General features: G+C 40.1%; 1 protein-coding gene and 2 long non-coding RNA genes across 3 annotated transcripts; 1 reads left to right on the top strand and 2 right to left on the bottom strand.

The window, feature by feature from the left end:
- Window positions 1-31,241: 31,241 nt before the first annotated feature.
- LOC127101685 (uncharacterized) lies at window positions 31,242-43,298 on the bottom strand. Its single transcript, XR_007794692.1, has 2 exons — window positions 35,316-43,298; window positions 31,242-33,054 (listed from the first exon to the last, which is right to left on the bottom strand). It is a non-coding gene; the product is annotated as an uncharacterized LOC127101685 (long non-coding RNA).
- A 9,154-nt stretch (window positions 43,299-52,452) lies between these two features.
- Window positions 52,453-54,503, top strand: LOC127101684 (uncharacterized). The gene is made up of 3 exons (XR_007794691.1): window positions 52,453-52,826; window positions 52,941-53,211; window positions 54,190-54,503. It is a non-coding gene; the product is annotated as an uncharacterized LOC127101684 (long non-coding RNA).
- Window positions 54,504-58,643: 4,140 nt separating this feature from the next.
- On the bottom strand, window positions 58,644-59,249 carry LOC127103846 (uncharacterized). The gene has a single exon (XM_051041087.1). It carries the CDS (start codon window positions 59,247-59,249, stop codon window positions 58,644-58,646), a length of 606 nt encoding a protein of 201 aa, XP_050897044.1.
- Window positions 59,250-72,089: the final 12,840 nt, after the last annotated feature.

Raw genomic sequence — 72,089 nt, 5'->3', positions numbered from 1 at the left:
ACTTAAAATTTCTGTAATCATTACTATATTAAAAAGTGATAATGGCAGATATTTTAAAATAATTTTTATTTGTTAAACGACGGTAATTTTGAAACGGATGAAGTACTAAAACGTGAGATTTTTTTCCTTTTTCACATTTTTTTTGATAAAAAGGTCCATTAATCATTTGTACTGAGAATATCTTTATATCATATATATTGTCATAATTAAGAATATGGTAACCTGGACTTTGGTACATTCTATGCTCGAGACTAATATTTCACATGTTATGTTTTTTATTTAATTTTAGTAATAATCCATTTACAACTCATGCTGATGAGACAACTTGTATCATTTAGTGTTATGATCCTAGAATTTTTGAAAGATTTTCTCACTGTGAAATAATAAATAGAAGAGTTATGTGTTGAAATCATATGAGCTTATGTTGGTATTTGTCTATGTCATGTGTGAAGCTAGCGGAAATATACTCGAACGTATCGCACGCTCGAATATATAACAAAGTCGCCATCGAACTTTATTTACTCCCAAAGGAAAGGGAAAACATCAATAAAATCCGGGGGAAAGAGATATGCTAGGTAAGGATGTCGGTTATGCAAGGGGAATGTATTAGCACCCCAAACATCCATGGTACTCCATGGGAACCGTTTTGATTGTTCTCGCTTGAATAGGTACGATATCTAAAGATTACTCGTGAAAGGATGGGAAAAGGAAAAGAATAGATAAAGTGCTCGGTGAGGATTAGGGCCCTCATGACTACGTATCCTCACAATGCAATGAGGAATTCAGAGCTCCGTAGTTCAAAGAACTAATGGTGAAAGATGAAAAGAATTGTGATCAAGGGTATGGTCTAAACCAAAGGATAATATGATGTGAACTTCAAAAAGGGTGAAAACATGAACCCAAGAGTAAAACTGGTATGAACCAACAAGTTAGGGCCTACAACACAGTATCATTATATTGGAACAACCAAAAAAAGACTGGAATTAAGTGTTTGGTTTCATAGCACAAACAACTCTAGGTTCACAAATAGGCACAAGATGGAGCATAAAGAAATATTGTATTTAGCTCAAAGAATAGGTGTATCACGTGAAGTGAATGAAGGTAGAATAATGAATGTATCATGGAGATGAGTGGAGGAATGCCCTAAGGTTGGAATAATAATTAAGTATGCTCACAGAGGATTCGAACCCTCGTGCCTATGTATTTTCACCATGCAATGAAAAAATCAGAGCAATCGTAGTTCAGCCTACTACGGCTGAAGCAAAAGAGAACGAGATTGATTTGCCAGGGTACACTACCCTTCAAGGCTGAAAAAGGAGTGACAAGGTTCATGACCTTCTAGGAGAGGTATCTCTACCAGAGTTTATTACTGATGATGTCAAGGAATTGAATTTCCAAGGTTTATCACCTACAAGGCGAAGAGAATCAAGTGCCAAAGTCCATGACTCTCGGGGCGAAGAACTGCATTGAAAAACCAAGGTTTAACACCTCGCTGTAAGACCCCAATTTTGACCCTAAGATCCCTCATGGCATCATAACATTGCATTTGCATTGCCTCAAGGATCTTTAGCATTTTGGTTCGCTTTGCCTTTGGGTGGGACTCCTTGTGATTGGTTTGAGATCACCAAGCATGCTTGAATTATACATCATTGTTTCTCTTACTTTTGTTTACTAACCAAAAGCACAAAAATGTGTCACTAACTTCTTTTGTTTGAAGCTTGAGTATCATCCAAGACACTTTATGGGTTCTATTTAGATGATCAGTCAATACAAGGGAATGGCTTGAGATACTTCCAACAGGTTCAAATGGGGTCTATTCGTCAGACAAAATGTTAATCTTGAAGGAGCAAAAGTTTGTTCATGAGCTGTCATGCTCGCTAGGCGAGCAGAATGGGTCGCCTAGCGAGTCCCAAGAAAAGCAACCAGAATCACCTACGCTCAGAGGAATTTCTTGAACTGTCATACTCGCTAGGCGAAGCCCACGTGTTTAAAAAAACGAAAAAGAAAAAGAAAAAAAATAAAAATAAATAAATAAATAAATAAAATATAAAAAATTTGGACTTGGGCCTCTCTCATTTGAGCCCACAGGTCCACAAAAATCAGGTTATAAATTCAGAGTTTCAGTGAAACAAAATTAAAATTCTATTCCTATTACCCTGGCAAGGAAAAAGATAGTGAGAGAAGAGCTAACAGAGTTCAGAGCAACCTCTAGAGACTGAAGGGAACTCATCGGCAAATAACCAATTCCCTCTCATATAAACCCTCAGATTGCTTTGCAAACCCAACTGGGAAATTCAATTTCATTTGATCTCTCCAGTCAGGTTTGCCTTATTCCCATTACTTTATGCTTTTAATTTGAATGCTCTGAATGTATGAGGTATTATGGTTGAATTTGATACCCTTTTGATGCATGTGTTTGACAAGAGGTTTAGGCCTCCTACCCTTGGTTGCTTTTTCTGAGCTTTTTGTGAATTTTAATGGCATGATTCATGTGGTTACATTTTGATTTGGGGGCAACTCTTGATTACCCTATCTTGTTTCTCTAACCTGTTTGTTGAGTTTTGTTTTGTGAGGGCTCATATGACTCTTGCAGAGATGGCTTTCCTGGTGTTCCACTTTATTTGTGGGGTACCACCTGGAGGTCTATTCCGATTACCTGTACTGACTCGCTTTCTTTGATGGTGTTTAGCTTGGAAGAGTCTCTGGGTTTCTTATCTCTTTAATTGTTGTTACTTCAGATCTTTATCCGTACGGTAGATCTCTCGATCCCTTTACTTTTCCCGCATGTTACCGATTTCTTAGGTTTCGTATAGCCTCTCGTGGCATGTCATTTAAGGTAGCGCGGTTCCTTCATCTAGGACTGCCTTTTTGCATGAGCGTTCCTAAAACGCAAACAACTCATTGATTTTTCTTCTCCTAAGAACACGTTATCTCCTTCTACTACAGGCGAGTAAGTCTCCAAAGGTCGAGCATCCGGTAGATTGCGTAGTAACGTCGTTCACCCCAAAACACAACCCTTACCCCATAGGTGGTCGAACTACGTTTTGCTCTAATTTTCATCCCAGATGAGATACGTAGGCATAAGACGCGATGTCTTAGCGAGAACACTCCTCTTTAACCCATAGGTAGCCGAGCTACGAAGACTCTGATTCTCAGATTTAGATGAGATACGTATGCAGTGGATGCGACATCCGTGCGAGTCATCCTTTTTTGACCCTTCTTTTAGTAAGTGATACATTAGATAAACATACACGTTTTTCTCATCCCTTCAATCATGTTTGCACAAATAAATTTTCAAAAAAAAAAACAACAACCTTTGCAACAAGTATGAAAAGGGCTCCCTAGGAGTACCTAGGATGCTTTGGGTGCCTAACACCTTCCCATTGCATAACCAACCCCCTTACCCAGATCTCTGACATTTTTACTAGTTTTTGATTCGATAAAACTTTTAGGTTTTTGTTCGCTTTCTAACCATTCCTTTGGATAAATAGAAGTGCGGTGGCGACTCGACTTGTATGATTTACCTTGGATTTAGTCAATATCTCTAATGGTAACGAATACCCCGCTATGGAAAAGTGGCAACTCTGTTGGGGATGATTCGCCTAGTGGATTTTGCCTACTTTTCATATTTGTTGTGTTGTATTGTTATGCGACATATTTTTGTGCAATTTGGGATTACTGTATTGTATGTAATGATTGAATTGCTTGAATATTAATTCCTTGTATGCTTGGTGATCTTTGTGAGATGAGTTCTATACCCGAACTCGAGTGCACTTAGGATAGGAGAATGGCATAGTCTTGTCGACTTGTGTGGAGTTATTCCTTAGCAAGTTGACTTGCAAGCCCATTCACTTGGTGGAGGTCATGTTGGGATCAATAATGTCACACAAGTAAGTTGTGGTTAGACATTACTCTTTCTGATATAGACCTTAGAAGCCAAGGACCTTAGTTTACCAAACCCATCTTGGCCTATTCGTAGGATGTAGTGCGGAAGTCGTTCAAGTGTAAGATTTGATACGATTGTTACGCGATACTACACTCATAAGAGTCTCTCTTGAGAATATTTTTAGAATACGAGTAGTCGTTCCTCCGATAATATCCGAAGGATGGGATGATGACTATGAGAACCTTTTGTAGAACATGTTTGGCAGGTTTAAACCCTAGTACACTCCCTTTTGGGTGGTTCTTAACCTAACTCCATGCTCGTGACTTACAACAAACCCTTGATTCATGGTTGATCCATTCATGAATCCTTAATATCAATGGAACTTGGTGTCGTATTACGCGAAAAACCGGCGGGAAAACGAAAACAATAGAGCCGCCACCGTGCATTATTTATCCCAAAAGAGGGAAAGGAAACGCTCGAAGTAAACCTGGAAAAGACATGGTCTCGCGACCAGAGATTGATGGGATCGGGAGTCGGTTATGCGAAGGGAAGGTATTAGCACCCCTACGCATCCGTCGTACTCGACGGGATCCACGCACAATAGAAAGGATAAGGTTGCTAAAAACTGATCACAAACTGCACACACAAGGCTGGAAAGAGACACAGGAAAGACAAAAGAAACTAACTCGGCAGGATATCGCATCCTGGGCCTACGTAGTCTGTCAGGCACAGACATCAGAGTCGACGTAGTTCGGGACAGGGGGAAACATGCTCGCTAGGATGTCGCATCCTATGCATACGTATCTTCTCTAATCGGAGAAGAATCAGAGCACTCGTAGCTCGGCTAACGCACGCCAAACAAAACACAAACAGGAAACCGACTGCCAATCGCTGGACTTACGTCAGACTCCACACAAACGGGCAAACATGGAAACCGAATGCCAATCGATGGACTTACATCAGACTCCGAACCAACAAACACACACAGGAAACCAACTGCCAATCGCTGGACTTATGTCAGACTCCAGACAAAGACACACACAAACTGGAAACCGAATGCCAATCGCTGGACTTACATCATACTCCAACCAGAAAATGATAACAAACACACACAAAAAAGAAAAGAAAGTGCCCGGAGAGATCAGCTCATCTCCTGCCTACGTACCTCATCTGGTATGAGGATCAGGGCGACGTAGTTCCCCTACACAGGGAAAAAAGACTAGCCTAACCAAATACAAAGGGATACACGAACTACTAGGGAGACTACGACTCGAGCCTAGAAGTTGTCATGCATACGATCCCTAAGTTAAGGTTTCTATCTAACTTGCACAGGGAGCAAGCTATTCTAAACAACACAGGAAAAATCATACAAGCACAAAAGCAAGCACACACATTATATGCAAACAGATGGGCTCATACAAGGCTAGGCTTTAGTCAAGGGGTCATGTCAACCTCAACAAACAAGCCACTGGAATGGGGTATGATTAGCTCTTAACCCTAACATTGAGAGTTAGGGTGAAGCAGATGAAATGGGAAGTGAGGGTAAGACCACACAGCTCTTATCCCTAGCCTAGGAGAGCTTCAGACAAATGAAAGTGCGGGAGTTCAGAAAGTAGGAACTCTTCTCCACAAGACTGACACAACATGGATCTTGGGTTTTGATTCAAAGTGCATCAACACAGTGGTGTGAGCAAGACGAATGAATCGACTGAATAGCAGGAGATGGGTTGCACATCTCTTTTATCTTCCAATTGCCTCTTAAGAGGACTTAACCTGCTTGGTACAACATTAAACAAACAAAGACATGGCCTCTTAAGGAGGGCTTCAGACAGGTGCCTGCCCACATAACAGGACAGGTCTTCTAGACTACATGAATTCAGAGAGTTATACCTCAATGGTTAAGCAACCAGCAAAGCAAAAGCAAGTTCAAAAGAACTCAAAGCAACTTAGGTACCTGAAAAAAATCTAAACCAATCAGTTTACAAGTCAAACAAACAGACAGACAACAGTCAATCACACAATCAGACAGATAAGGCATTAAGCATCAATGTGAAAGGCACAAGCTATTTAGCCACTTGGTCTCAAAGCCTACAAAACAACTCAAGGTTAGCCAACATCAACCAATTAATCAACTCAAATGAGTGGACCAATCCAACCATGGCAATGTGCTTCTTAACCTGAAATCCATAATCCAAACAGTGAGTCCAAACCACTAGGTCAAAGCCTAGGGTCAAAAGTAGGTCAAACATTCAAAACAGAACATGAAATTTAACATGAATCCACTTCAATTAATCAAGAACACAATCCAAAAGGTCCCATATCAATATCATTAACCAAAAGCATTTCATGAACCAAACATGACAAGGTATGCAAATTGTGATCACATTGTGACATCAGAAGAAATAAATGCACATTAAATAAAAAATGATTCAAATAATCTTGGAAAAATTCATGAGTAAATAGGACATACAACATGATCATCACACAAAAACTTAGAGGCATTGGACATCAATAGGCATGGCAATCACATATCATAAGTCAAGATAATCACAACAAGCACATGTGTGACACAAATTGTCACACCAAGTTAGCATAGGCATAAAACAGGGATGGATCATGGTAAAAACCTCAAACCAAAGCCAAAACAACACTTAACATGTCTAGAAATAGTATGCAAAAATTCAGAAGCATTGGATAAGGAACAAGCATTTCATGATCAAATGAAGTTCAAGGAAATTTTAAAACTCAAATATGACCAACCAGAATGCAAAATCTGAATTAAATCAGGAATGAATCAAATAATTCCAACAAAATTCATGCTCATTCACAACATCCATAATATGCATCATACAAAAAATCAAGGCAATTGGAGATCATTTGGCATGGCTAACACATCATTCAAATTGAACATCACAAGGTATGACACAAATTGTCACACCAACTTAGCATGATCATAAAACAGAAATGGTAATTGATAAAAATACCAAATCAACACCAAAATGTCAAGCAAAGTGTCTAGTTATAGCATGCAAAATTTCATAAGCATTGGATCAAAGATGAGCATTTCACAAATGATATGGCAAGGCAAGGTCAAGCAAGCATACATGTTCAAACTCCTTAGACAAAATAATTTCCAGGCCAGGCACAATTTGCATTTTAATGATCATAAAAAACTAGACAAGATAAGGATCATGATGCAAAAAACCTCATGATTTTTGGATGAGTTTTCAATTTATTGTGAATTTATGAAGTTGAGAAAAATTGAGATGGAAATGTGAAGCCAAGACATGAAATGATGAAGAAATGATGAAGAAATGATGAAAAACACAACGCAATGTGGAAAATGCGCTCAGCAGGATTCGAGCCATGTACAATTTCAAACTACATGCGCGCCCGACAAAAACGACTGCGTTTCATCACCTAAACCCTAACGCGCGCCAGCATGCATTCGAAAAATCCGCAGGTAACAACATGAACTCGTGGCAAATTTCGCAGGTAATCTCATGCGTTCCGCAGGAAAATACGCAGGAAAACTGGACATGCATATGAACATGATGAAGATCATGAAGATCTTCATCCCAATTTTCCAGAAAAAATCAAATCGTCCAGAAATCAAAAATGATCATAGCATCATGTAGGTCTTGCTTCATACATCACAAATCTACAAACAAATCATCAAGAAACAAACAAACATGCGCAAATCGAAAGAAATAAAAATCATCACCAAAACTTTAAATGCATGGATCTAACTCAAATCAGCATGAAATCACTCCATTTTTGTTCCAGAATTACCACCAGTAAAAGATCTATACATTTAGCATAATGACTTACAAAATTGAAGAGGTCGAAAATGTAACCTCTCGATGAGCAGATTTGAAATCCCTTGCTTCCAAGCTTTGCCACGCCTCAAATCTCTTCCAATATGCTTCTTAAGGTGAATGATGATGAATGCAAGGTTCAAGGATACACCAAACCAGCTCAAGCTTCAACTTCCATGGATGCTTCACACCTTGAACATGAACAAGAATGCAACAATTTTCTCTGTTTCCACGTACAAATGTGCTCAATTATAGCTCAGGATGATGAATGAATCAAGGAAAAGTGCTAGTGTTTGAAGGATTTTGCAAAAAAAGTGAGAGAGAATTTTTGAGATTTTTGTGATTCTAGATCTAGAATTGGTAATTGTGATGCAATCAGTTATGATTAAGGCTATATAGTCCATGCTAATCATGTTTAGGCAATGGTTTAAGCAAATGCAAATGAGATTAGGGACTTTGTGGTGTGAATGCAAAAAATCAATTCCATGCTCCATGCACCCTCATGCACGTGAACAGTGCATGTGCAAGGCCAAAACCCACTTAAAATGTGTTCATGCAAGCTTTGGAAGTGATATTGTATGCATATATTCAACCAAAATGAGTTTATGAAATTTCTTCCCAAAATCTTCATGAATGAGCCAATGCCATGCAAATGAGATTTCATGCCAAATTATTGTATGCTTGGAAAATACATGTTACAAGGATCAATGTGCAAAAAGAACCACTCAAATTGGAGTTTTGGTTTGAAAGTTATGCTCATTTGAAGTCTAAACCACACTTTGCCATGTTTGAACCATATCTCATCAACCACACATGAGAAATTCATGATCTTAGACTTTTTGGAAATGGGAGAGAAATATATTCAACTTTCATGTTGGACAAAATTTCATTTGAAGCTTTCTTGATGATGTAATCTTGAGTTGAAGTTGGTCCAAAACCTTTCCATTTTTGGAAAATTCAAATTACAGGTCACCTGCTATTTTGGGAAAGTTTTGATCTGACTTCAAATCCTTCAATGTTGATGTTTGAAATGTCAAATGAGACTTGTTTGAACATGAATGAGGCATCTCTAACCATTTCCCCCCTCCAAATCCATAGTTGAATTGACAGTTGACTTCGGTTGACATTTTAGGGTTTCAGATGATTTGCACATGGACTGATGAGCTCTGAGCCTTCAATTCTTGGCCAAACCACTTCAAAATGACCCTTGAATCATGTGAACTCATGGGAATCACCCTAGGGCTTTGATCTCATGGAGAATGCTCCTGTTGCCTTGCACAGTTGAATCTCCTGACCAGTCTTGCCTGATGACTTGATGGACTATGCAATGAACAATGCAATGTTAATGACCTAAAATGAAAATGTATATACAAATGGGAGGTGCAAATTTGAGGTGCTACAGCTGCCCCTATTCAATCAGCTGGGAACCCGAACGGATGAGAGCAACGGCTGTCAGACCTTCAGGGTAAACAGGGATTGAATACCAAAGAACCGTAGAAATTTGCACTCTGCGGGATATGATACAAGATATTTGCGACAGCGGCAACCAGACAAGACGTTTACCGACGACTCCTGGGGATTTTGATTTTTATCAAAGGAAAGATACAGCCAGACGTCAACGGACGAATGGGAAAAACTCAACGTTTATCGACACCAATGGAGAGGTGACCATACATTAACGAATGACTGGGAAAGACTCGACCAGACGTCAACGGACGAACGGGAGAAGCTTGGCGTTTATCAACACCAACGGAGAGGTGACCAGACATCAACGAATGACTGGGAAGGACTCGACCAGACGTCAACGGACGAACGGGAGAAGCTCGGCATTTATCGACACCAACGGAGAGGTGACCAGACATCAACGAATGACTGGGAAGGACTCGACCAGACGTCAACGGACGAACGGGAGAAGCTCGACATTTATCGACACCAACGGAGAGGTGACCACTTCACTGGGGAAGGAACAAGGTATTTGCAACCGGAAACCAGACAGGACGTTTACCGACGACTCTACTGGGGATTTCTGGCTAGGGAACAACCAGACATTTACCGATGACTGGGATGAGACTCGATGTTTACCGACACCGGACAATGGTGTTTACCGACACCAACAAAGGACAACCAGACATTTACCGATGATTGGTGATCGGTCACCATTTTACTTGATTTTCATCATGTTCTCGGCCAAAATTCATCAATGTGGTAACCCTTTATTTTGAGTTTTAGTGTTTGAGTTTTAAGTATTTCATATTTGAGTCGTTTTATGCTTATTTTGCTTTTGGTGTTAATTTAAGTTTTTAGATGCGTTTGATATCGTTTCCATGGTATTATGCATGTTTCAGAATTAGTTGAAGAGTTGGAAGTGCCAAGGCAACAATGGAAGAATTAAAGAAAAAATAAAAAATAGAATAAAAAAATCCTGGAGCTAAACACGGCCCGTGTCTCCTGACACGGCCCGTGCTGCAAGCTCAGCTTCTTCCCATACAAAAACTAGAGAGCCAACACGGTCGGCCGTGTTGCTTGGCACGGCCCGTGTTGGTTAGCGCGCTAAATTTTTCCGATTTCCTATTTTCACTCATGAAGTGATCCCGAAGGGCAATTTTGACTTTTTGGCTTGGCTGTAATGTGTATTGTACTATTTAGACCTAAGAAGAGAAGAGAACCAAGAGACTACGAAGAAAAGGAGAGCAATCAAGGTTTTTGGAGAAGGGAGATCATCAAGCGCGGAAGCAATTGAAGATCGAAGCTATCCAATCTCTTGTAATGTTTAACCTTACATTTGTACTTTCTTTGAATATTATGATGAGCTAAACCCCCCGATGCTAGGGGGTGTCCCTGAATTGCTTTTGTAATGAACCATTTTCCTACTATTTTATGAATGTTTATGTTTTTATGAAATCAATTTATTATAACACGAGTGTAATGCTTGCCGTATTGGAAAATTAGGTATTGAATTGGAGGTAAAGGAGGTCTGACAAATCCCTTTATCACTATGTGTATAATAACATCGCTAATTTCTCTTAGGAATGAGGATCTAATAATGATGATGGGAAATTCTTGATATTCATACATGGGATTAATATTCTTTTGAATGGATAAGGAATTGGGATTTAAAATTGAATGTTAATGGTTTCTGGCTAAGGAATTAGGGGAAACTACTCTTGAGAATCATATTGAATCATTCTAACATAGATGTCATAAAATAAGGATTAAGTTTATTTCAGAGCAATTCATACACCCCGGACCTAGCATGCTTAACTTTTCTGCATTCAAAATTCTCTATTTTTCCTTTATATTTTACAGAGCAAATTCACTCTTCACTTACCAACCAAAGGTTCTTTTGTTCAATTGAATCATTACCAACACTGATAGTTCCTACGCAGTCCTCGAGATCGATACTCAGGATAATTCCTTTTCATTACTACATCGGTAAAAATAGTACACTTGCTATTTTCCCGATCAAGTTTTTGGCGCCGTTGCCGGGGACTGCCAAACTATCTGTTATTATTTATTCAATTGGAATTTTGTTGCTCTGCAACTAAAATTTTACTTTATTTTAATTGTTTATTTCACTTTGCCTATCCTAACAACTGTCTAATATTTTTATGCGAGGTAAGGCCTCAGCTGAATTTCTTTTTGACGCAAAACCAGAACGATCGTTGCGAGCACGAATCAGAAAAGCCAGACACGACAGACTGGAAGCGCCAGAAGAACCGCCGATAGTTTCTGATTCCGAGAAGGAGGGAACCGTTTCAATTCATTCGGAACACTCTGATTCTGGAAGTTCTGATACCGAGCCTGAAACTATGGCAGCTGACCCACCTCCTGTGGAGAGACTATTAGGTGATTACGGGGGAGCAAATGCCCCGCTTGGAAGGATGACAATCGTGAATCAACCAGTCAATGTTGCCCACTTTCAACTTCACCCCTCAACGATACGGCAACTAGAAAGGAGACCTTTCTCAGGAAAAATTAACGAAGATGCCAACAAGCATTTGCAAAGGTTTTTGACTATGACTACGTCGTTAAAGATTGAGGGGCATTCTGAGGAAGCTAAGAAGCTGGTCATGTTTCCGTTTACATTGTCAGAAGATGTTGAAGAGTGGTTCTACTCTTTACCTGCTGGAAGCATCACAACTTGGCAACAGATGGAGACAACTTTTCTCAACGAGTACTTTCCGGCCTCTGTGTACATCCGAAAGAGGTACGACATAGTGAATTTTAAACAGAAGGAAGGAGAGTCACTTGGAGATGCGTATAAAAGGTTTAAACGATTGTTGGTTGCATGTCCTACTCATAATATGGATGCAACGGAGCAAATGCAGAATTTTGTAAATGGTCTTCGGATGAAGACTAAGCAACTCATTGACACAGCAGCTGGTGGCTCAACCAACTTTACAACAGCCACTGGTATTAAAAAGATTATCGAAGCCATTGCAGCCAATGAGCACCTGGAGTTGTATGACCGCAGTGTTAGTCAACCCGAAGGGATAATTGACCTGAAATTGGCAAGTCAAGTGGTGAAGATGGAAGATCAAATAGCAGCTGAAGTAGAAAGAAGACTGAAGAAGATGGCTATCGATACTCAAACTGTGGCACAAGTTTAACCGGTTCAACCAACGCAAGCTAGTAATTGTGAAATTTGTGGAGGACCTCATCTTACTGCACATTGCGTTGCAACCGCACAACAAATTGAGGAGATCAAGTTTTTGAGGCAGAACAACCCTTATTCAAATACATACAATCCGGGTTGGAAAAACCATCCAAATTTCTCATGGAAGGATCAACAAGGACATGTGCAGAACCAACCACAGCAACAACAATTTCGACCTCAGCAACAACAACCATATCAACAACCTCAACAACAGTTTCAGCAACAGGTACCAAGAAAAGCTGATTGGGAGCTTGCCATTGAAAAGATGGTCGTTCAAAGCTCTCAATTTCAAGAAGAGACTCGAAGTAATTTAAAAAACACAGGTGCTTCAATTAAGAATCTTGAAATACAGATGAGTCAGATAGCCTAACAACTAGCGGGTTCTCAACAACAAGGCGTGTTACCAAGTTCTACGGTTACTAATCCAAGAGAAAATAATCATGTGAATGTAGTGACCACAAGGAATGGTAAGTCGAAAGAAGTACCTGAGAAGAGTTCTGAAGAAGAAGACTTATTGCTTGAAGTTGATCTAGAGATAAAAGAAAATGAGGTCGCTAATGAAGAGGTCACTAGTGATGAAAGAGTGGTCAAAGACAAAGTTATTGATCCAAAACCGGCCGTCAAACTGCCATACCCAACAAGAAATAAGAAGAAAGGGCAGCATGAGAAAAACTTTGAGAAGTTCTTGGAGATGTTTAAAAAGCTTGAGCTAAACATTCCGTTCTTGGAGGCGCTTGAGCAAATGCCTACCTACGCAAAGTTCATGAAAGACATCATCGCGAAGAAGCGGACCATAGAGACTAACCCGATCATTCTAACGGAAACTTGTAGTGCCATTTTGCAGGGTATGAAGGTTCCAGTGAAGAAGAAGGATCGAGGTTCTGTAACTATTCCTTGTACCATTGGAGATAGATCCTTCAAGAAAGCTCTAATTGATTTGGGAGCGAGTGTAAGTCTTATGCCGCTGTCCATCTATAAGAGGTTGGGGATAGGAAAAATTCAAGATACAAGAATGACACTCCAGTTTGCTGACCACTCTGTGAAGAGACCTTATGGGATAGTAGAAGATGTGCTTGTGAAGATCGACAAGTTTGTGTTTCCAGTGGATTTTGTCATTTTGGAAATGCCGGAAGATGAAGAGATACCAATCATTTTAGGGAGACCATTTTTAGAGACCGGGAGATGTTTGATCGACATAGAAGAAGGCACGATGACTCTGAAAGTGTATGATGAAGAGTTAAAAATTGATGTGCGAAACACCATGAAGTACAAGGATGAGGTTGCCACTAGTCAATATATTGAGACAATCGATCAAATATGTGAAAAGGAAAATAGCTTGACAACACAAAAATTACCCTTGGAAAGGGTGTTGAGCTTATCAATTTTTAATGAAAAGGAAGCAGTTGACGAGAAAGATATGGAAGTATTAGCCATGATGGAAGCATCACAACCTTTTAAAGGGTATCGACACAACCGGTGGGAAGATTTAAGGCAGACCTTAGTGGAAGAAAAGAAAGATGAACAAAAGAAGGGGACCGAATTGAAACAACTATCGGAAAACCTCAAATATGTCTTCCTAGACACAGAGAGTAAGTGCCCGGCCATCATAAGTTCACATCTAGAAGTTCTTCAGGAAAATAAGCTTGTCAAAGTTTTAAAAAAACATAAGAGTGTTATTGGTTGGTCTATTGAAGATTTGAAGGGAATAAACCCTACAATATGCACGCACAAAATTCTCATGGAAGATGATCACAAGCCGGTTGTCCAACCTCAACGACGACTTAACCCAGCAATGAAGGAAGTGGTCAGAAAAGAGGTGGTTAAACTGTTGGATGCAGGGATGATTTATCCCATATCTGATAGTTCGTGGGTAAGTCCAGTTCATGTGGTGCCAAAGAAAGGTGGAACTACTGTGATAAAAAATGAGAAGAACGAGTTGATACCAACAAGGACAGTCACTGGTTGGCGGGTATGCATCGACTATAGAAGACTGAATCTTGCCACTAGGAAGGACCATTTTCCCTTACCATTCATTGATCAGATGTTGGAAAGGTTAGCCGGTCATGACTATTATTGCTTCCTCGATGGCTACTCGGGATACAATCAGATAGCTGTTGCACCAGAGGATCAGGAGAAGACCGCATTTACATGCCCTTTTGTTATTTTTGCCTACAGAAGAATGCCATTCGGGTTATGTAATGCACCAGCAACTTTTCAGAGATGCATGCAATCAATCTTTGCAGATATGCTTGAGAAGCATATGGAAGTCTTCATGGATGATTTCTCAGTTTTTGGTAAGTCCTTCGATAATTGCTTGACTAACCTTACTCTGGTGTTAGAAAGGTGCCAACAAACTAATCTTATCCTGAACTGGGAGAAGTGTCACTTCATGGTACGTGAAGGGATAGTCTTGGGTCACAAAATTTCCTACAAAGGAATAGAAGTGGACAAAGCAAAGATTGAAGTCATCTCAAAGCTTCCCCCACCGATGAATGAAAAAGGTATTAGAAGTTTCTTACGGCATGCGGGTTTTTACCGTAGGTTCATAAGAGATTTCTCTAAAATAGCAAAACCCTTAACGACTCTTTTAGTTAAGGATAATACCTTTGTTTTTGATAAAGAGTGTGCTATGGCGTTTGAAACACTAAAGCAAAAATTAGTATCAGCACCTATTGTTGTAGCCCCGGACTGGTCTCTTCCTTTTGAGATAATGTGTGATGCAAGTGATATTGCAGTGGGGGCAGTTCTTGGGCAGCGTCGAGAAAAATTGTTACATGTCATTTATTATGCTAGTCATGTGTTGAACCCCGCACAGATGAATTATGCGACGACTGAAAAGGAGTTGTTAGCCGTAGTGTACGCCTTTGATAAATTCAGGCAATATCTGCTGGGTTCTAGAGTCATTGTGTATACTGACCATGCTGCTTTGAAGTATCTTTTTGCTAAACAGGACTCTAAGCCAAGACTTCTTAGGTGGATCTTACTCCTTCAAGAGTTTGATGTGGAGATTCGTGACAAGAAAGGATGTGAAAACACTGTTGCCGATCACCTCTCCCGAATATCACCTATCAAAGAGACAGAAGACAAGCATCCAATAAAGGACGAGTTCGTCGATAAACATATCCTCGCTATCAACGGAGTGCCTTGGTTTGCCGATTATGCAAACTATCTGGTCGGTGGGGTAACCCCCGATGATTTTGATGCTAACAAGAAGAAAAAGTTTGTGCATGATTGCAGGTTCTACTTGTGGGACGATCCTTTCTTGTATAAGAGAGGAGTGGATGGACTTATCAGGAGATGTGTTCCAGAGGAGGAACAAAGGGATGTGTTGAAAGCATGCCACGACTCCGACTATGGAGGACACTTTAGTGGTGACAGAACCGCCGCCAAAGTTCTCCAATCTGGGTTATACTGGCCAACTTTATTCAAAGATGCTCAACAAATAATTAAAGAGTGCGACAAATGCCAGAGAACGGGCAACATCTCAAAGAGAAATCAGATGCCCCACAATGCCATGTTAGAAGTTGAACTCTTTGATGTGTGGGGTATCGATTTCATGGGTCCCTTCCCACCATCTTTTGGGAAACAGTACATCTTAGTGGCGGTGGATTATGTCTCAAAGTGGGTGGAGGCCGTGGCCCTACCAACTAATGATGCTCGAGTGGTGATTAGGTTTCTAAAGGAGACTATCTTTGCTAGGTTCGGAGTACCAAGAGCTTTAATAAGTGATGAAGGAACACATTTTCTGAATCATCTAATGGAGAAGCTCCTCTTGAAATATAATGTGAATCATCGAATTGTGACTCCGTACCACCCTCAAACTAGTGGGCAGGTGGAAGTGTCAAACAGGCAACTCAAACAAATCCTTGAAAAGACTGTAAACTCATCCCGCAAGGATTGGGCAAGCAAGTTGGATGATGCACTTTGGGCTTACCGAACGGCTTTTAAAACGCCAATTGGTATGTCACCGTACCAGTTAGTTTACGGCAAGGCATGCCATCTACCGCTTGAATTAGAACACAAGGCATTTTGGGCTTCAAAATTTTTGAATATGGATTTATCCAAGGCAGGAAGTTCTCGGATCCTTCAGCTCCACGAATTAGAAGAATTTCGGAATCGTGCTTATGAGAACGCTAAGGTCTATCAAGACCAAACAAAGAAATGGCATGATAAAAGGATAGTGAAAAAAGAGTTTTATGAAGGACAACTGGTCCTTTTGTATAATTCTCGATTAAAGTTATTCCCTGGGAAGTTGAAATCCAAATGGTCAGGCCCGTTTGTTGTTCACAAAGTTTTCCCTCATGGAGCGATTGAATTAAAGAATCAAGCAAACGGGGATACATTCAAAGTCAACGGTCAGAGGTTAAAGCCGTATTACCAAGGACAAGAAATTGGTCAAATACATGTTGCTCGTCTCACAGGATGAGAGGAACAACCGTCGAGCCATGCGACGTTAAACGAAGCGCTTCGTGGGAGGCAACCCACGAGTTTTCAATTTTTCTCTCTAATGGTTTTTTTTTGTGTTTCTATTTTTTTGTTTGAGTTTGAATGTTTGTAGGTAAGAGCAGTGTGCTACTGGTGAAGGTGAAAAATTCGAATGGGGTAACAACTAAGGTGTTCAACTATGGACGTGTAAGGAGAAAATGCAAGACAAAACAAGGCAACACGGCCGGCCGTGTGGGCTAGCACGGGCCGTGTTGCATGCTTACCTTTTTCCCCACACATTTTCCAGAGGAGCAACACGGGCAGCCGTGTGTGCCAACACGGGCCGTGTTGCATGCTTACCTTTTTCCCCATACAATTTCTAGAGGAGCAACACGAGCAGCCGTGTGTTCCAACACGGGCCGTGTTGCAGTGCGTACTTTTTTCCATACATTTTCCAGGGGTGCAACACGGTCGGCCGTGTGGTCTAGCACGGGCCGTGTTGCAGTGCGTAACTCAGAAATTTTTTTAAAATTTAGAGACGTTGGAGTGGGGCCCACACGTCTTTAAATACCTTTTACCTCTCCCCCACTCACTTTTCAGCCACTTCATCTCCTCCAACCCTATTTTTCTCTCATATCTCTTAAACTCCATAACCACCTTCACCTTCAACCTCATATTTCATCATCATCCAACCATTGTTTCTCAAAGTTCCTTCACAAAAGTTGGGCCGTTTCTCGCACTCTACACCGTGACGGTATTATTTTTCTCTATCTCCACTATTTTTTCTGCTAACTTTTTCAGGTGACCATTATGCCCCCGAAAAGAGCCGAGCAAGGAAAGGCAGTCGTAGAGACCTCAAGACCGAGACAAAGGTCCCGGAGGATGCCAAATGCACACGGAATCATTTTTGAGGATGATGATCATGTTGAAAGGTACAAGACTCACCTTAAAAGGAAGCTTGTACCTACAAGGTATGTGTGTGATGATACTATGAGTGCTTTAGGAATTCTAGATGATGTATCTCAAATGTTCCACAATTTAGGTATTTTTGAATTTATGCATGCTGATGTGTCGTCCTATGAACGCATCACTCTAGAGTTCCTAAGCACTGTTAAATTTAAATTGGAAAAGAACTGGACTGGTCATGTTTATGAATATTTTTGTACTATGAGTTTCCGGCTTTATAACGAAGATTATTCGATGTCGGTTATTCAGCTTGGGCAATGCCTCCGGTTACCATTGGTAGGATCCGGGGCAGTGCCAAATGACTTTCCTGCAGGTTCCTTTTGGTCCTCTATTACAGGTTTACCGCAGTACGAACCCCGGAGTGCAAAGGCATCATGGATTCAAAACCCGTGCTTCCGATATGCTCAAAAAGGGTTAGCGTTCACCTTGTTCGGACGAGGAGATAGTACAGGTGTAGCAGCAAAGCGGGAATTATATTTGATGCATGCCATGGTTAATGAGGAACCAGTGAATGTGGCGGCATTCGCCGCCGACCATTTAGGTACCATGGGGCGTGCCAGCTCAGGAGCCATTTCTGTGGGTGGTATGATAACACAAATTGCTGACTGGTGTGGGTGTAGGCCGGTGTTGGACGGAGAGACCCCGATGCAGGCATTGGGTAAGCTTGACCTCAATGCCCTGTGCACGCAAGGAATGCTCGAACAAAGCCGTCATGGGTATGTGTTGGTAAGCCGGACACGCCGGCTGTTCCGCTTACCGAACACTGATAAAACTAATGTTGATAACAATGAGAATTGGTTGTACACTTCTGTTAACCCCGAAGAGGCGGGAGAAGATGATTTTCGTGCAGGTGAAACGATGGAGGAAGATGCACCGGCAAGGGAGAGGGGTGTTCCTCACCCTCATACCTCTCACCACCGAGGTATGGGAGCCTCCTCTGCTGGATGGACACCCATGGACATGGATCAGTTCCGTGTCGAGCAGGCTCGCCAGGGAGCGGAGATTGATCGGATCGTGATAGAGCAGCTCCGTCAAGGGGCTGCCATTGATGATATTCAAAGGATGATGCAACAGATGATGTTGCAATTTCCACAGCACCCTCCTCCGCAGTAGGCACTGTAAGTTCCTCTTGCATTTGGGTTTAAACATTGGGGTCAATGTTTAATTCAAGTGTGGCGGGGGGGGGGGGGGGGGGGGGGGTTCCTTTCATTGTTTTAATTTATTTTCCGTTTTGGTTTTTCATTTTTTTAAGTTAACTTTGATTTCTTTTATTTTCAACTGTTTGGATGTTGGGTTACAGATTGATGGATAAAAACCAGAGGCGTGATGGAAGGATGGTTAGTGGATGAAAGACACAACCCGAACTTATTCTCCCGAGGCACCCTGGAAATTTATGCAGCCGAAGAAAAACTATTGTTGGACATAGTGGGATGAAAGCTGGATTGAGATAGAAGTATGGTACACCTGAACCAAAAAGAAGCTACATTACACAGAGAGTGCTTTGGAACCAGCAAGTTTACCCCACATGGTGAGATTACAAAAAGCCAAATACTAAGAGATCATCATGAGAGTTAATCCAGGTATGACTCTATCGCTCTGGTTTTGCGTACGTTCTACTGACATAGCACTGCATTATGACACACACTGAGGCACATTTTTGTTGTTTAACCTTGAGCCTTTCCAGCCACCCTTGTACTTTTTATCCGTTGCGAACCCCTTTGAGCCTTTAACCATTTTGTTTGTTTATAAACCGCTTATGTTACCCTATGGCCAGAAAAAGAAAAAAAATATATAATAATCTCTTTTACCCTTGCTCGGCATAAATGTTGTGGATTTTGGAAACTGTGTTGAATTCTAAGTTTGGGGTGGTAAATCTAATACAAAAGGGACAAGTGTGCGAAAAGTTGTTACAAGAAAAAAGAAAAGAAAAAAAAATTGGAGGCTTTTTGAATGCTCCGAAAAAAAAAAGAAAAAAAAAAGAACTCATAAAAACGCACCTGTCCCAATTAAACGACTTGATTACATTTGAAATACTCAATCAGTTGAGTAAAGTTAAATAGTCAATGTCGAACCCCTTTATATCAAAATAAGCACAGGTACAAGCTAAATAACATGAGTGTCGAGCCCAAAAACCCCTTGTGTATCCGTTTGTTGTTTATCCCACCTGTCCTAAGCCCCGTTACAACCTTAAGTCCTCTTAAAGTGTGTGAATTATGTTTGTGCAATAGAAGTAGAATTTATTCAAAAACTAAGAGTCGATATTGCATATACTGAGTCTTTAGTGCTAACCCTGAGAGATTGTGTGAGATGTATAAAAAGCTTGCAGGTAAAGAGGTGTTGGACTGTGAGGTGTAGCGGATAGTTCGGATCGGGTGGCCAACGTCTTGACCATGAAGGTAGGAAACTCGGTGCGAATAACATCGGCTGTATAGTGGTGAAAAGGAATTCTGGGGTGACCTCTGTTTGTTGTCTCTTGCATCACTTGAGGACAAGCAATGAGATAAGTTTGGGGTTGTGATCGGTCACCATTTTACTTGATTTTCATCATGTTCTCGGCCAAAATTCATCAATGTGGTAACCCTTTATTTTGAGTTTTAGTGTTTGAGTTTTAAGTATTTCATATTTGAGTCGTTTTATGCTTATTTTGCTTTTGGTGTTAATTTAAGTTTTTAGATGCGTTTGATATCGTTTCCATGGTATTGTGCATGTTTCAGAAGTAGTTGAAGAGTTGGAAGTGCCAAGGCAACAATGGAAGAATTAAAGAAAAAATAAAAAATTGAATAAAAAAATCCTGGAGCTAAACACGGCCCGTGTCTCCTGACACGGCCCGTGCTGCAAGCTCAGCTTCTTCCCATACAAAAACCAGAGAGCCAACACGGCCGGCCGTGTTGCTTGGCACGGCCCGTGTTGGTTAGCGCGCTAAATTTTTCCGATTTCCTATTTTCACTCATGAAGTGATCCCGAAGGGCAATTTTGACTTTTTGGCTTGGCTGTAATGTGTACTATACTATTTAGACCTAAGAAGAGAAGAGAACCAGGAGACTACGAAGAAAAGGAGAGCAATCAAGGTTTTTGGAGAAGGGAGATCATCAAGCGCGGAAGCAATTGAAGATCGAAGCTATCCAATCTCTTGTAATGTTTAACCTTACATTTGTACTTTCTTTGAATATTATGATGAGCTAAACCCCCCGATGCTAGGGGGTGTCCCTGAATTGCTTTTGTAATGAACCATTTTCCTACTATTTTATGAATGTTTATGTTTTTATGAAATCAATTTATTATAACACGAGTGTAATGCTTGCCGTATTGGAAAATTAGGTATTGAATTGGAGGTAAAGGAGGTCTGACAAATCCCTTTATCACTATGTGTATAATAACATCGCTAATTTCTCTTAGGAATGAGGATCTAATAGTGATGATGGGAAATTCTTGATATTCATACATGGGATTAATATTCTTTTGAATGGCTAAGGAATTGGGATTTAAAATTGAATGTTAATGGTTTCTGGCTAAGGAATTAGGGGAAACTACTCTTGAGAATCATATTGAATCATTCTAACATAGATGTCATAAAATAAGGATTAAGTTTATTTCAGAGCAATTCATACACCCCGGACCTAGCATGCTTAACTTTTCTGCATTCAAAATTCTCTATTTTTCCTTTATATTTTACAGAGCAAATTCACTCTTCACTTACCAACCAAAGGTTCTTTTGTTCAATTGAATCATTACCAACACTGATAGTTCCTACGCAGTCCTCGAGATCGATACTCAGGATAATTCCTTTTCATTACTACATCGGTAAAAATAGTACACTTGCTATTTTCCCGATCAACTGGGAAACAAAGCATACAAACAGATGTCAACGGACAACTGGGAAAAACTCGACGTTTATCGACACCAACGGAGAGGTGAACACTGGTGAAAAATCTAATCACCAACAAACGTCAACGGACGATTGGGAAAAACTCATCGTTTATCGACACCAACGGAGAGGTGAACAGACATCAACAGATGACCTGTGGGGAAGATACAACTATACGTCAACGGACGAATAGGAAAAACTCAGCGTTTATCGACACCAACGGAGAGGTGACCAGACATCAATGGATGAACTGGGGAAAGGATAGATGTTACACACATCGAAAGATGATGTTTACCGACATCATTAAAGGGACGACCAGACATTTACCGATGACTGGAATGGGACTCGATGTTTACCGACACCGAACAATGGTGTTTACCGACACCAACAAAGGACACACACGGGTGCAAACATGACACTTACCGGTATCACAAGAACGACATCTTCGATATGTCAAGACAAGGCTAAACACTTGCTAGGGATCTCACTGGGGAGAATCAAGCTTTCCTTCCACGGACGGGTGAGGAAATAAACCTCTCTGGGAAATATCAATCCTGAATGCTGTCAGGAGCAACTGTAGCAAACATGTTGTACAGATGTTGAACAACTATTCGCTTCTGCCGGGGATATGGTCTGATTAGGTTTAACACATGAATGCATATGTTTGAATTTTCGATGGCGTAATGCTCCATATTGAATGGAAATGCTACGTGATTTGAGGATGCAATGATTACTACATGCAAGATGCAAATGATAAAAACTCCTGCTGGGGAGCAAGCTGATCAGATTCTCCAACTCTGTGGGGATACTCTGTCTGAGGAATGCTCTACGGGGAGTAGCACTGACTTCTCACTCATGCTGGAGAATAGCACTGTTGCTGGGGAAATAATAGATCCCACCGGGGACAAACTTCACCGGATCCAATCCACTCGGGGACTCTGCTAGGAACACAACCAATGCGACCTACTGGGGACGACCCATCCACAAATGGATAACCACTGCTGGAGATAATTTTCACTGAACTTGATCCGCTTGGGGACTTCTCTGGGGGAAAACCATCAACACAAACCTCCGCTGGGAAGACCTGCTAGGGGAACACCTTCCACACCTGATGGGGATAAGCATACACAAACCTGTTGGGGAAATAATATACCAGGCCACGCTGGGGATAGACATCCACAACCCTGCCGGGGAAAAGCGTTCACAACCACGCTGGCGATAGCAGTACTTCAAACCAGACTGCTGGGGAATAAAGTACTCCACTGACACCTCCGTTGGGAATACATCAACCTTCCAACTTGGTGGGGATTAACAATCTTCAGACTCGATGGGGAATTGCCATCTTTCAGACTAGTTGGGGATAAAAGTCTTTAGACCTGCTGTGGAAAGAAATTCCACAGACATCTCTGCGGGGGAAAACATAGTTCTGATAGCTTTCAGACTTGCCTGGGGAATCATCCTCAATCCGGCTGAGGAATTCCTGATCTTGACTACGCTGGGGAGACAAGTCTCGAACTTGCTTCAACTGCTGGGGAATATCCCCATCCTCTCACACTACTGGGCAGTGTTGACACATCCCTGAACAAACCGTGGCTTATCTGCTTCAGCCAGGAATCAAAAGGTAACCACCTGCAAAACAGCACGACAAACATGCCCCCAGGGGATTGCATGGACAAGATACGCTCAAGTGTCCTCAACATTCAAAATGATTTTCAAATGTTTTATCTTTCTGCACATTATTGCCTAGCCTTCACGTTTTTATATGCAATGTTTATCAAAAATTCGGACGTTTTTGCAAACAAAACAGTAAAATAAAAACAAGAGAGCAATTTATCTGAATAACGACTTTTATTGATTGAAAATGGGCCTGAAAAGGCGAATACATCGGGAAGCAATTCCTAGAAAGAGGTAATTGCGCACAAAAGGAAAAATCTATCCTAATGGCAATGTGAATACGGCATCCACTATTTTCCAATTCTGTTATGACTCACAGATCATCAGTTTTCCTCCCAAGTTCCTTGCTTTCTGAGAAGAATGACTGGACCGATCATACCCTTCGGGATGGTAGACAACGGAGCACGATGTAGTACAGATAGCTCAGACTGTAGTCTTCGCTTTAATCCCTCTTTTGCCTGGATCGCCCTTTCGGGTTTTCAATCCACCGGGATACCCATTTTTGCCTAAGCCGCCCTTGCGGGTTTTCGACTTACCGGGTGTACAAATTCTTTTCATTCTTTTCCCTAACTTTTGCCCGAACCTTTTCCTCTTTTTTTTGGTTCGCCGGGATGCCCTTTTTTTCCTGGACTCTTTTGTTCTTTTTTGTCCAGCGGGTCAATTTATGCGAAGTATTTTTTGACTACATCTGAGTTAACAGGGGACGGAAAATCTTCACCATCCATAGTTGTAAGCATCAAGGCTCCACCAGAGAAAACCTTCTTCACAACATATGGACCTTCGTAATTAGGAGTCCACTTGCCCCTGTTATCTGTACCGGGAGGAAGGATCCTCTTCAAAACTAGATCACCGGTTTGATAGCTTCGAGGACGCACTTTCTGATCAAAGGCTCTCTTCATCCTTCTCTGATACAACTGCCCATGGCAAACAGCTGCTAACCGTCTCTCTTCGATAAGGCTTAACTCGTTAAACCTTGTTCGAATCCACTCAGCTTCGTCAAGCTTGACATCCAACAAAACTCTCAGAGAAGGAATCTCCACTTCAACAGGTAGGACAGCTTCCATACCATACACAAGGGAGTAAGGGGTTGCCCCGGTCGACGTACGTACTGAAGTACGGTACCCATGCAAAGCGAAAGGCAGCATCTCATGCCAATCCTTGTACGTTACGACCATCTTCTGCACAATCTTCTTGATATTCTTGTTTGCCGCCTCTACAGCACCATTCATCTTCGGTCTGTAAGGAGAAGAATTGTGATGTTCAATCTTGAAATCTCTGCAAAGCTCTTTCATCATCTTGTTATTGAGATTTGAACCATTGTCAGTAATGATTCTCTCAGGGACCCCATAACGACAAATGATTTCCTTCTTAATGAACCGGAGAACCACTTGTTTGGTAATGTTAGCATAGGAAGCTGCTTCCACCCACTTGGTGAAGTAATCAATCGCAACCAGGATAAAGCGATGTCCATTAGAAGCAGTAGGCTTAATCTTCCCAATCATATCAATGCCCCACATCGCGACCGGCCAAGGCGAGTTCATGACATTCAGAGGGCTCGGTGGTACATGCACCTTATCAGCATAAATCTGACATTTATGGCATTTCCGAGCGTATTTGAAACAATCGGATTCCATATTCATCCAGTAATAACCGGCTCTCAACAATTTCTTGGACATTGCATGACCACCAGCATGGGTACCAAAAGATCCTTCATGCACTTCTTGCATCAACATGTCTGCTTCGTGTCTACCCACGCATCTGAGCAGAACCATGTCGAAGTTTCTCTTGTACAACACGTCATCCTGATTCAAATAAAAGCTTCCAGCTAGCCTTCTCAGGGTTTTCTTGTCATTCTTCGATGCTCCTTCAGGATACTCCTGACTCTTGAGGAAATTCTTGATATCAAAGTACCATGGCTTCTCATCAACAACAGACTCGGCTGCAAACACATACGCAGGCCTCTCGAGTCGACTCACCGCAACATGTGGCACGTGATTCCACCAATGAACTTTGATCATAGAGGACAAAGTAGCCAAGGCATCAGCCATTTGATTCTCATCCCGGGGGACATGATACAACTTCACCTTCTTGAAGAACGTCAGTATTCTTCTGGTGTAATCTCTGTAAGGAATCAAATGCGGCTGGTTGGTATTCCAATCTCCATTGACCTGATTGATCACTAGAGCGGAATCCCCATAAATGTCAAGTGTTTTGATCCTCAGATCGATGGCTTCTTCTATCCCCATTATGCAAGCTTCATACTCGGCCTCGTTGTTGGTGACATCAAAAGTCAGCCTGGCAGAAAAAGGTATATGAGCACCTTTAGGATTGATCAGCACTGCCCCAACACCGTTGCCGTTCACATTCACAGCCCCATCAAACATCAATGTCCACTTGTCATCAGGATCCGGTCCTTCCTCGACAAGAGGCTCTTCACAATCTTTCATCTTAAGATACATGATGTCTTCATCAGGGAATTCAAACATCATCTGCTGATAATCATCAATTGGTTGCTCGGCGAGGTAGTCTGACAGGATACTACCTTTGATGGCCTTTTGTGATGTGTACTGAATATCATATTCTGTTAAAATCATCTGCCAACGGGCAACACGTCCGGTGAGAGTCGGCTTCTCAAAGATGTACTTCACTGGTCCATCTTAGAAATCAACAAGGTAGTATGGTTCAACATATACTGTCTCAGTCGGCGAGCAGCCCAGGCCAAAGCACAGCAAGTTTTCTCAAGCTGTGAATATTTGATTTCACAGTCGGTAAACTTTTTGCTAAGGTAGTATATGGCATGCTCTTTTCGACCAGACTCGTCATCCTGTCCCAATACACACCCCATCGAGTTCTCAGTCACTGAGAGGTACATTATCAGAGGTCTCCCAGGAACGGGAGGTATAAGGATTGGAGGTTTCTGTAAATACTCTTTTATCTTGTCAAAAGCTTTTTGACAGTCATCATTCCACCTGATTGCTTGATTTTTTCTTAGCAATTTGAATATCGGTTCACACGTGGCAGTTAGGTGAGATACAAACCTCGCAATGTAATTCAATCTCCCTAAAAACCCACGAACCTGCTTTTCTGTTTTTGGTTCAGGCATCTCTTGTATAGCTTTGACTTTTGCTGGATCAACCTCAATCCCTTTCTCACTGACAATGAAACCCAACAGCTTCCCGGATCTCACACCAAACGTACACTTGTTCGGATTCAGCCTCAGTTTGAATTTTCTCAGCCGGTCAAACAACTTCTGCAAATTTACCAGGTGCTCCTCTTCTGTCTGCGACTTCGCAATCATATCATCCACGTACACTTCAATCTCTTTGTGCATCATGTCATGAAAGAGAGTCGTCATAGCCCTCTGATAGGTAGCACCGGCATTCTTCAGCCCAAATGGCATCACCTTATAGTAGAACGTTCCCCAAGGTGTAATGAATGTCGTCTTTTCCATGTCCTCTGGCGCCATCTTAATCTGATTATAACCAGAAAAACCGTCCATGAAAGAAAAAACCGAGGATTGAGCCGTATTATCAACCAATACATCAATGTCAGGTAATGGGAAATCATCTTTCAGACTCGCTCTATTCAAATCCCGGTAATCGACACACATTCTGACTTTACCATCCTTCTTCGGCACGGGAACGATGTTGGCCACCCACGGGGGATAAGTCGTCACTGACAAGAAACCCGCGTCCAACTGCTTCTGAACCTCTTCCTTGATCTTAACAGCCATATCAGGACTCGTTCTCCGAAGCTTCTGCTTGACTACAGGACAATCTTCCCTGAGAGGTAGCCTATGCACCACAATATCGGTATCCAACCCAGGCATATCTTGATACGACCAGGCGAATATCTCCACATATTCTCTCAGCATCTCAATCAACCTTCTCTTGACATCTTCCTTCAAAGCAGCCCCGATCTTGATATCTTTCCTGGCGTCCTCAGTACCAAGATTAACAATCTCCAACTCCTCCTGATGAGGTTGGATGACCCTTTCCTCTTGCTTCAACAATCTGACCAATTCTTTAGGGAGTTCACAGTCTTTCTCACTCTCCTCTTCAGCTTGGTAGATGGGATTATTGAAATCATACTGAGCCATAACAGAACCGTTCATAGTGGATTCCGTGAGATCACTTCTGCATGTTTAATGCTTTATTTTAGAAAAAGAATTCAAGAAAGTCACAAAAAACAAAAACATTGCCATTTTTATTTTCTTTTGAAAAATGAAAACAAAAATAGATAGACAGGGATCACAAAATTATTTGCAAAACGTCCTTTATTAATGATATCATTGAAAAACATGATGAGGCCCTACAATGAACCACTACGCCTTGGGCAGAACGTAGGGTTTTGTGCAAAATGAAAAACAAAAGAAAATTACTCTGTTTGAAGAGTAACTTGGACCACATCTTCTGTCGTCCAATTGTTGATCGACTCCCCTGGTGCACACGGGAGAACCCAGTTGTCTAGATCACAATCACTATCACCGTCTTCACTACTGGCTGCAAAGACATCACCGTGATTCATCAGCCCAGCGCTGGTAAAGGTACTCGGACCTGTTTGCACGCCCTGCTCCGCCTGCAGAGGTTGATAACCAATTCCGAATTTATCTTCTTTGACAGGAAAATCTACCATCTTACCCCAGCCTTCAGCTTTACCAGAGTTGACAACTTCCACTGCCTGCTTGTACGATGCAATTGAGGCACTTGGCTTCTTCTGCTCAGCAAAAGCCACCCTCTCAAGAGCAACAGTCTCGAATGCCTGGCATAAAGTTTCATGGATCTCGCCATCCACCTCTACATACTTGAAAGAGGATAGGTGACTCACCAGAATATCTTCTTCATCGCACACAGTCACAATCTGACCATTCCAGACATACTTCAGCTTCTGGTGGAGAGTCGACGAAACTTCCCCAGCTGCGTGAATCCAGGGACGCCCCAATAAGCAACTATATGCTGGCTGGATGTCCATCACATAGAAAACAATATTGAACACCTCAGGGCCAATCTTCACTGGCAATGTGACTTCACCAAAAACGGACCGTTTGGATCCATCAAATGCACGAACAATCAGATCGCTCGGAGTAAGGACAACCCCTTCAACATCAATCTTACCCAGAATCTTCTTAGGCAGCACATTCAAAGATGAGTCAGTGTCTACCAACACATGAGATAACATTGCACCCTTGCACTCCATGGTGATATGCAGGGCCTTGTTATGATTACGACCTTCAGGCGTCAAGTCTAAATCTGTGAACCCCACACCATGCCTGGTACTCACATTAGCAATCACACCCTCCAACTGGTTGACAGAGATCTCTTGAGGCACGTAAGCCAGATTCAGCATCTTTAACAAGGCATTACGGTGTGCCTCAGAGCACAGGAGCAACGAGAGGATAGAAATTTTGGACGGAGTCTGATTCAGCTGATCTACAATCTTGTAGTCACTCTTCTTTATAATCTTCATGAACTCCTCCACGTCCTTCTCAAACGAACCCTCAGGCGCCTCCTTCTGAGCAGGTTCTTCATCAACCACGGCCTGTTTACCTTTAGCCTTGGCGAGAGCCTCAGCATTGTTATCCCTCAAAGGTTGTGGAGCAAACAAACGACCGCTTCTGGTGAAACCTCCAGGTCCCCCAACGTTATCCACAACTGGACTTGCAACCACAGAAGTTCTACTTGGCAACCCAATCGTCACTGGAGCTTGATTCACCGGCCTGACCTGACTTTCAGCCCTTCGGTTACTGCGATAAGCGTTGTCATATTTCCATGGCACAACCCTACTATTTTCAACAGCCCTTCTGCTCAAAGCAACGATTGTAGCTGGAGCACTGACGGTTATAGGAGCGGAAATGGTAACAGGAGTACCAACAGTTGTAGGCGCACTAACAACCCTCTGGCCACGTCCCTCGGACGGTTTGAAGTAAATGGTGACAGTTGACACCACCCCACGTTCTTGCACGGCCCGACTGAACTGCAGACAGCCCTCATCTATCAGATTCTGAATACCAGCCCTCAACTGATCACACCCATTGTCTGACCCGGCACAATCTGAACAGTCTTGATCACAACCCGGGTGTACTCCCCCTTTCAACAAACGATCTTTCACAACACCCAACGGAGTCTGAATCTCCTCAACACTGACCACCGAGTCTTCAGCTTCACCGTCTTCCAAATTGTTCACTCTATGTGCACCGTGTTGAGGCATAGGATTGTTTACAACATTCGGCACAGGAGAAAAATTGATAGTTTTGGCGTCAATTAAGTCTTGGACCTTATGATGAAAAGCCCTACAGTTCTCAATGTGGTGCCCCGGAGCACCAGAATGGAAATCACAACGCACGTTGGCATCATACCCAGGTGGTATTTTTGTCAACGGAGCCATGGTACGCAACTCCACGAATCCCAATCTGAGCAACTCAGGTAGCAACTCAGCATAGGTCATCGGCAGAGGGTCAAAACGTCGATCAGGCATCCTCTGTCTAGGCTGATAAGGACGTTGTTGTTGTTGTTGTTGTTGTTGTGGCGGTTGTTGAACCCTCTGTTGTTGTTGTTGACGAGGTTGAGGTGCTGGAATAGTTATAGCAGTAACCTGGCGATATTGCCCTCTGTTTGTACTTCTTCTGTGTTGCACAGCATTGGTTTCACCCTCTCTCCTGCGAGGTGCCCCAGCAAATGGTTTCTTGGAAGATGAGGAACCAGCATCCTGAATCTTCCCCGCTTTAATCAAACTTTATGTCCTTTCCCCATAGATCACAACATCAGAGAAGCTACCGAATGGGCAACTCCCCATCCGGTCCATGAACACGCCTTGTAAAGTACCAATAAACATATCAGTCAACTCCCTCTCCAGCATAGGGGGTTGTACTCTTGCAGCCAACTCACGCCACCTCTGGGCATACTCCTTGAAGCTTTCTCCAGATTTCTGACATAGACTCTGCAACTGAGTCCGGCTCGGCGCCATGTCCATATTATGTTTGTATTGCCTCAAGAAGGCCTCACCCAAATCTCTCCAATTTCGGATAGAATCCCTCTTCAGTTCCATGTACCAATCTAAGGAAGCCCCAGACAAGCTATCCTGGAAGAAGTACATCCATATCTTTTCGTCATCTGTATAAGCAGAGATTTTTCTGTAATACGCCTGCACATGGGTGCGAGGGCAAGAAGTACCATTATATTTGTCAAATGAGGGTGCTTTGAATTTGTAAGGGATCCTCAAACCTTCCACCAACCCCATATTTGTAACATCAAACCCTAGAGAGTTCTGACATTCCATAGCTCTGATTTTTTCAGCAAGGGCATCAACTTTCCTATCTCTTTCCTCAACTCTTACACCCTCATCATCCTCACTGAGCAGTGTGAACATGTCCTCCTGTCTGTCTACCAACGGAGCAGGATGACGAATCGGAGTCCGGGTAGCTCTGGCATTAACAGTCTCTACAGCAAGAGGTTGTCCGTTGATTCTAATACCCCTCAATTCATCCCCTACAGCGTAATCATTGACGGGAGCAGCAGCAACATTATGATCATTAACCGGGACACCCACTGGTGAAGCGCGGTTGGACGGCGGAATCACGGCTTCCTGTCTCTGGGCTAAGGCACGCAACTCCTCTTTCCCTTGAACGACCCCTTGCATCATTGTCATAAATTGGGCCATGTTAGCCCTCATCTCAGCCAATTTTGCTTGAACCTGGTCCATGTTCCTCTGATGATTTAGTCTGGTTGCGTAGCGGTGCGGACGTTAATCAGCTATCCTGCCTGACACAGGAACCAGAGTGAGAAGTCACGAGCAAGAACACCTGTTATGCAAAATGATATGTGTATGATGCGTATGATGCACATGATATGTTCATTTCTTAGGCATTCAAAGAGCCTAATTCATCTTTCGAGAAATGGCAACCTGCAGCACAAACAAAGAAGCAACACACACAAGATAGTGAGCACCAGGTGAAACATCAACAATCTCATCTATAGATATGAGCAACAAGGATCATACAACAATGTCAACAAAGATCCAAATAATCGGAGTACAACTATGAATCCCATCCAACAAGCCTGGAGGTGATTCTCAACATACACGACAGAGATACAAGCTAAGACAAATGGCTTCCAGGAATGAGAGTCTTCAGGTACTGACACTGGTCTATCAACAGGTCACACTCTGAACATTCTGGAAAAGGAGTGAGCTTCTCCTTCAGTTGTCTTCTGAGCTCCACAACTTCTCCTCCAAGTTGGCTCTCTGATGCATGTCTCAAGTTAACTTCCTTCTTCAGCTGGATGTCTTTGTCTCTGAGTTGCTTCTCCAAGTCTCTTATCTTCTTCTGATAACTGGCCTCAGCTCTCTGCAACCTCAAGCATTCCCGGTGTTCTGCATTCAACAAGGCCTCCATCTCCTCGTAAGATCTCTTCTTGCTTTTCAGTCTAGCAACACCTTCACCCTGCATGTCTCTGAGTTGATGAGCCAAGTTCAACTTATCAGCTTTGGCTTTGTAAAGCTCCATCTGGGTATCTTGCTCCTTTTCCTTCAACCGGCGATTCTCCATCAGGGCTTGCTTGTACTGCTCAGCAGGTACACTCTCAGCAAGGATCAAAGGTGGTTGCGCTTGCAATGGCTTCATCCTGTCATAGGGCAACAACAAAGTCTCCACTCTCTTCTTGACCCATTCAGTGTAATCAGGCATAGCAATGGCAAACTTCTTCCCTAGGACAGCTCCATCCTTAACACCAATGGTCTTCCAAGCTCTTCCTACTTGTTCCAACCTATCAGGGTCACTCCGCTTCTCAAAATACACACTTTCAGCTATCTCAGCATCAAGTGGTCTTCCATTCATCACGAACCCCAACTAGCGAAGAGAAAGAACCGGATTGTAATTGATGCCACCCTTAGTCCCTACAAGTGGCACATTATGAAACTCTCCACAGCTTATAATGACATTACGCACATCCATCCGGTAAGATTGCCATCTGATATCATAAGAGGTAAGAGACATAACCCTCTGAGTCCACTTATGAGTGCTCTGGGCATCCACAAAAGGTCCACTGACTGGCAGAAGAGACAAGAACCATCTGAGTAGTAGAGGGAGACAGCATCTGATAGCTCCACCCTTACCATGCCTACTATGAATAGCATAGTAAGTGTCAGCTAACAGAGTAGGAACCAGGTTTCCTCCAATGAAGATAGTGACTGCAGCATAGTCCACAAAGTTGGCCATACTCGGGAACAAGACAATCCCATAAATCATGATAGCCAACTGAGCATGAAAAGTTTCCCAATTTCCCTTCTTTGCTTCCTCTCTAGCAATCCTCAACAGGAACTTCAAAGGCAACCCTACCACATCACCGCTCGACTTCCAAATGTCACTGACTTCCTTGATACCCAAATGGAGAGCTCTGGCAACAACCCTGAAATCAACCTCCTTAGGCACATCCAAGAAAGGAACCTGATATCGGATCGGGACATTTAACAGAATGGAGTACTCTTCAAGGGTAGGCGCCAACTGATAGTCCTGGAAAGTGAAGCAACGGAACTCTGGGTCGTAGAACTGTAGAAGAGTCTGCAACGACACTGGATCTACCACCGTCTTCAACAGTGTCAACAAATCCCCATACTGATCAGCAAACACTTTCTGATTACCGCCGGTCACAAGGTTGCTCAACTCTATCAAAGAAGTCACTGGCTCACGGTGAAAACTGTAGGAACAAGTCTTCCGCTTCAACTCTGGACCAGTTACCATCTCTCGCAGTGAATAGACCCCTGAATGAACCTGAGAAATGATATGCATGAAGAGATTAGCTTTTTTCTTCTCTTTTTTCTTTTTTTTCATTTCTTTTTTTTTTGCATTATTTTTTTTTTGAAAATAAACATGCTATGATGCAAATGATGCAGACAAGACTGGCTGGCTATGTATCTCGGAGCACAGGATCAAAGCTTCGGCTTGAACTCGGAACCACAAATCATCTGAGACCCAAAATCATCTGAGACCCATATCTGAAGAACCAAGTCACCAACAGGACCACAAGTCACCAACTCTACCTGTAATAATGATCATTCCCTCCCCACTCACGGGTGTCATCTAGGCCAGGGTAAGGTCAAGAGAAACGCAGCATAAATAACCCTTTCATAGAATATCATCATATACACACCCGAAGTATGTAACGATAATACCCCATCAGAGTCTGAACTGCTCGTGATATCAAGTTCCGCTAAGTGGCGCAATACCACCCGCTTCCCATGAATCACTCTATTCCTAGGTGTCCTAGATTTCACTCATAGCCTGGGTATTGGGCCTTTTACCTCATGTAACTCCCACCCCAACAGAGAGACAACACAGCCAGCACATATGAATAAATGATGAATGCAAACATAAATGCAAACAATAAATGCAAATATAAACAAATAAATGCAATAAATGAAATAGAAAAAGCAACCAAACCTTATCCTAGAGAGCGCTAGGAGAGACTCGCTTAGGGAAGATGGACCAGCAAGAGGTCAACTTCTCTAGTCCCTAGCAGAGTCGCCAGCTGTCGCATTACGCGAAAAACCGGCGGGAAAACGAAAACAACAGAGCCGCCACCGTGCGTTATTTATCCCAAAAGAGGGAAAGGAAACGCTCGAAGTAAACCTGGAAAAGACATGGTCTCGCGACCAGAGATTGATGGGATCGGGAGTCGGTTATGCAAAGGGAAGGTATTAGCACCCCTACGCATCCGTCATACTCGACGGGATCCACGCACAAAAGAAAGGATAAGGTTGCTAAAAACTGATCACAAACTGCACACACAAGGCTGGAAAGAGACACAGGAAAGACAAAAGAAACTAACTCGGCAGGATATCGCATCCTGGGCATACGTAGTCTGTCAGGCACAGACATCAGAGTCGACGTAGTTCGGGACAAGGGGAAACGTGCTCGCTAGGATGTCGCATCCTATGCATACGTATCTTCTCTAACCGGAGAAGAATCAGAGCACTCGTAGCTCGGCTAACGCACGCCAAACAAAACACAAACAGGAAACCGACTGCCAATCGCTGGACTTACGTCAGACTCCACACAAACGGGCAAACATGGAAACCGAATGCCAATCGCTGGACTTACATCAGACTCCGAACCAACAAACACACACAGGAAACCAACTGCCAATCGCTGGACTTATGTCAGACTCCAGACAAAGACACACACAAACTGGAAACCGAATGCCAATCGCTGGACTTACATCAGACTCCAACCAGAAAATGATAACAAACACACACAAAAAAGAAAAGAAAGTGCCCGGAGAGATCAACTCATCTCCTGCCTACGTACCTCATCTGGTATGAGGATCAGGGCGACGTAGTTCCCCTACACAGGGAAAAAAGACTAGCCTAACCAAATACAAAGGGATACACGAACTACTAGGGAGACTACGACTCGAGCCTAGAATTTGTCATGCATACGATCCCTAAGTTAAGGTTTCTATCTAACTTGCACAGGGAGCAAGCTATTCTAAACAGCACAGGCAAAATCATACAAGCACAAAAGCAAGCACACACACTATATGCAAACAGATGGGCTCATACAAGGCTAGGCTTTAGTCAAGGGGTCATGTCAACCTCAACAAACAAGCCACTGGAATGGGGTATGATTAGCTCTTAACCCTAACATTGAGAGTTAGGGTGAAGCAGATGAAATGGGAAGTGAGGGTAAGACCTCACAGCTCTTATCCCTGGCCTCGGAGAGCTTCAGACAAATGAAAGTGCGGGGGTTCAGAAAGTAGGAACTCTTCTCCACAAGACTGACACAACATGGATCTTGGGTTTTGATTCAAAGTGCATCAACACAGTGGTGTGAGCAAGATGAATGACTCGACTGAATAGCAGGAGATGGGTTACACATCTCTTTTATCTGCCAATTGCCTCTTAAGAGGACTTAACCTGCTTGGTACAACATTAAACAAACAAAGACATGGCCTCTTAAGGAGGGCTTCAGACAGGTGCCTGCCCACATAACAGGACAGGTCTTCTAGACTACATGAAGTCAGAGAGTTATACCTCAATGGTTAAGCAACCAAGCAAATCAAAAGCAAGTTCAAAAGAACTCAAAGCAACTTAGGTACCTGAAAAAAATCTAAACCAATCAGTTTACAAGTCAAACAAACAGACAGACAACAGTCAATCACACAATCAGACAGATAAGGCATTAAGCATCAATGTGAAAGGCACAAGCTATTAAGCCACTTGGTCTCAAAGCCTACAAAACAACTCAAGGTTAGCCAACATCAACCAATTAATCAACTCAAATGAGTGGACCAATCCAACCATGGCAATGTGCTTCTTAACCTGAAATCCATAATCCAAACAGTGAGTCCAAACCACTAGGTCAAAGCCTAGGGTCAAAAGTAGGTCAAACATTCAAAACAGAACATGAAATTTAACATGAATCCACTTCAATCAATCAAGAACACAATCCAAAAGTTCCCATATCAATATCATTAACCAAAAGCATTTCATGAACCAAACATGACAAGGTATGCAAATTGTGATCACATTGTGACATCAGAAGAAATAAATGCACATTAAATTAAAAATGATTCAACTAATCTTGGCAAAATTCATGAGTAAACAGGACATACAACATGATCATCACACAAAAACTTAGAGGCATTGGACATCAATAGGCATGGCAATCACATATCATAAGTCAAGATAATCACAACAAGCACATGTGTGACACAAATTGTCACACCAAGTTAGCATAGGCATAAAACAGGGATGGATCATGGTAAAAACCTCAAACCAAAGCCAAAACAACACTCAACATGTCTAGAAATAGTATGCAAAAATTCAGAAGCATTGGATAAGGAACAAGCATTTCATGATCAAATGAAGTTCAAGGCAATTTTAAAACTCAAATATGACCAACCAGAATGAAAAATCTCAATTAAATCAGGAATGAATCAAATAATTCCAAAAAAATTCATGCTCATTCACAACATCCATAATATGCATCATACAAAAAATCAAGGCAATTAGAGATCATTTGGCATGGCTAACACATCATTCAAATTGAACATCACAAGGTATGACACAAATTGTCACACCAACTTAGCATGATCATAAAACAGAAATGGTAATTGATAAAAATACCAAATCAACACCAAAATGTCAAGTAAAGTGTCTAGTTATAGCATGCAAAATTTCATAAGCATTGGATCAAAGATGAGCATTTCACAAATGATATGGCAAGGCAAGGTCAAGCAAGCATACATGTTTAAAATCCTTAGACAAAATAATTTCCAGGCTAGGCACAATTTGCATTTTAATGATCATAAAAAACTAGACAAGATAAGGATCATGATGCAAAAAACCTCATAATTTTTGGATGAGTTTTCAATTTATTGTGAATTTATGAAGTTGAGAAAAATTGAAATGGAAATGTGAAGCCAAGACATGAAATGATGAAGAAATGATGAAAAACACAAGGCAATGTGGAAAATGCGCTCACCAGGATTCGAGCCATGTACAATTTCAAACTACATGCGCACCCGACAAAAACGACTGCGTTTCATCACCTAAACCCTAACGCGCGCCAGCATGCATTCAAAAAATCTGCAGGTAACAACATGAACTCGTGGCAAATTTCGCAGGTAATCTCATGCGTTCCGCAGGAAAATACGCAGGAAAACTGGACATGCATATGAACATGATGAAGATCATGAAGATCTTCATCCCAATTTTCCAAAAAAAATCAAATCGTCCAGAAATCAAAAATGATCATAGCATCATGTAGGTCTTGCTTCATACATCACAAATCTGCAAACAAATCATCAAGAAACAAACAAACATGCGCAAATCGAAAGAAATAAAAATCATCACCAAAACTTTAAATGCATGGATCTAACTCAAATCAGCATGAAATCACTCCATTTTTGTTCTAGAATTACCACCAATAAAAGATCTATACATTTAGCATAATGATTTTCAAAATTGAAGAGGTCGAAAATGTAACCTCTCGATGAGCAGATTTGGAATCCCTTGCTTCCAAGCTTTGCCACGCCTCAAATCTCTTCCAATATGCTTCTTAAGGTGAATGATGATGAATGCAAGGTTCAAGGATACACCAAACCAGCTCAAGCTTCAACTTCCATGGATGCTTCACACCTTGAACATGAACAAGAATGCAACAATTTCCTCTGTTTCCACGTACAAATGTGCTCAATTATAGCTCAGGATGATGAATGAATCAAGGAAAAGTGCTAGTGTTTGAAGGATTTTGCAAAAAAAGTAAGAGAGAATTTTTGAGATTTTTGTGATTCTAGATCTAGAATTGGTAATTGTGATGCAATCAGTTATGATTAAGGCTATATAGTCCATGCTAATCATGTTTAGGCAATGGTTTAAGCAAATGCAAATGAGATTAGGGACTTTGTGGTGTGAATGCAAAAAATAAATTTCATGCTCCATGCACCCTCATGCACGTGAACAGTGCATGTGCAAGGCCAAAATCCACTTAAAATGTGTTCATGCAAGCTTTGGAAGTGATATTGTATGCATATATTCAACCAAAATGAGTTTATGAAATTTCTTCCCAAAATCTTCATGAATGAGCCAATGCCATGCAAATGAGATTTCATGCCAAATGATTTTATGCTTGGAAAATACATGTTACAAGGATCAATGTGCAAAAAGAACCACTCAAATTGGAGTTTTGGTTTGAAAGTTATGCTCATTTGAAGTCTAAACCACACTTTGCCATGTTTGAACCATATCTCATCAACCACACATGAGAAATTCATGATCTTGGACTTTTTGGAAATGGGAGAGAAAGATCTTCAACTTTCATGTTGGACAAAATTTCATTTGAAGCTTTCTTGATGATTTAATCTTGAGTTGAAGTTGGTCCAAAACCTTTCCATTTTTGGAAAATTCAAATTACAGGTCACCTGCTATTTTGGGAAAGTTTTGATCTGACTTCAAATCCTTCAATGTTGATGTTTGAAATGTCAAATGAGACTTGTTTGAACATGAATGAGGCATCTCTAACCATTTCCCACCTCCAAATCCATAGTTGAATTGACAGTTGACTTCGGTTGACTTTTTAGGGTTTTAGATGATTTGCACATGGACTGATGAGCTCTGAGCCTTCAATTCTTGGCCAAACCACTTCAAAATGACCCTTGAATCATGTGAACTCTTGGGAATCACCCTAGGGATTTGATCTCATGGAGAATGCTCCTGTTGCCTTGCACAGTTGAATCTCCTAACCAGTCTTGCTTGATGACTTGATGGACTATGCAATGAACAATGCAATGTTAATGACCTAAAATGAAAATGTATATACAAATGGGAGGTGAAAATTTGAGGTGCTACACTTGGGTGTTGATAAGGTGTAAACCATAATCCACCAAAATGGATGGTTGATATTAAGGATAACATGATCCATCCCATGACCTTTGTTTGGTGTGCTTTGCTTGATCCTTGAGTGTGATTGTTGCATTCATGCATTCATGCACCCATTTGCATTCATATCATCAAAATAATAAGAAAATTTTCAAGGAACTTAAGAGGTCTATTTGCAAAATTTTCAGACATGGAAAGACAAAGAAGGAATACAAAGAAGTACAGTTTCAGACAACCAGACTTGAAAGAGTTAAGGAATTTGACATCTTATGTATTAGATCCCTTGGGTTTCAAGGCTCGTTTTGGGAACCTTCTTCCTCTTCTGACTACTCAGGTGGATGAAGGATTGGTGAGTGTATTGGTGCAGTTTTACGATCCTTTGTACCGTTGCTTCACATTTCCGGATTTTCAGCTTTTGCCTACACTTGAGGAGTATGCTTATCTTGTGGGTATACCTGTTCTGGATCAGTTGTCGTTCAGTGGCTTGGAAAGGGTTCCCACTTCTCAAGAGATAGCAGACATGTTACACACAGATGAATCTCTGGTTGATGCTCATATGACTACCAAAGGGGGAATTCAAGGTCTCCCTTCTATGTTCCTCATTGCTCAAGCTACTATGTATGGGAAGGCCATGAGTGAGGACGCCTTTGAGGCCATATTTGTACTTCTCATCTATGGGTTAGTGTTATTCCCCAACATCGACAAGTTTATGGATGTGAACGCTATTAGGGTTTTCTCTACTCTTAATGTCGTTCCGACTCTGTTGGGCGATACCTACTTCTCTTTGCATATGAGGAACGCAAAGGGTGGTGGCGCCATTGTGTGTTGTTTGCCTCTGTTGTATAAGTGGTTTATTTCTCACTTACCTCAGACAGACGCTTTCAAGGAGAACAAGGAATGTCTAAGGTGGTCCACGAGACTTATGTCTCTCACTAATGATGATATCTCTTGGTATAACCATGTGTATGATGGTGTGCAGATTATTGACTCTTGTGGCGAATTCTCCAATGTACCTCTTCTTGGTACATGTGGTGGGATTAACTACAATCCTGTTTTGGCACGTCGGCAGCTTGGGTTCCCCTTGAAGGATAAACCCAATAACATTCTGTTAGAGGGTGTATTCTTTCAGGATGGTAAAGATCCCCAAGGCTTGAAAGCTAGGATGGTCCGCGCTTGGCGCAAGATTCATAGGAAAGGAAGGAAAGAGTTGGGTCCTAAGAATTGCATCGCTTTGGACCCTTACACTGTTTGGGTTAGGAAGAGGGCGTCTGAGTATCTCATGCCTTATGAGTATCCAAGACCTACACCAATGATTATGGTTGGGCCTTCGACCCTCCCTAATCGAGGAGTAGAGGAGATGAGAGACGAAGACCGTTCACGTGCCTGGATCCGTGAACGTGAAGAGTTGCTTCAGCAGATTAAGGAGAAGGATGCGTTGATTGAGTTTCTTGAGCATCAGGTTATTGATGACCCTGATGATGTATGGACTTCTCTACTTCCTCAGTCTTCTAAGTTCTGGAAGAGGAGGTATGATCGACTCGCCAAAGAGAAGGCCGATATGGAGGCAGCCTACGAGAGGGAGGTGAAGAGGCTTCACGCATCTTATCTTCTTGTGTCCCGAGCTTTAGATGATTGTTTCTAAGGATCCATAAGACGATTATTTTCCTTTTCTCTTGTATATGATTGACGATGTTGCACTTCTTTTCCCTGATATTATTTGATGAGATATTTCCATATGTGATAAAATGCTTAATATTTCCAGAATTTGCAAATAAAACTCTAAAGTTTCTTTGAAATAAAAAACAAATCATATGCACAAGCATTGCATGCATCATATGCATAAACAGGTTTTGTTTCCGGTCCCTCGCCCTGTGGTCTAACTCTGTGTCCTTCATTTATTTTGAAGACAAGCTGACTCACCGGTACTACACTAGAGCCAACATTTCAAGACTGATGGATCACTTAGAGCAAGAGAACCGCGAGCTGAAAGAGGAAGTGGCCAGATTGACTGCCCTAATGGAGTCATTCATGGCTGCCCAGAGCCAGTCCTCTCTGACACCTTCAACTCCTCCCCAGAAGATAGCTATCTCTGAGATTGTCTCCTCTATTGTGCCCGCTGCCAGTGCACACTTTGTTCCAACAGCCATGCCAACCGGGTTCCCGTGGGGCATGCCTCCCAATTTCATGCCTGAGGGTCCTGTCCCCGCCTTTGCTTCTCTGCCAGCATCTAGCCCGGTCCTTGCCGTTCCTCCTCCTGTCGTGCATACTTTGCCCAGGGTAGACGACACCATCTATCATTCTGAGCCGTCTGAGGGTCCAGATGTTTATGAGAAGATGGATGCTATGAACGATCAATTTCTTGAGCTTCGCAAGGAATTGAAAACCCTCAGAGGGAAGGATCTTTTCGGCAAGTCTGCTGCCGAACTCTGCTTGGTTCCAAATGTGAAGATCCCTGTGAAATTCAAAGTCCCCGACTTTGAAAAGTACAAAGGAAATACTTGTCCTCTCAACCACCTGGTCATGTATGCCAGGAAGATGTCAACTCAAATCGATAATGACCAACTACTCATCCACTACTTTCAGGACAGTCTGTCCGGTGCCGCTTTGCGTTGGTACATGGGTTTAGACAGCGCGAACATCCAATCCTTCAATGATCTCGGCGAAGCCTTCGTCAAGCAGTACAAGTACAACGTGGATATGGCTCCCGATAGGGATCAATTGAGAGCCATGTCCCATAAGGATAAAGAAACATTTAAGGAGTACGCCCAGAGGTGGCGAGAGGTGGCAGCACAGATCGTGCCTCCGCTGGAAGAGAAAGAGATGACTAAGATCTTTTTGAAGACTTTAAGTTCCTTTTATTATGAGCGGATGATTGCTAGCGCTCCTTCTGATTTCACCGAGATGGTGAATATGGGGATGCGTCTAGAAGAAGGGGTCCGTGAAGGACGGTTAACCAGAGAAGAAGGCTCTTCTGTCAAACGTTATGGGGAGTTTGCAAAGAAGAAAGATGGAGAGGCACATGTTGTGATCTCCCATGAGAAACCAAGAAGACCCACTGTGAGGAGGAAGACTGTGCGTCCCGCCAGTAACCAGCACCAGGTGGCTCATATAGCACCTGTTTTCAGAGACAATCAACAGTATCAACAACATAGTAACACTCAGCAACCACATCCGCAATATCAGCAACAACAGCACCGACCGCAGCAGCAGGCCTACCAGCCTCGAAACAGTAATCAAACCAGCACGAGTTACGAGAGGAAAAGGGTCACCTTCGATCCTATTCCTATGATGTACGCGGAGTTATATCCCTCTTTGATAGAAAGGAAGCTGATTACTCCGAGAGACCCACCGGCTATACCTACTAACCCCCAGTGGTGGTATAAGCCTGAGTTACATTGTGTTTACCATTCTGGTGCTCCCGGCCACGACGTGGAGAATTGTTACCCTTTGAAGACCAAGGTTCAAGACCTTGTGAGGTGTGGTATTCTATGTTTTAAGGACGTAGGCCCTAATGTGAAGAAGAACCCATTGCCCGAACATGGGAAATCTGTCAACATGGTCCAGGGTTGCCCTGGAAAATACAAGGTCAAATATGTCAGTCATATTCAACAATCGCTGGTTGAGACACACCGTTTGTTATGTAACTACAGTCATTATGAGCATGACCATGATAGATGCCGAGTTTGCTCTGTTAACCGATTGGGTTGTTGCCAGGTGCGCATGGATGTTCAGGAAATGCTAGACGAAGGAGTCATTGAGATCCTTCAAAACAGGAATGTTGATGAAAATGAGCCTGAGGTCAATGTGATCTCCCCAGTGTTCCGGATACCCGAGCCTGTTATCATCAAGTACAATGGTAGCAAGCAGAAGGCTTCTCCCGCTCTGATCATTAAGCCTGCTGGTCCTGTGCCTTACTCCTCTGAAAAGGCAGTTCCCTATCGCTACAACACCGTAGTAGTAGAGAATGGGAAAGAGGTGTCCTTGCCCTCTTCTTCTGTTGTGAATATTGCCGATGTTAGCGGTTTGACCCGTAGTGGCCGTGTATTTTCAGCACCGCCGAAGCCTCAAATTAATGCTGATTTTGTTGAACGCCCGATCGGGAACGCTGTGAATTCTCCGAATCCAGCACTTGCTGTTAAGCCCTCCTCCGTACTGAAAACTCCTACTTCTGTTGGCCCGAGTGGCAATGTGAAAGAAGACTGTGATGAGATGCTGAGACTCATCAAAAGGAGCGAGTACAATGTTATAGACCAACTTCTACAAACGCCATCCAAAATATCTGTGTTATCCTTACTCTTAAATTCAGAACCACACCGAGAGGCTCTGCAGAAGGTGTTGGATGTGGCATATGTGGATCACGATGTCACTTTGGAGCAATTCGATAGCATTATTGCAAACATTACTGCTTGTAACAACCTGAGCTTTTGTGACTCTGATCTCCCTGAGGAGGGAAGAGACCACAACTTGGCATTACATATATCTATGGGTTGTAGAGAGGACGCCATGTCCAATATACTGGTGGACATCGGGTCATCATTGAACGTATTGCCAAAGTCCACTCTCTGAAAGCTATCATATCAAGGGCCTCCCATGAGGCAGAGTGGGGTAGTTGTGAAGGCTTTCGATGGGTCTCGTAAGACCGTGATTGGGGAAGTTGATCTCCCAGTCAAGATCGGACCAAGTGATTCCCAAATTACCTTCCAGGTTATGGACATTCACCCATTGTACAGTTGTCTCTTAGGTAGACCATGGATTCACGAGGCAGGCGCCGTGACGTCCACCCTACACCAGAATTTGAAATTCGTGAAAAACAAGAAGCTGGTGGTGGTAGGGGGAGAAAGGGCTCTCTTGGTTAGCCATTTGTCTTCCTTCTCTTATATAGATGCTGAGGTTGAAATTGGAACTCCTTTCCAAGCTTTATCTATATCTGAGCCTATTAAGAAGAGAACTCCGTCATTTGCTTCCTACAAAGATGCAAAGTTGGCCATTGAGCGTGGTGCAACCACTGGTTTAAGAAAAATGATTGAGTTAGAAGGCAACGAGTCCCGGGCTGGCATAGGTTTTTCTTTTGGTACTTTCAACAAGCAAGGGTTATTCAAGAGTGGAGGTTTCATCCACACTGGTCTAGATGAGGAGGCTGCTGCCGTTTTAGAAGAAGATACAAAGGATTCTGGCAATTTCATCATCCCTGGAGGGGTCTGCAACAATTGGGTCACTGTGGATATTCCAACAGTTGTCCATAAGTCAACGTAATAATCACTTTGTTTGAAAACCCTTCTCCCATGCCAAAAGGAGGAGTAATGACATTGTTGGCGCATAAATACAATGATATTTTCATTCAATAAATTCATGTTAAATGTTTGTTTTTCCCATTTATTTTCCCTTTTTGTTTTTGCATGAAATTGGTGATCACATAAAACCCTAAAAAATAAAATAAAATCAACCTTCTCATCTGCATAATGATTTGCCTTGTTTGAATTCTAAATCTTTTCATATCCAAAATCATTATGCAGGTTAATTTCTAAACCCATTGAACATAATGACCCAACACCATCTCCCAATTTTGAATTCCCTGTATTTGAGGCAGAGGAAGATGATGTTGAAGAGATTCCTGATGAGATCACCCGGCTACTTGAGCATGAAGAGAAGATCATTCAGCCGCATCTTGAGAATCTGGAAACAGTCAACTTGGGGTCTGAAGATTATGTGCGAGAGGTAAAGATTGGGGCACTTCTGGAAGAATCTGTTAAGAAGGGGTTGATTAAGTTGCTACGAGAATATGTTGACGTCTTTGCCTGGTCATATGAAGACATGCCTGGTCTAGATACTGATATTGTGCAACATTTCCTACCTTTAAAGCCTGAGTGCGTGCCTGTGAAGCAGAAGCTCAGAAGAACTCATCCTGATATGGCAGGGAAGATAAAAGAGGAAGTTCAGAAGCAAATTGATGCGGGGTTCCTGGTGACTTCTATATATCCTCAATGGGTGGCCAATATTGTGCCCGTGCCTAAGAAAGATGGAAAAGTCCGGATGTGTGTGGACTATAGAGACTTGAATAAAGCTAGTCCGAAAGATGATTTCCCTCTACCACATATTGATATGTTGGTAGACAATACAACTAAATTCAAGGTCTTCTCGTTTATGGATGGATTTTCCGGATATAATCAGATTAAAATGGCACCCGAGGATATGGAGAAGACAACATTCATCACACCTTGGGGAACATTCTGTTATCGAGTGATGCCCTTCGGTTTGAAGAACGCCGGAGCCACGTATCAACAAGCTATGACTACCTTGTTCCATGACATGATGCATAAGGAGATTGAGGTATATGTTGATTATATGATCGCTAAGTCAAGATCGGAGGCTGTATTCCCTGTAGAGGTGGAGATCCCATCAATGAGAGTCTTGATGGAGCCCAAGTTGACTGATGCTGAATGGGTTCAGAGTCGTTATGACCAGCTGAATTTGATTGAAGAGAAGAGATTGACCGCCATGTGCCACAGTCAGTTATATCAGCAGAGAATGAAGAAAGCTTTTGATAAGAAGGTCAAGCCTCGTGTGTTCCGAGAAGGTGACCTTGTGCTCAAGAAAGTCTTGTCTTTCGCGCCCGATTCCAGGGGCAAGTGGACTCCAAACTATGAGGGTCTATATGTTGTTAAGAGAGCCTTTTCAGGCGGTGCTTTGATATTTACAACTATGGATGGGGAGGATTTCACTCGTCCTGTGAATTCAGATGCAGTCAAGAAATACTTCGCCTAAAAAAATAAAAACTGAATAGCTCGCTAAGTTGAAAACCCGAAAGGGCGGCTTAGGCAAAAATGAGCGTCTCGGTGGATTGAAAACCCGAAAGGGCGGTCCAGGCAAAAGTTAGAGACATGAAAAATGAATATAGGTATCCCGCTAGATTGAGTACCTCATCCTGGGGCAATCTAGGCAAAAATTAGGGATTTGGCAAGTAACTACATCCTGACAAGACTTTGTTCCACAACTGTCATCCGTCAGAGATTCTTGCTCATTATCAACCAAAGCTTCAAATACGTCGGATTCAGAATTGGTGGAGAAATCGTCATTATGTTCAATGTAACCCTTTTCCAATATATATCACCAATTTCAAATTTGTAAAGATCTATGGAGTCTTGCCATTCGCAGACTACCATTCTATCAAATAAATTTGAGCATTTTATCCAATTATTGGCACTCTTATCTGTTTGTATTCAACAAATGTTTTGCATGTTTTGATTAAGAAAATATCATTGTTTTAAACGATCAAATTTTTTAATTTGTTTTTAAACAAAGTGAACATTCACAATGACGAAAGGATACTTAGGAGATCCTCAGTGCTCTCCCAAGGGTGGTACGATCCCCAACAGGGTAAGATTTTTGTCCATATTCCTGGCATGACTGTATCTCCTCCCTCTGGAACCCCTTGTGGTTTATCCTACCAAGTGGATTGCTTGTTGAGAGTCACCTTTCTTCCCTTCAGCAGAGTAGCAATCTTTCTTCCTCAGCAGCTTGGATCTCTTTGGGCAAGAGCGGTATTTGGTGGTTGATCCCGATAAATCCTTTATCTCCTCGGATAGATTCCCCAGTAGAGTTGTTGGTGTGGTGGACCTTGTCTGTGATAACTCTCGTCCCTAGTTGGAATGATTGATGATTCATCCCTTGCAGAGTTCTTTGCTTCCTGGTATCTCTGATCCCCAGCAGATTGGATACTCTCCGGTGAACTTGGCTTTCTCTCTTGAGATGTAGTACTGGGTGGTTGATTCCTGGACCTGGTTGTGTTAGATATGTCTGTCTGTCAACATACATCAAACATAAACCACGCATATTCATGCATAATTATAACATTCAGATATTCATGGTGCATTCTTTGCCATATATCGTTGTTTGTTGTCTCCTGCTATTTGGTGATATACTTCCCCAAGCAGACGTGTGTGTCTGATCTCTCCATATAGAGTCAGCTCCATAGGCAGAAAGTGTCTATCCTTTCCTCCATATTCCCCACCGGGTTATATCCTCGTGGATGTCGATTGTTTTTGTTCCTTCCCGACACATATATTGGGATGGTTTTCCCCATTGAGTTATATCCTCACCGGGACAAGTCTTGATTTGGTGTGCCTATCTAGTTTGATCCTAGATCGGTCTCTTGAGACTCTTTTCCTGTTTCCCCGTGGTAAATGAATAATTGCTCAATAATTAGTAATTATTATCCCCGGCGGAGTCTGTGTTTCTCTACCCTCATACCGGTAGTTGTAAACCCTATTTCTTCCCTTTTTGCAGAGTAACTATTTTTGCTCATCTTTAATTGGTGACAGTTCTCTTGATCCAGTATTCGGTGATGATATCCCCTCATCTGCTTGGATAATTGCCCTGATTATGCAATTTATCCCCAGCGGGTCATCTCTCGTCTACCTTGTTGTTGTTGGTAACGATTGTTCCTCCCCTGAATTGGTCATCATTATATACCTAGTTTCGGTATCCCGATGCCTTTTCTTTTTGGTCGATTTATCCTTTATTAACCCAGTAACCGGTTATGGATAATCGTCCATGCGAGTATATTATCTACGTTCTGACGGTAATAGATAGTATATCTCATGCACTCTCGGGTCTGAAGCCTTTTGTTCTTCCCCAGTTGAGTAAGATTTGTATCCCCTTTGTGGAGTCGAATATCCATCCTGTAATCGAGTTTGCTTTTAGCCCTCTTTTGGATGATGAGTGTTTTAGGAATATTCCCTAATTCACGCCTTGGTTGGTCACCTATTATATGCCCAGTAACCGGTATCCCTGGTGTTCCTTCCTCTCTGCTCCCTATTATGACTTTTTGTCCCCTGTGGAGTCAGAATCCCTGAGTTGAAGTATACCTTTTAGGTTTTCCTCAGACGTTTTGAAGTTTTGATATCTCTAACCCTTATGCCGGTCTTGGATATTCATCTCTTCCTGAGCATGTTGTATCTCTCTCCCTCATATCTAGCGTTCAGATCACATGTCTCTTTGAGCTTATTACCCAGTAACCGGTAATACCTCGTCCCGCTGCTTCCCCAGGAGTGTCCTTGTGGACATCCCCAGCGAAGTCCCTTAGTGGATTATTTTAATCCGGATTTTATCCGAAGTATCCGTTGTGGATAGTTTTGCTGTATTGGCATATTCCCCAATACATGCATCTTCGAGTCAGCTCGAGTCTTTCATTGGATCTTTTCCCTTTGGAATTATGTTCCCCACGCTTTGAGTCGTGACCTGCTCGCGCATTTTTATCCCTTTTCTATCCCCAGGAGAGTCCCCAGGGTCTTGGTCCCATGGAGTGAATTGCTCATATGGATTATCAGTGGCTTCTGATTTCTTTGCTTTTGTGGACACATATCTCCACAGAGTGCTACCATTTTTCATACCTACATTGGCATCATGAGGTCTCTTAGGGACCAAAATTCGTCTCTTTGTTATTATTTAAGCCCATTCTACCCCGTCGAGACGAAGATTTTAACCTTCACTTCTCCGGCTAGAATGACCTTAAATATGGGGCATCTGTAAGACCCCAATTTTGACCCTAAGATCCCTCATGGCATCATAACATTGCATTTGCATTGCCTCAAGGATCTTTAGCATTTTGGTTCCCTTTGCCTTTGGGTGGGACTCCTTGTGATTGGTTTGAGATCACCAAGCATGCTTGAATTATACATCATTGTTTCTCTTACTTTTGTTTACTAACCAAAAGCACAAAAGTGTGTAATTAACATCTTTTGTTTGAAGCTTGAGTATCATCCAAGACACTTTGTGGGTTCTATTTAGATGATCAGTCAACACAAGGGAATGACTTGAGATACTTCCAACAGGTTCAAATGGGGTCTATTCGTCAGTCAAAACGTTAATCTTGAAGGAGCAAAAGTTTGTTCATGAGCTGTCATGCTCGCTAGGCGAGCAAAACGGGTCGCCTAGCGAGTCCCAAGAAAAGCCACCAGAATCACCTACACTCAGAGGAATTTCTTGAACTGTCATGCTCGCTAGGCGAAGCCCACGTGTTTAAAAAAAAACGAAAAACGAATAAATAAATAAATAAATAAATAAAATATAATTTTTTTGGACTTGGGCCTCTCTCATTTGAGCCCACAGGTCCACAAAAATCAGGTTATAAATTCAGAGTTTCAGTGAAACAAAATTCAAATTCTATTCCTATTACCCTGGCAAGGAAAAAGATAGTGAGAGAAGAGCTAACAGAGTTCAGAGCAACCTCTAGAGACTGAAGGGAACTCATCGGCAAAGAACCAATTCCCTCTCATATAAACCCTCAGATTGCTTTGCAAACCCAACTGGGCAATTCAATTTCATTCGATCTCTCCAGTCAGGTTTGCCTTATTTCCATTACTTTATGCTTTTAATTTGAATGCTCTGAATGTATGAGGTATTATGGGTGAATTTGATACCCTTTTGATGCATGTGTTTGACAAGAGGTTTAGGCCTCCTACCCTTGGTTGCTTTTTGTGAATTTTAATGGCATGATTCATGTGGTTACATTTTGATTTGGGGGCAACTCTTGATTACCCTATCTTGTTTCTCTAACCTGTTTGTTGAGTTTTGTTTTGTGAGGGCTCATATGACTCTTGCAGAGATGGCTTTCCTGGTGTTCCACTTTATTTGTGGGGTACCACCTGGAGGTCTATTACGATTACCTATACTGACTCGCTTTCTTTGATGGTGTTTAGCTTGGAAGAGTCTCTGGGTTTCTTATCTCTTTAATTGCTGTTACTTCGGATCTTTATCCGTACGGTAGATCTCTCGATCCCTTTACTTTTCCCGCATGTTATCGATTTCTTAGGTTTCGTATAGCCTCTCGTGGCATGTCATTTAAGGTAGCGCGGTTCCTTCATCTAGGACTGCCTTTTTGCATGAGCGTTCCTAAAACGCAAACAACTCATTGATTTTTCTTCTCCTAAGAACATGTTATCTCCTTCTACTACAGGCGAGTAAGTCTCCAAAGGTCGAGCATCCGGTAGATTGCGTAGCAACGTCGTTCACCCCAAAACACAACCCTTACCCCATAGGTGGTCGAACTACGTTTTGCTCTGATTTTCATCCCAGATGAGATACGTAGGCATAAGACGCGATGTCTTAGCGAGCACACTCCTCTTTAACCCATAGGTAGCCGAGCTACGAAGACTCTGATTCTCAGATTTAGATGAGATACGTATGCAGTGGATGCGACATCCGTGCGAGTCATCCTTTTTTGACCCTTCTTTTAGTAAGTGATACATTAGATAAACATACACGCTTTTCTCATCCCTTCAATCATGTTTGCACAAATAAATTTTCAAAAAAAAAAAAAAAACCTTTGGAACAAGTATGAAAAGGGCTCCCTAGGAGTACCTAGGATGCTTTGGGTGCCTAACACCTTCCCATTGCATAACCAACCCCCTTACCCAGATCTCTCGATAAAACTTTTAGGTTTTTGTTCACTTTCAAACCATTCCTTTGGATAAATAGAAGTGCGGTGGCGACTCGACTTGTATGATTTACCTTGGATTTAGTCAATATCTCTAATGGTAACGAATACCCCGCTACACTCGCAAGGTAAATAGCAACATAAGCCAGAGTCTATGACTCTCAAGGCAAAGATCTGAATCGGATATCCAAGGTTTAACACCTCACAAGGCAAAGAGAGATAGATGCCAGAGTCTATGACTCTCAAGGCGAAGATCAAAATCGAAGAGCCAAGGTTTAACACCCCACAAGGCAAAGAATTGTGCCAAGGTTTAACACCTCACAAGGCAAAGAATGTGCCAAGGTTTAACACCTCACAAGGCAAAGAGAAAGTTAGATGCCAAATTTTATGACTCTCAAGGCGAAGATAAAAATCAAAGACCCAAGGTTTAACACCTCACAAGGCAAAGAATGGTGCCAAGGTTTAACACTTTACAAGGCAAAGAATTGATTAGAAGAGGGTGTACAAACACAAGTTGTTGATAGCCAAAGATGTTCCATTATTAGGGTGTTGGAAGATTGATGCTTGCTTGAAGAAGATTTATTAATTGTATGATTCAAATTGCACTAGAGTTTAGGAACAAGGGCGAGTGCTTTGAATAGCTAGGGCCTACGCCCCGTACGCAAAGTCACTCTAGATAAATATAGGAGAAACTCTGTCTCATCATTCCATATTACTTAAGGCTCGTAATTTGCAACTCAAATCAAAATTAACAAGTTGCTGACAAGAGATCCTGCGTTGATCCTATTGATATTGTAGAAGGAGACTTGAAAATCATGTAATTCAAATTGTGCTAAAGTCTATGAATAGAGGTGAATACGATGAGCCACGGGCCAAACGTCCCGCACCCAAAGATATCCAGAATGAGTGTAGGAAAACGCAAGTCTCATTCCTTCTCTATTGCTTAAGGCTTGTGCCACACACTTTGAATTATGATCGACAAATGTTGATTATTGATCTTGGTGATGCCATGTTGTTTGTTGTATTGAAAAGGCTTGACAATTGTTTGATACGAATTGTGCTAAAGCCTATGAATAAGGGTGAATGCTTTGCATAGGTGGGGCCTATGCCCCGTATGCAAAGTCATTCTAAACAAGGATGGGAGAAACTCTGTCTCATCATTCATCATTACTTAAGGCCTAAAGCTTACAATTTGAATCGCACTTGTCAAGTGTTGATACCTTTGTTGTGTTTGAGAATGTAGTCCACTTTGCTAGCTATGCTTGATTGATGTTGACTTGAAGTCTTGATCTTGCACTTGAACCTTGAGGTATTGAGCTTCAGAGATTCAGCATATCCATAATAGCTTAAGCGTAATGAACTTGTCATATCAAGTGATCAAGGGTCTTTTGATCACTTGAATGGGCTTGAGGCTTACAACACGATTACAAATGATTTGGTTGACCAAAGTGACCTTTGGGTCAACACTAATCGGTGGGATTAAAATAATTGTTGAATTATATACAATAATAAATAATATTAAATTAATCAACTAAATGATATCAGACAATTCTAATTAAATCCATAAACTAGGGAGCATGTATTGAAAATCAAGATTTTTCTGCCTAGGAGAAAAATAGTCATTATGTTAAAAATGATTAATATTGAATTAACATTCTAATCATGGAAATTCTAATTAAACTCCAATTCTAAAAATCAAATATTCTAGCAATTCTAATTATCCAAAGATTTCTAATAATCCTAATTGATTTCTAATATTTCTAAAATTTAATTAAAATTCTAAAAAAAGGATTCTAAAAATTCTAATTAATTCGTACTTTGATCTAAAAACTATTTAACCTAATTAAAATAAAATCAATTATTTCTAAGATTTAATCAAGATTATCATGAATTAAAATCTAATCCAAAATTTCTTAATCAACCTAATTATTCTAATATGGCCTAATCAAACAAATTAAACTAAACGAATTCTAATAAATTACTTAGAATTCCAATTAATATTTATTCTATATTAAAATTCCTAAAATCTAAATTAATCAAATTAAATTAATCCATTGAAATTAACTTAATAAAAATTAATCACATAAATTAATGGTAATTAAAGTCCTAACTAAAACTAAACATATCAATTAATTAGATTTATCACAGGTCCAAAATTCAGAACCTGGAATAGTGGCTTGAAAGGTTGGGCCTTAGGGAGTAATGGAGCGAAATGAAGAGGTGTGTCGGTCCAGAAATAGGGTGAGAATAGAAGGCATGTCCAGGTGAGAGTAACTCGTTTGGGCCCTGGGCCCAAACAACCTTCCAAACCCGGACTCAGGTAGGTCCAGACCTAAGGATAAAATGGAAGGAGAAACGACGCTCCTGAAGGAACGTTGCAGCCCCAATAGCCAACACGCTCACGCAAAGAAGAAGAACATGCTTCTGAGTAGGCTCGTATGACGGTATGATTCGCCGGCGTCTCCTCCTCCTCATAAACGGTGTCGCCGCTGCAATCCATCGAATATAACCACAGTCCCCACGCTAATCCTCAATTTGGCTCACATCCATCAAAGTCTTCGTCGCTATCATCCGCCGTCAACTGGACTTTGTATCGCTAATAGAGAAAAAACGCGGAAGCACGGGTGAATCGGGGGATTTTAACGTGGCCTGGACGACTCAGATTAGTCCATTGAGACATGGAAACACAGAGCCAATATTCAAAATGATAAACTCACCAGATTGAACAGGTATTAGACGCTTGATTTCCAATTACTCCCTCTCCCTCTGTTTGATTTGTTGTGAACCTGCGTGCGTGTGTCTTCTTCTTCTGTTACGAACTTACTGCGGTTGATGCGTTGCAGAGAGCAGATTGCGGATTGGTGAATTTATGTTGCAAAAAGTGAATGAACCGATGCAGAATGATGAAGAATTGATGCAGAGGATGGTGCAGAAGTGATGATGACGTGAGCTTGAAGGATGATGACTCAGTCGCGAGAAGGTGGAGGATTCTTGATGCAGAAAGTGGAGAAAGTGGTTGCAGAATAATGGAGAAAGTTGACGGAACTGCAGAATGAAGTTGCAAAAATGGAGAACCAAGTTGCATAAAATTTTTCCTGCAGAATGGTAGTACAGGTGCGTTTTTATAGCCCCAAAATCTGTTAGAAATTAATCTTAAATGCATCTCAAATTGCTCTGAAATGAAAAAACATTTAGAGGTTAGTTATAGGTTGAATCAATTAGTTGTTAGGGTTATTTTTGTTAGTTGGACTTGGAGCTCTGTCTTGAAAATTCCAATGTAAATTCAGGTTAAATTGTGTTGAAATATCAATTTCTGTTATTTTTGGTTTGAGTTAATTGGATGGTTAGTTGTAAGATCTTTTCAATTAGCTTGAATTTAGTTTTAATTTCATTTGCGTTTATGATGGGTTTGTACACCCACAGGGTGGATGCTTTGTATTGTTAATATGAAAACGGTTAGAATGTTGGAATGAATGCTATGGTGACCGAAATCCTTGGAAGAAGATGGAATTGGTTTTGTTATAGGTGTAAATCCCCATTGAAACAAAATGTTAGTTACAAATGGTGAATTTTGTTAGAGCTATCCTTTCAACCGAAACTTATAGTCAGATTTTTAAATGTAATTAAAGTGAAACTGGAATTAAAACGCAATGCCTGTGATACTTTTGTGCGGTTGGTTAGTAACTAAATTATTATTTGTTAATTAGAGTTGCGGGAAAATGCTATGCAGAAAATGCAGGATGTGATTTTCGAATGTTTATCTATTCTAGCCAAGGTGAAGTTATGTTAATTGAGTGGTGTTAGTTATGTGTGTACAAACTTGGTTCGGTAATTAGTAAAACCTGCATGTTAGGAATTCAGTTGGCAAGAAAAATGTAGTTTCTACTTTGTTAGGTGAATTGGTTTGTTTGAATCACAAACTGCTTAATTAATTAGATGAGTCCTTGTTAGTGATGCCTATATATAAATCCTGTTAGCTAACAAGATCAGTTAGAAAATTCACCAATTGTTAATGTTACAAGGCATAAATAAAAGTTAAATAAAAGTTAATATTATGTTGATTGAATGGTTTAGTTTTCAATGATTTTGCAGGTTAATGGCTTCTTTTGGTGCAGCTGTTGGTGAGCCTTATGTGCATGGCGTGTTCTTCATAGGCAACCTTCCGGATCGTTTCGAATTCACATTATTCTATCACTTTCAACACAAATAATGTGAACCTATTATCGTCCATCTAAACTTTATGTTGATTATGAAATGATATGATTACTATATTTTATAAGACTAAATCAACCAGCATGGGAATTATGTACGATTAAAAATGTAAATGTTGGTTGGCCTATGAGGGACTAAATATCAGTATACTGTTACTATCAAGTAATCATAGCATAACAACTTCATTATCTTTATATTTTTACTTGAGTAATAAGTAATGAAAACATATCATATTTATCTTAGTAACAACTATTATAAACATTTCTAATTCATATCTACTATGTCAAATACTTGACCAAGTCCTCTATCAGCATACTATCCTAAAATTTTCAACTGATAGTTTAACTATTTGAAGCCTATTTGGATGTAAAATTAGGATTTAGGATTTTGGAAATTAAATTGTCAGTTATGATCGTGATTATAGAAAAAAATGGGATATGCATTGATTGAGATTTATTCAATGTGTGAAAATTATTAATTGAAAATTAATTAATTAATTGCTTGAAAATTGTTATTTGACATTAGCAAGGGTTTGAAGTGGAAGGATCTAATTATTAATAATTGAAATGGATTTAAGATGCCAATGAAAATGGTTTTGAAAAGTAACGTTGAAATTGGGTTCGAAAGTCATTTTAAATGGATTTAAGGGTCTGTTTGTTTTGTCTTTTTTTAAAAATGATTTTTATAGTGTTATATATTTTAGTGTAAAAAAATTTACAAAGAAACTTTTCATAAAAGCTTCAAATAAAAATTTTGTTTGAATAGTTATTCTTAAAATGTTATTTTAGGTATTTTATCATTTTATCGAAACTTTTTTTGGATATTAAAATTTTAAAAAATCACTTAATTTTGAAGCTATTTCAAATAGCTTTTTCTAAAAATCATTTTTGAGATACATTTTTTTTTTAAATTGTGATTTTGACTATGTTTTGATCTTCAATAATGTATATTTATGTTATACAATTAACAATTCAATCTTTTAATTTATAAAAAATAAATTTAGAAAAACTTGTAATATCTTGAAAAACATTTTTGTAAAATCCATTTTCAAAAATACAAAGAAAAAATCCATTTTTTTTAAAGCTAAAACAAACTGGCCCTAAATGTCTTGCTTGAATAGCTTTGAAATGTTAATGTCAAATGGTTTTGAGAAGTTAATGAGAAGATTTATAAAGAGAAGGTTGAGATGGATTAAAGGTCATGTTGAAAGTCGTTTTCTCATATTAACTTGGAATACTTTTGGAAGACAATTAAGACGAGTTAGAAAGTTAATCTGAAAAAAGCATTTAAAAAGCATAGTTCGTAATTGAATGGTTTACTGAAAAATAAGGTTAAAAGAGTGAACACAAGTTTAGGTCCAAAGGTTAGTAACAAGATGGAATGATTTGGCTTGTTAAACCATGAAATAACTTGGACAAAATCAGATGAGCATGGTTGACTTTGGTCAGCTTGTTGACCAAAAAGTCACAGCTGACCAAAGTCAGTTTTAGATTGAGAATTGGGGTCTTCCCATGATTTTCAAGCGAAACATGATTGACATGAAACAAAGACTAGTGTTTAATCCCCAATGGATCAAAACATATGGACCAATGCTTCTGCCAATACCAAGAGACCTAGACAATGTTTGACTCATATGACATATCCACCACGTACACATGTAGATGGTGTATGATGCTTGATACGATAGCCAACCATATTTCCACAATGAATTAGGGTTTTTATCAAGCACAAGGTGATAAATCGAGCCATAAGGCACATTAAGATTGCACCCTCCCTGATTAGGCTTTTGAGCCCATAGCAAGGTCAACAACTGATTCTCCCATCATGAGCATCCATAATTAGGGTTTAGGCACGAAAGATCAAGATGTAATCCCCTATGATGTTGTGAGAATGAATGCATGATGCACATGAATGCAGATGAATCTCAAGTCATATGTTGGACAAAATACAAAAAGGGGAGGACAAATTTTAGGGTACGACAATGTGATGATTTTTCCACCTCAATTTATCTTGATAAAGTGATAAGAGTGGTCTTGATTTGGGCATTATTTTGGTGCTAGTCTCATATTAAGTAACCATTTGCTTCTAATCTTTCTGCATTTTTAATCATCATTATTAATTATTGTTTGAAAGGGGAAAAAGAATAATATTTTGATAAGACTTTTTAAAGCAAACTCATATTAACAAACAAGTGAATTATCTCAAGCTTTTCGACTTCTGCTGATAACCAGGGGATTTCTTATTCATTCACTTTATGGTTTAATAAGAAAAAACTACTTCCTAAATATGCTTCTATATTAAACGACTAGATCAAATTCTGAGTATGCTATAGATTGTCAAATCCTTAAAAACATTGGTAAGGTCTGACATGCATTTATGGAGGATATTATTAGATCCCCTTCATGAATTATTTGAACTTTAAGCTACATTTTTAACCTTTCATTGACGGGCTATTGTTTGAAAACTATAATCGTGCTTTTATCATTATAGAGACATGGTGCATATCGCATATATCTTGTTGAAGTCAACTAAAGGCTATGTAACTCATTTTATATCTTAATCCTTTTATTATGACTCAGCTCTCTAACCAACAAGCGTACTAGGAGATTTATTCTAATGAATAAGTTTGACCACATGGCAAGTCTATAAAGCTGGTGTAATAATCCTGATGATAGGAAAGAATTGAGCTATCGTTGCTAAGTTAAAAGGTAACAAGTCGCCCACATGTGTCAAACGGTATTACGAGTCGATAAAGTTAACTTTGAAAAAGGAGATTTATCAAGCGAGACTGTCTGCAAGATCAAAAAGCATATGAAAGGCGCACATCTATGCTTTAATTGGTTATTTTCTTGTATAAGGTGAGTTGGGGTCTCTATCGTTTATAATTTTTTTAAGAATTATTCTAGCCTGCTATGAATAAGGGATGCCACTTTTTTTTCCCTATGTGGGTAGGGTTTTTGATGAGGCGCCCCTTGTTGTCCCACTTTGGTTTTTGCAGGGCCACATAGAACTGGTGAAACCTTGAAAAAATCATACTGCTAGAATTCCACAGGAAGATCTTTGCTGCCTATCAAGGCAATACACGAATATATTAGACTTCCATAGGAAGATCCTTACCGCCTCTCAAGACAATACATGAATATGTTGGACTTCAACAGAAAGATCTCTTCTGCCCCTCAAGGCGATACCTTATGCTGGACTTCTCAATGAAGGTCTTTACCGCCCCTCGAGGCAATACCTTATGCTGGACTTCTCAACGAAGGTTTTTGCCTCCCCTCGAGGTGATACCTTATGTTGAACTTCTCGACGAAGGTCCTTATCGTTCCTCGAGGTGATACCTTATGCTGTACTTCTCAACGAATGTTCTTCTCGCCCCTCGAGGCTATACCTTATGTTGGACTTCTCAATGAAGGTCCTTTTTAGCCCCTCAAGGCGATACCTTATGTTGTAATTCTCAACTAAGGTCCTTGTCGTGCTCTGAGGCGATATCTTACGCTAGACTTCTCGACGAAGGTCCTTTCCGCCCCTTAAGCTGACACATTATGCTGGAATTCTAAACGAAGTTTATTTCTCCCACGAAGCAAATACAAACGATAGACTTCCACCGGAAGATCCTTGCCACCCACTAGGCAAATACAAATGTTGAATTTCCTCCGGAACATCCTTGCCGCCTATGAGGAAAATAAAAATGTTGGACTTCCTCCAAAAGATAGTGGGCACCAAGACAATTGTGGAGGCCACTTCTTGAACCTCCTTGTGAACTTCTTTCTGATGTACAACCTTCCCCTTAGGTGGCTTCTGAACCACATTTTCAGACTCAGAAGCAACTTGCTTCCTTTTTCTTGAAGGCATGTACACACAACCTTTAGGAGCTTCAGAAAAGTCCTTTATGGCCAGAGTGACTCCAGTCTCTTTCCTAACCATCTTGACGTATTCCTGAATAAATTTAGGATTGTCCAACTCGGAGATAGATGGAAATTCATAAATATATGCAATCATATCATTTTTGATCCCGAAGCTTGTAGGAGGTTGAATCACATCTTTCTTTTTGATAATGTTCATATTCCCTAACATAGTAACTGAGAGAATATTCCCATATATAATCTCCATATCTTCATTAGCACTAAAACTCATCAGAGTCTCAATCAACCTACTCTGATGAAATAGTTCAGAAAGAAGCCTTGCATAATGGACATGTTTCTTATTATGTTTTGTGCTTTCTTTGATAGCCTCACACATGTGATGGAATATGTATGCAGGAAGATTGATCATCTCTTAGTTACCAGAAACTAGATGAAGTTCTTGTAATCCCAAGATATTTTATTAGTGCTCCCTTATCTTGGAATCAAGCAGCTAATCAAGATTTTAAATAGAAGTTTGTACTCAATTTCCATGTTTTTCACTTTTTCGAAGTCTTCAGATTTAAGAAACAGACGTTGCTTGATCACACTAGATTCATGACTGCTGTCTTTAGAGTTTAAAGCACATATACCAATGTTGTCCATTTTCAGAAGCTTGACAATATGACTTTGAGTGATAGTCACATCTATCCTCATAACAACATATATCATCTCCACCTTCTTGAATTCCTCCAGATCCATCTCAACCCTTGACTTCCCCTTGAGATTTTTATTCTCGACAATATTCAGATTCTCTTCAAAAGCAGCTGAACTTTCATAAAAAACTTTAGCACTAGCCCATAAATCCTTAACCAAGTAGGGAAAGGTAGGACCATTCAGGATTTCAAAATAGTTCATCCATCCTTGATCTTCAAAATAAGATTTTAACGGAAACCCACTAACTCTAAAAGACTCAAAGTCTACAATCTTCTCAATAATCAACTTTAGATCCTCTTCTCTAAGCATCAAAGTTTTGGGTTTGATTTGGAGAGCTTTTCCATAGTCTATAACCATTGGAATTGGATTTGATGAAGATGCCATTGGAATGGAGTTTAGGGTTTTAAAAGGTTTGTAAAAAATGGTTATCTTTTTGAGGAGGCTTGAGTATGAAAAGTGTTGGTAGTGAAGATATATATATATATATATATATATATATATATATATATATATATATATATATATATATATATATATATATATATATAGAGAGAGAGAGAGAGAGAGAGAGAGAGAGAGAGAGAGAGAGAGAGAGAGAGAGAGAGAGATAGAGAGAGAGAGAGAGAGATTGTGCAATAATGAAAAGTTTAAGTGACTCGAAGTGTAAAAAGGTTTTTTTTAAGAAACACAAGTTAATGACAAATGGGCGTTATGCACAACATTCAAAACGTTTTCATCATTAATCACTAGTTATTACCTAACAGCTCAGAAACCAAGTGTCATAAAACCTTTCAGATTCATGATACGTAAGTGGACAGGTGTTAAAAAATATATTTTTCCACTAATATGCTATTAGAGGAAACTAATCAAATTCTGAGCATCAGAGGCTGAGGTGCATCAGATGGTACTATTCATCAGAAGCTAGTTCAGAGCTTTTGGCCACAGTAGCTTATGATCATCATCAGAATCTAATCCTCCATTCAGAAGCAAGCAATAATCTTTAACGAAATGCATGTTCATATTCCTTTTGATAAAATCAAATCTTTCAATAGTAAAGGGTCTGGTAAATATATCAGCCCATTGATGATCAATACCAATGAACTGTATATTTATCACACCCTTCTGAACATAGTCTTTAATAAAATGATGTTTTATTTCTATGTGCTTGATTCTATAATGTTAAATAGGATTCTTTGTCAAAATATTGGAATACTACTTCCACTTATCTGATAGTCTTCCAACTGATATTTCATCCAGAGTAGTTGTGTGCAATAACTTGCAGCTGAGATGTATTATGCTTCTGATGTAGACAAAGAAATATTTTTTTGTCTTTTACTAGCCAAGTATATTAGGTTTTCACCTATGAATTGAAAAATTCCACTAGTGGATTTTCTCTCAATTGTATCCCCAACATAGTCAGTATCATAGAATCCAACTAGCTTATAATCTAGATTTTTTTATAAAGCAGCCTAGATTGGTTGTTCCCTTCAGATACCTAAAGATCCTCTTAACATCTATTATGTGTATCTATCTAGGATCTAACTGAAATCTTGCAAAGTAACAGATACTGAATAAGGTATCTGGTTTAGAAGTTTTTAAATAAAGTAAAGAACCAATCATACCTCTATACAACTTCTGACAGACCTTGGTGCTACTTTCCTCTTTGCTCAGATTGCAGGTTGGATGCATATGAGTGCTTGTGATCTTGCAATTATCTAGCTTGAACTTCTTCATAAGCTCCCTTTTGTATTTAGTATGATGAACACATACTCTCTCTCTTGCATTGATATTTGAATCCGAGGATCCATCTTGAAGCTGAAGGTCTTCTTGGATTGTGATGAATATGAGGATCCATCTTGAGCTTCTTCAGAATCTTCAACATATGGATGAGCTTCTAAGGTTGGATCAACTTCTGAATTACTAGCTTCTGAAGTTATGATAGCTTATGAGTTACCGACTTCTGATGGATTGCTAGCTTCTGGACCTCTAGCTCCTGATGCATCTTCACATACACATATTTCTGAAAAGTTTTGAACTAGCTCTGACATTTTACTATCACGCTTTTTGTCATCAAATTTTATGTCTATTGACTCTTTAACCATATTGGTTTCATAGTTATACGCCCTGTATGCCTTTGGGCATTTAGAGTATCCTAAAAAGATACCCTTTTGAGCTTTGGCATCAAGTTTATTACGATAGACTTTATTGTTCAGGATGTAACATGTACATCCAAACTGATGAAAATATAAATGCTTGGATTTCTTCCTTTGAACAACTCATATGAAGTCTTGTTCAAAATAAGTCTAATATAGATTCTATTATGTACATAACATGATGTGTTTACAGCTTCTACCCATAAGTACCTAGATAAGTTGTCTTCATAGATAATGTTTATGACTATTTCTTGTAAAGATATATTCTTTATCTCTACAACTCCATATTTATTGGAGTTCTAGGAGAAGAGAACTCATGGAGAATTCCATGTTTTTCACAAAAAAATTAAAATGGCTCATTTTCAAATTTACTACCATGATCACTTCTTACCTTTTAATTTTTTGATTTCCTTTTCAGTTTGTACTTGTATGCAAAGGATGTTGAACACATCATATGATTCATCCTTGGTTCTAAGGAATTAAACCCAAACCCATATGTTATATTCATCAATAGTGACTAGTCCAAATTTCTTCACATTGATTGATGGAGTACTAATAGGACCAAACAAATCAATGTGAAGCAGTTTTAAGGGTCTGGAGGTAGAGACAATGTTTTTAGTTTTGAAAGAATTTTTACTAATTTTCCATACTTGGCATGCTCCACAAAGAGCATCTCAGTGATAATTGAATTCTGGAAATCCTTTAACAAGTTTCAACTTACTAAGTTTAGAGATTAATCTCCAGTTAGCATGACATAACCTTCTATGCCAGATCCTTTCTCATCACTAAATGATAGAAGGAAAAGTACCTTATGAAACCAATTTAGAAAATTTAATTTTATAAACACTGCCTTTCCTCCTACCTTTAAACATTACAGACTTGTCAGATTCATTCATCATTATACAGTTGTTCTTATTAAACATGACTTTATAACCACTGTCACAAAATTGACTAATGCTCAGTAGGTTATGTTTAAGTCCATCCTCAAGTCAAACATTATTAATTGAGATATAAGAGTTACCAATAGTACCCATACCAATGATATTTCCTATATGATTTCCTCCAAATCTCACAGTTCCTCCCTCTTTCAGAGTTAGGGTTTGGAACATAAGCTTTCTCTTATCATGTGTCGTGAGAAACCACTGTCCAGGTACCATGACCACTACCTTACTTCTCTCTTGAATCATATCTGTAGCAAAAACAATTTGAGATTTAGGTACCCATAGTCTTATGGGTCCTTAAGGATTAGTTCTGATAGGGTTCTTCTTGTTTTGTACCTTTTCTCTCATATGATAATGCTTGGGATCATTCAACACTTTTGATTTAAAAGTTTGTTGTATTGAATGGATCTTGGCCTTAGGTTCTGAACCTTTCATAATGTTAGCTCCTAATATCTTAGGTTCTGGCTTCTTCATAACCTTTGACTCTAGAGTCTCAGGTTCGTACTTTTTTAGAACCTTTGACTCAACAACTTTAGGTCCTGGATGGTTTAGAACCTTTGCATTTTCAACAGCAAGTACAAAATAAGATTCAAGCCCTTTTTAAGCAGAGCTTGAAGAACAAGGATTTGTTGGTTTACTCAAGGTTTCAAACCTTGAATTAAAATATTTTTGGGAGTAACCAAGAAATTCCCATTTTCTCATGCTTACTACATAAATCATGGAAGAAAGTTTAGTTCTATTAAAACCATTTATGATAAACTCTTGAAGAGCCATTTCATTCTTATTTACTAGATCAAAATGATCCTTCTCCGGGGCTTCATTTTTGCTTTGAACCGAATTTAATTCTTCCTTCAAAATATCATCTTTCTTTTTCAATATTTTCATGTCTCTAGCTTTATCTTGACATCTTCCCATGAGATCTTGAAATAAAGTAATTAAATCAGAACGAGATAGTTTAGAAAATGCCTCATCCTCTTCCTCAGACTATGAAATATAATTTGAGTCAGATTCTACTTCAGAAGATGTAAGAGCCATCAAAGAAAGGTCAGCTTGCTCTTCATCCTTTTCAGAGTCTTCTTCATTGTCAAGTTTATACCATGTTGCCATGAGACTCTTCTTGAATTTGTTTTTGAAGTTGTCTTTATGAAATCTTCCCTTATTTGACTTATCCTTTTATAGTTCAGGATATTGAGCAATGAAGTGACCAAGCTTCTTGTAGTTGAAGCATCTCTTCTGATCATCCTTCTTATCTCTAAAGCTAAATCCTATGAAGCCACTGCTTCTACCAGATAATATCTTGTTATTTTTGTCCATATACTGAAACTTTTTAATGATAAAGGTCATCTCGTCATTATCTGAATCTTCTTCAGAACCTTCTACATGAGAAGCTTCTTCAGAGTCCCAAACTTAAGGAGCCTTTGTAGGTTTATCAACAGATTTCAAAGCAAGAGGACTTAAATTTCTGACATGTTCGTCTCCATTGAGCTCTATCTCATGGCTCTGAAGATTGTTGATAATATTTTCAAAACTTAATGTGTTTAAGTATTTAGCCTCCTAAATAGCTGTCACTTTAGGTCTCTATCTGACAGGAAGAATCCTAAGAATCTTCTTGACATGATCAAATGTAGTGTAGCTCTTATTCAAAACCTGATCCATCAGATTCTGGCTTTTAAGCTTCTTTTAAGATGTTCGTAGTTAGAACCAATACTTGGATTGTTCATGAAATTTTAGTTTATGATCCTGCACACTTCAACAAATATTAATATACCAAATTATTCTTTAAATACTTTGTTATCAACAAAACTTAAAGGATATGGCATAAACCAATTTTGTTCCAACAAATATTATTACGTGTATTTGGTTAACTAAAAAGTGTAGGGTTTAGGGTGTTACATTGATCAGCTAGGTTATGGTACTTCAAATTCAAATGTATCAAAGATTCTACAATATTGAAAGAATCTAGGAATGACCGCGTAACGACTCAATTGTAGATACTAAGGCAAAGGACCACAAAGATATGGATTTATACCATCTTAGCATTTTTTTCTCTCTCCCAGCATTACTGGTAGGACAATTTTTCTGGAAGGATGGGTAGATGAGTCATTGAATGCTAGGAAGTCCCCCCTCAGGTAAGGTTTGATATCTTTATCCTTTAAATAAAGTCTAACAAGATTTGTGGAGTATATCAGATTGCAAGAACTTCCATCATTTACGTGGATCCTAGGAATCACACGACCCATAATGATAGTGTAAGAACCAAATTTGGTTATGCATTCAGAGGTTTTGATGATAACAATGCATTGTTTCTTAGAGAACAATTTTGCACACTAATAGTTTTTATCTAGTGTGTAGCTTTTGCTAATAGGTTCTGACTCTGAAGCATTGACGTCTGATGTCATCTGATTCTGGAATCAACACACTCAGGCTCTTAAGAGATACAAGTGCTTTACAAGATGCTGCCAAGTTCTAGAAAGCTCTCAGAAAACGATTCTAATGAATGTTTGTGCTAAAGATTCTGATTGTGACTCTAATTGAAGAGACTCTGAAGGATTTTCAGCCTTCAAGATTCTGCGCTCAAGTTCTGAAGATTCTGAAGAACAAGATCTGAAGACTCTAAAGACCAAGTTCTGAGGAACTGTGTCAAGACTCTGAAGACCGAGGTTCTGAAGATTTTTTCAACAAGTCTCTTGATCCTTCTAAGCATGCTTCAACATCATTTCATCGGAAGCCTCTGAAGATTAGAAGATAAGATCAAAAGGTTTTCCATCAGAAAAATAGTACACAATACAAGATCACCTTTCCCTCAACTACGCTAATTTTATGGGCTAAGGACAATATTATTGTACCATTTTGTCTCCTATATGCAAACCGTTACGCAAAGATACAACTGCAATTTGCTATTCCAATTCTACCCTCCAACATATCTTTTAACTTCCTATATAAAGGACACTTGGAAGATTGGAAGAAGTCGTCAGCGCTTACACTATTGAACATACACACACACACACACACTCTCTGCTATAGTAAATATTTTCTATGTATAGTCTTTGTAAACACACAAGAGTTGTTGCTCGTTATTGTGTGAGATATTATTTGTATTAAAATTTTCTTAATCTAGTTTCTTAGAAGCATTCTTTGTAAACATAAACTTGTAAATCTCAAATTTGTTTGAGTGGTTTCCTTGAGTGACTAGGTTTTAGTAAGATAGACTCAAGAAGACAAAGACGGTTTGTCTTTGTGGTGTCTGTAATCAGGTTTTGATTATAATGGATTAAGTCCTTATTGAGAAGGAGAAATCACCTTGGTAGGATGGACATGAGGTAGCTTTGTTAATAGGGAACCAATATAAAAATAACTTTGTTATTTTTTTTGTTCGTGTTATTGCTTTATTGAGTTGGTTTTGAAAAAGCTTTTGTTTTTAGAAACTCAATTCAAACCCATCTTTCTTGTGTTTCTTGCCACATTCAATTGGTATTAGAGCTCTGGTTCCGGTCTTGATAAGATATCAAATACTTAACAATGTCAGATAAAGATCCAGTGTGAAACACAACGGCTGCACTTCCACCACTAGTTACTCAAAAAAATAATAAATATAATTACAATGCTAAACCTCCAGTTTTTGATGGAGATAGATTTGGCTATTGTAAGGATAGATTAGAGAGCTTCTATCTAGGTCACGATGTTGATCTATGATATATGGTAGTTGATAGCTACGAACACCCAGTAGATGCAAGTTGCAATAAAGTTGAAAGAAGAGTGATGACAGATCAACAGAAGAAAGACTATAAGAATAATCACAAAGCAAAAACCATCTTGCTAAATGTTATTTCATACACTGAGTATGAGAAAATCACCAACATAGATACTGCTAAATCTATATTTAATTCTCTGAGAATGAAGCATGAAGGGAATGCACAAGTCAATGAAACCAAGGCTCTTGCCTTGATTCAAAAATATGAAGCATATAAGATGGAGGATGAAGAAACTATTGAGAACACGTTCTCAAGATTTCAGACTCTTGTTGCAGGACTTAAGGCTCTGGACAAAGGGTATTCTATTGTTTATCATGTTAAAAAGACCACCATCAGTCTAACTAAGCGCTAGAGACCTATGGTACCATATCTGGAGTTATCAAAGGGTCTTAACAACTATTCTCTTGAAGAACCGGTTAGTTCTTTAAGAAGTCATGAGATTGAGCTCGAGGAAGATGAGGCCAAGAGAAATATCAATTATGTTGCTCTGAGGTCTTCAGATAGATCTGAGAAGACAAAAGCTCTTCAAGCAGAAAGTGATGAAGATACTGAAGAGGAATCAGAAGAAAAAGATGAAATGTCTCTTCTCTCCAGACGCGTTAATTAACTTCGGAAGAAAAGGCAAGGAAAATTCAGAGGACAGAGAAAGACATGTTCTCCATCAGAAATAGCATGATGCCTCATGGATCTGCCAAATCCACCAATTCGGAGTCCACTTATGGATACAAGAAGGCTGGAGCTGAAAAAGAATTCACGTTCTTTGAGTGCAAGGAGCCTGGCCACTTCAAGAATGAATGTCCTAAGTTAAAGAAAGAAAGGCCTATGAAGAACTTCAGTGGAAAGAAGAAGTGTCTCATGGCTACATGGGACAATTCATAGTCTTCAGAAGATGATTCTAAAGAAGAGAAGGCTAACGTGATGCTGATGGCTTGCACATGAGCTCCAACTGTAACACCCTTCTAAAATACCCCAAATATTTAATAACAACAACAAGTATATATCAGAGTAAATACACAAAACAAGGGTGTCACATCTTCTAAAATAACATCTGTCATGCTCTTTTATTATATCAACCATAAAACATTTCAAAAATACGCAGCGGATAGAAATTATGTCAACCAATTAAAACGTATAACATATTACATGAAAAATAGTTCAACAACCGACAATAAACAATTAAAACATCCCGTCCCGATGTTACATCTATCAGAGCATGACCCATAACGGAGACTACACTAGACTCCAAGCACTAGCTTCTACTCACTCACTGCTCGTTACCTGAAAAATAGTTGTAAGGGTGAGTTCCTCAATCGATATAACAAACATTATAATTTATCATGTTATGTTAAGTAATCTAACTCATTAATCACCCAATATCAACACAACTCATATACATACTCAAGATCAATACCACTGATACACATACAACAAACCAACATAATGCAACTCTACTGAGACTCGACTCGTCATGCATGTGGTACCATTCGGAGTAAAACTCCCAACTTAAAATCATTGCCATTTTAGTGGGCATCAAGGCATAAGCCTTCAACTTTCAACTTAAAATTTGCCAATCCAGGCCAACGTGGTGTGAGCAACGCTCCGACTTAATGCATATGAATGTACATGGCATACACGACTCTAAACTGTCGACAACATAATAATAATATCAACACAACAACGTTTCCAACAAAAATCAACTTAAAATCAACTTTGGCTCACCAAGCCTACAACTCAGTATTTTCAACAACTTTCCGTAAACGGGACAACTCAGCAACATACTTGTATCAACATTTCATAACATCAGTTCAACAAAATTACTCATCACAATTAATTATAATAGGCCAATCACCAATTAGGTTCACAACATTAAAATATCAATTTTTTCTAATTTCCAACAGTGTTAACCGGTTAACGCACTAATGTAACACCCTTCTAAAATACCCCAAATATTTAATAACAACAACAAGTATATATCAGAGTAAATACACAAAACAAGGGTGTCACATCTTCTAAAATAACATCTGTCATGCTCTTTTATTATATCAACCATAAAACATTTCAAAAATACGCAGCGGATAGAAATTATGTCAACCAATTAAAACGTATAACATATTACATGAAAAATAGTTCAACAACCGACAATAAACAATTAAAACATCCCGTCCCGATGTTACATCTATCAGAGCATGACCCATAACGGAGACTACACTAGACTCCAAGCACTAGCTTCTACTCACTCACTGCTCGTTACCTGAAAAATAGTTGTAAGGGTGAGTTCCTCAATCGATATAACAAACATTATAATTTATCATGTTATGTTAAGTAATCTAACTCATTAATCACCCAATATCAACACAACTCATATACATACTCAAGATCAATACCACTGATACACATACAACAAACCAACATAATGCAACTCTACTGAGACTCGACTCGTCATGCATGTGGTACCATTCGGAGTAAAACTCCCAACTTAAAATCATTGCCATTTTAGTGGGCATCAAGGCATAAGCCTTCAACTTTCAACTTAAAATTTGCCAATCCAGGCCAACGTGGTGTGAGCAACGCTCCGACTTAATGCATATGAATGTACATGGCATACACGACTCTAAACTGTCGACAACATAATAATAATATCAACACAACAACGTTTCCAACAAAAATCAACTTAAAATCAACTTTGGCTCACCAAGCCTACAACTCAGTATTTTCAACAACTTTCCGTAAACGGGACAACTCAGCAACATACTTGTATCAACATTTCATAACATCAGTTCAACAAAATTACTCATCACAATTAATTATAATAGGCCAATCACCAATTAGGTTCACAACATTAAAATATCAATTTTTTCTAATTTCCAACAGTGTTAACCGGTTAACGCCCTGGGTTAACCGGTTAACGCAGGACAAAACACATTTTCTGGCAAAACGCAACAGTGTTAACCGCTTAACGCCCTGGGTTAACCGGTTAACGCAGGCAAAACAGCACATTTTCACAAAATATAACAGTGTTAACCGGTTAACGCCCTGGGTTAACCGGTTAACGCAGACAAAACAACAGTTCCTGCGCTAACACAAGGCAGAATGCAGAGTTTCCGCATTTTCCGCCGTTGGAGGACTTCCGGACCTCCGATTCAATTTCCGTAAAAAGCTACACTATCGGGAAATCACGACTCACACAATTACTGATTCAATTATAGTATTAACACAACTCATCCAACACAATTTCTCAGCATGCAACATCCCAATTAGGGCCAATTCAACGGTTTCTCACTACCCATGACATGTTAATCTATAATACCCATTAAACGACGATAAAACCCCCCTTACCTGAGATAATCCAGCAATCTCTAAGCTTCAAGCTTTTCCGTTCTTCAACCTTTGCTCTTTCTCCACTTTTCACCTTTCAGCCGCTTCTCTGCTTCACGTGAAAATTCTTTACCAACCAAAAAAACCCTTTTCCTCTTATTCCAACTTATATATTTTCCACTAATTATTATTCCAATTAATAAAATAATAATAATCCAATAATTCAATTTATTTTAATTAAATTAATAAATATATTATTAACTTAATTTAAATAATTCTCTTATTTTATTCGGGGTGTTACACCGACAAAAACGATTTAATCAGAATTATAATCTTAGTCGGATTTTGAAGAGGTATTTTTTGAAATTTCTCGTTCTGAGCTTGAATATAGTTTATCAGAAGTTCTGGAAAAACATCAGAATCTTCTGGACAAATACAAGATTTGAAGAAGACTCATGTATCTGAATCAGAAGCTTACTGTAAGCTTCAAAAATATTTTTCACGTTTGAGTTAAGAAAATCTCATTTTGAAAAACAATAACTTTGTGCCTCAAAGCAAGAGTCTCAAACCTAGAAAAAAAATTCTTTCTAAAGCCTCTAAAGGTTATGGTGATATCATAAATAAATATGAGAAATGCTTCCAGAAATTTCTTGCTAGAATCCTAAATAGAAGCTTGATGGCTTCCATGCTTTATGGCGTTAGCAGAAACGGGACAAGGGATATTGGCTATGATTATGATGACGAATCTGATTCTGAAAAAGATGATAAGCCAAATACTCTCCAGTCACATTTTGTTCCTTCTGGGAAAAAAATTATTTTAGGCCTAAAGGTACAACCATTTCTAAACCTAAGACTAAAGAAAAACCTCATGCTTATTCTAATCATGCATTCATGTAGATATCATGCACAAAAACCCAAGTTCGTTAAGAACTCTGGGAAGACTACCCTAAAAGGACCCAAAAAGATATAGGTACCTAAGGATAAGATAGTATATATTGCAAATATCCATAGTGACAGAGTTACGACACCAGTCATGGTACCTGGACTCCGGATGCTCGCGACACATGTGAAGCTAGCAAAAATATACCTGAACGTATCGCACGCTCGAACATACAACAAAGTCTCCATCGAACTTTGTTTATCCCCAAAGGAAATGGGAAACATCGATAAATCCCAGGGGAAAGAGATATGTTGGGTAGGGAAGTCAGTTATGCAAGGGGAAGGTAATAATACCCCAAACATCCATGGTACTCCATGGGAACCGTTTTGATTGTTCTCGCTCGAATAGGTGTTAGATCTAAAGATTACTCGAAAAAGAATGGGGGGAAAATAAGAAAAATAGATAGAACGATCGGTGAAGATTAGGACCCTCATGACTACGTATCCTCATAGTGCAATGAGGAATTCAGAGCTTTGTAGTTCAAAGAACTAGAAGTGGGAGATGAAAAGAATTACGATCAAGGTATGGTCTGAACCAAAGGATAGTGTTTTGAACTCCAACAAGGGTGAAAACATGAATCCAAGAGTAAAGTGGCTATTACCAGTACGAGGACTAGCAGGACTACCGTTATAGGGTAACACCGAAAAAGACGAGGAAATAAGTGTTTGGGCACAGTCCCAAACATCTCTTGGTTCACAAGGTGACGTAAGAAGGAGCACAAAGAGGTAGCGTATTTGGCTCAAAGGTAACTGGTATATCACATGAAGTGAATGAAGGTAGAATATGAATGCGTCGTGGCGATGAACGGAGTGAAGTGACGGAAGTCACAAAATTGAATGTTTGGTGACAAGTGACTGAGGAAGTATTGTTTGAAATCGAAAGGTGAAAGTGTATTGGAATCCATAGGAGAAATGGGATTTATACCATAGAGGGAAACAAGTTTAACCGATACGTGGACTAGCAGGACTGCCACTATAGGGTGATTAGCCAAAAAAGAAGGAATTAAGTGTTTGGGCATAGTCCCAAACAACTCTAGGTAGAAATGCACACTTCACGTTAGGCGTCCCAAAAGGGTGTGCATGGAATTCCAAAGAAAATTGGATTTCTGATCTCAAAGGAATAGTATGTCACTGGGTGAACGATTTATGATCGAATGTAGATAATGGATTGTGAAAGATATGAATGATTCCCTAAGGCGGAAGAAAGAATAATTAGAAGTATGCTCTCCAAGGATTCGAGTCCTCGTGCCTACGTATTCTCATTGTGCAATAAGAAAATTAGAGCAATCGTAGTTCACGGAACCACGAGAATATATATAGAGAGACATACAGTGATGAAAAGTATCACATGTACCAACAGAATGGTATCAAAGGGTATTTGTCCAAGCAGTGGGGACTCACAAGACAAACCTAATTTCAGAGGTTAACTACCACGAAACAAGGAGAGAGAGATATTTGTCTAAGCAACAGGGACTCACAAGACAAACACCACATCAAGGGGTGATTGTGGTACTGTATAGTACAAGGAATAGTGTACCACTGGATGGGGAACAAACAGTTCGAGATCAAAGAAGGATCGGTATCTTGGATCTAAGAAGGAGATATACTCTTAATCAAAGATCAAGGTAGGAATTTACTAGTACGTGGGCTAGTAAGACCGCCCCTATAGGGTAAAGCCAAAAAGAAAGACTGAATTAAGTGTTTGGGCGTAGTCCCAAACAACTCTCGATTGATGAGGTGGACTATCGCTAGATCATCCTAAAAGGATAGACAAGGAGTCCAAGGAGAAGTATAGTTGATCTCAAAAAGATGGTATTGATAGAATAAATGGAGAATGATTGATTGATAAATAGGGTAGCTCGTGAAGAAACTGGGTTCTCCTGCCTACGTATCCTTATAGTGCAATAAAGAAATCAGAGCTATCGTAGTTCAACCCACTGGTGCTGAAAACAAGATGATTGATGAGGCAAAAGAAGTATAGTTGATTGAAATGAAGGAGGGATTATAAATAAGGTAGCTCACGAAGAAACTGGGTTCTCCTACCTACGTATCCTTATAGTGCAATAAGGAAATCAGAGCTTTCGTAGCTCAGCCCACTAGGGATGAAAACAAGGATGATTGGAG

This window comes from Lathyrus oleraceus, chromosome 7 (genome assembly GCF_024323335.1).
Source record: "Lathyrus oleraceus cultivar Zhongwan6 chromosome 7, CAAS_Psat_ZW6_1.0, whole genome shotgun sequence".
Classification (NCBI taxonomy): domain Eukaryota; kingdom Viridiplantae; phylum Streptophyta; class Magnoliopsida; order Fabales; family Fabaceae; genus Lathyrus; species Lathyrus oleraceus.
The sequence above is the reverse complement of the archived record's forward strand: the minus strand, read 5'-3'. Positions and strand labels throughout refer to the sequence as shown.

Excerpts from the sequence above, each read along its gene's own strand:
- LOC127103846 (XM_051041087.1), bottom strand. The coding sequence starts at position 59,249 with ATGGCATCTTCATCAAATCCAATTCCAATGGTTATAGACTATGGAAAA.